Source organism: Juglans regia, chromosome 6 (genome assembly GCF_001411555.2).
Source record: "Juglans regia cultivar Chandler chromosome 6, Walnut 2.0, whole genome shotgun sequence".
Taxonomy (NCBI): domain Eukaryota; kingdom Viridiplantae; phylum Streptophyta; class Magnoliopsida; order Fagales; family Juglandaceae; genus Juglans; species Juglans regia.
In genome coordinates this window covers 9470978-9525211 of record NC_049906.1, presented here as the reverse complement: position 1 = coordinate 9525211, position 54234 = coordinate 9470978, and the positions used below count along the sequence as shown (strand labels likewise).

Genomic DNA, 54234 nt, shown 5'->3' with positions numbered 1-54234 from the left:
GGGGGCGGGCGGGCGCGGGTGGGTTGCTCCTATTAGGGCGAGTGTCTGAGGTTACCTATTCGAGGTGCGGGGGTCACACTTACCTTTCTCACATGACCCTTATCCGAATTCATGTCTATAATTTGTGCAAAGAGTTTTAATAGAGGATGTAATCTTTCTGAACAATTTATATATAATTATTGAATAATATTATTGACGTGTAAATTGGAATTAATTACTAGAAGTACTAACTTTGTGTAAATTATTGAAATATATTTTGGCAGATAATTTACAGGGAAAATATAACCGAAAGTTGGATTTAGAGATTTTGAGAGCATCATATTGTTACTTACATGGTGGTTCAGAAATTGGAGCTTTTGAGTAGGGAAAGACTGAATCGTATTCGTTTGTGTGGTGTGGGCTGAGCCAAGGCGAGGAGAAGATAACACTGACGGATTCTGAAATTTGGGTCCCAAAGGCATAATTGGATTCTAAAGTATGAAGCCTAGTGGCTCAATTTGGAGGCGCATATATATATATATATATATATATATATATATATATATATGTAGTGAGTTACGATAGTAGAATGAGTTTTGTGGGGCTCATTTAAGATAAATTTAGATGTGTTTAGCTATTAAGATGAATTTAAATATATTTATGGGAAGTTGAAAAATGTTGTGGGTCTCATGTGTAAATAGGTATTGATCTGAAAAAGATTGCGAGTCTCACGTGTAAAAAAGATTTTGAGTTGAGATGAGTTTAATGATTTGAGAGTTGAGTCTTTGGATGTTAGCCTCCTGTTGCTCCCTCTTAAGCTTAAAAAAATATCTTCTTACACGTTAGCTAGGAATATATATAGATTTATGTAAATATTCTATCTTTTCGCGGCAAAAAGCTTATAGAATATTGAACACCCCAAAAAAATTCAAAACTCAAGCTCCAAAATTAGGGTTGGAACTGTATATATACAAGTTCTTGCCCTGTACTTTCAATTGTGTCATTGTGCTAAAGAGCTTGAAAGCTTTTGTAGACAATTATCCCCTTCGAAAGCATGACTCTTAAGGTGTCCAAAGCTTTGCCTCACGAGGAGAAGCTAATGTCATATTTCAGAACGAAGGATGCCAACCATGATGGTTTTCTTAGCAAAGAAGAGCTGCAGGAAGGCTTCAAGGAACTCAGTTCAAGAATTCCCAAAAGGAGAGCTCATCATGCTCTCAACCAAGCTGATAGGAATGGAGATGGACTGATTAGCGTAGATCAGGAACTGTGGGGAGTTATTGAATATGCTGAGGGAAGAGGATTTTGAGGCATATATAGCTAGGGTTTCGTAAAATTAACCCATGATCAGAATAAGGTGCATACCTCAGTAATAAATCATTGTGATCTAATACTAGCCATTATTATCTCTCGTTCTCTTGTTAGTCTGATCTTTTCAATTATTGTTTTTTTTTTTGGCTTGTCATGGTGCAAGGAAATTAATGATAAGCCTTTGAATTCCAAAACATCTCAGGTGTTAATTATTGATGTTGTTTTCTTCAAAACAAACTGAGTGGGGTTATTTATTGATGAAGACATATATACGGGATAGGGCCTGGTTTGTTTTCGTAGATGAGTTGAGATTAGAGTTAAAAAGTTAAATAAAATATATTTTTTTTAATATTATTTTTATTTTGGGATTTGAAAAAGTTGAATTGTTTATTTTATTTTGTGTGAGAATTTGAAAAAGTTGTAATAATTAGATGAAATGAGATGAGATCATAAGATGAAAGGAGTTGTGAAAACAAACGAAGTAAGTACCTCTATTGTGGTACTGAAATATTAATTACCGGTAAACCGATCGAGGAAACTAGTGTAGAAGACCCTAGTCCTAATTAACCGCAAAATCTTTGTGAAATTTTATATACAACTTCTCTTAAGATTATCATGTCATTCATGAGTTTTGAAACATACAAATTAACGTGTAAACACAACATTTTATGTGGGTCCCATTACATGAGTTCTAAATATATCAACAAATTTTATGGTGGTTAGTGCGAAAAGTTTCCATGTAATTAGTATTGCGTTGAGTGTATCCATAAAAACACTTGCAAATAGATTTTTTTTTCCAACGATATGCATACAAGAACTTGTAATGAACAAGGAAAATAGTGAATTTTGAAAGGACGAACAACAGAGAGTTATTTTCCCTAGAACTCAGCAATCTAAGCTCTAGAAGACATCATATTATATGAGTTGAGACTTTGAATACCAATTAGCTTGGGACGCTTGTTTTAATTCATAAATGTTGAGTTGAAGATGATAACAAATTACGTGATGTGAAAATAGAGGATGGTGCATGTTCAGTCGAGAGGCTACTGTATCTATATATAGTATTTTGTCATCCAGCTTGTGTTTTGACTCAAATTCCCACTTGCATTTATATATATATATATATATATATATATATATATATATTTATATGGGAAATAGACTTAATTTCATTCAATGAAACCGAAGTTACAATTGTGACTGATTATAAATATAGGAAAAAATTCAGATTACAAGCCAAACTACTTATCGGTTTAGAGCTTTCTCACACACAAATTTTTTTGTGACGGATATTGTTTTAACTTCTATAAACTCTCTAATGACAAATCCTTATGAGATATGAGACTCTGTAAGCCAAATTCCCACTTGCATTCGACTATGTGCAAATGTAGAACAAATTAAGAAGATTTTGTGAAAATATTTTTTTCCTTAATAATCTTCAAGACGTTATGTCATCTATTACATATGTAGTTTTCGATCGAACCAATCTTCTTTACTTTTTTGCGCCACTTCAATCTTTATCTGAAGTGATTTTTATCATTTGTCAGCCATTTAAATAATATTCAAGTCTTATAACTATTTTATAATTGGTGATCGTTTTGTTTTTTTCTTTATTGAATAATTAGTCATTTTTTTAATTGGTACCAAAACAAAGACCGTTTGCTTTTCACTTCAATAATTAGTTACCACACAAACTCCCTATCTCTTGCTCTTCTTCTCTCTCTCATACGTCTCATTTTCTGAAGCCTACAAGATTGATGACTTTAGGTCTAATAACAATCGTCTCTTAACGCATGTAGATTCTAAAACCCCAAATATTATCAAATCGTTTCATAAAGTCTGCAAAAGTCTAAATCCTCACATCGAATTAACTCATATAAAAAATCTACAAAATCTACAACCTCGGATTTCAAATATCTTGTTTCATAAATTCTATAGAATCTCAAATCTTTGATCTCTTGCGCATTTAGAAGTTGTCGACTTCATCAATTCATGACTTCAGTCTTGTTCTGATGAGTTCATCTAGACCACGTTGTTTCCCCTTCAAGCTTGATAATTCAAATACAAGCCTAAATGCTAAAATTTCAAGCCTACTATACGAGGTTCATGCCTAACATACTAAAACTTCCAGCCAACTTTGCTAAGGAAAACAAGTCTAGCAACACAAAATTTTCAAGCCTATAGTACTAAAATTGAAGTCTAGAATTCTGGTACTGTACCTAAGTGACTAATGGATTTACCCAGAGCCGAACCACTCTAATACCACCTATGGTGCCCTTGACCCCCACGTGTGATTTGGCAGAAGTTGTGACACTGGAATGATGACGACACTAATCATACACCCCATCGCATTGTGCAAGTGTGTGCAAACATGCAAAATGTGTACATTTTAAAAAAAGTCACAGCGGAAAAATATAAGGCAGTCAAAAACTAAGTACCAGAAAGTTTAACACCAATATAACATGAAATAAAGTCCTCCAAGAGGCTAATACAGTCATCCGGATGAAATAAAGGAAAGGAAAATAAAGGCCCAACAACAAATAATGCGAAAAGTCTTGCCATCACTCCTTACGTCGAGCTGGTCCCTCTTGCTCACACCCCTCCTCTGCATCAAAGTCTACGATTCCATGGAATGGAACCTAAGGTTGGAATACTACAATGAGATTTCACATTCTTAGTAAATAAATGAACAGAATAACAACCAAGAGATTCAAGCATGAATTTATACAAGCAAACGTGTTCAACAATTATAAAAGCAACTACTCAAAATAGCCCTTTTTACCACTTTCCCAAAAATCATTTAATTACACCACTCACTCCAAAAATCTCATTTGTACCCAAACACAACCATTCATTATTGTGTACACCATGGTTTCTCCTCGGGACGACCCGCACACCTTGACTCCATTCGTCACACTACGGATAATGACTGTGCGTGTGAATTTGTCACGAGTGATGCCCTGCTCCGCCTAATGTGACTAGACATCCTCTAACCCTTGCCAGTAGAGGGGCTTTGGAGTTGTACCAAGAGTGTTACCGTCTTGGCCGAGCCTATTGTTGCCCGACGATAGCCCAGGGGACGCCACTCAGTATTATACTCTCCTGAGTTACTAGAGGAGCTCCACTGAGATAATACTCCATCTCGACTTGGGGTCGTGATACACACGCATCCACACAAAAGATATATTTACCAAAAACCTAATTTGCAGATTACGCAACATAACATAGTACATAGCATAATTGAATAAATCATGGCAGATTCCAATAACAGTAATATGCATATGCATGACAGACACTTAATTGGAGGGCATGTCGTAGCACCCAATAGTCACACACAACAACAAAGCAGTAAATAATCTACAGTTTCACAAACCCCAATTATAGGCATTTCCCATCCTCCATCCGGCCCTCTGCCCAAATTTTGACATTGACCATGTCAAATAATCCCAACACTTCCCTAGGCCCAAGGCCCTTCTCAAACAAAACCAGACTACAACAAAGTTAGCGATAATTTCACATTTGAAATTCAAGAGTTGTGCTGGAGAGTTACTTATAACATGAAAGGAAAATATTTTGGATGATTGCGCTTGATGGTTTATAGTGTCTTGCGATTGAACAATGCGTAGATCGCTACGCGGAAGGACAAAGACGATTGGGTTAAATCAGAACACAAACTACCTATTAAAAAAAATACCAAGGTGGCAGAGGGCTACCGGGGGGTTTCTCTCGAAGGGTTGGCAGATTCGACATAGACAAAGGGTTGGGGATGAGAAGCTCACGGTGGATGGTGGTGGTAGACTTAGGAAGGGTGAGATATGAATAGAGTGGGAGAGGAGGCCAACAGACGAGGAGCAGTGACGGCACAGTGGCGTGGACAAGGAGGACATTGTGCAACATCAAATCTGAGTGGCTTGATGTGGTGCTTCTTTGAGGCGATCGACGATAACTACAAGAATGGTAGCAACACACACGTGAAAAAAGTGTGAGAAAAGGAGAGAAAATGGAGGGAGGGAGAGCGAGATTGACAAATAAGGAGAGAGGGCTTACCGACGACTGGTGATGGCGAGATGCCGAGATGAGGCACGGTGGAGACAAGGTGTTGCAACAAGAGGCGGCGCAAGTGAGGCTAGCTTGGGTGGCTACGACGAGGATGGACAATAGAAACATGGAGTTTGGGCTAGCGGTCAAGACTTACAGTGGAAGAAAGAGGGAGAGGGGGTGGATGAGCTATCAGGGAGGAAGGACTATGGTGGTTGGAAGGTGGCAAAGGTGATGGAACGATGCTGACATGGGGAGTCGGCATGGTGGCGACCTCGGGTGGTGGCACAACCACTGCCTACTAGTGGGATGAGAAACATAAAAAGAGAAAAACATAGGGGTATGGAGAGAAGAGTTGGGTGGCGTTAGGGTTTTTCCCAAAATAGAGCCGTTTTGCAAGAGGGGAGGGGTTGGGTTCACAAACACACGAGTTGGGCTCGTCTCTCACATCCACACACCATAAAATCCAACCTAATGGGCTCCACATTGGTTGTGTTGGCTCACCACACACACTTGAGCAAGAACTTGGACTCTAGGCTGGGTTTCACATTTTCTGTGACGGTTGAATGAAACCGTCACTAAAGGTGGATTAGAAATAGTTATACGTTTGAACTATAATACTATTTTGTTCAAATGTAACATAGAAGATGTCATTTTCGTATAAGTACATGCGAACGTATAAATATTACGTTCGAACAGATCATGTATGTTTGAACATTAAACCCACTTACATACGAACGTGTAAGTTATTCGTTTGAACGTTAGAATGTGTAGACTATTTGTTTGAACGTTTTGCCTTACAGTTTGAATGGTTTAGTTTATGTTCGAAAGTGCAGCAAAACTTAGTATGAGTTGTTTACAAATGTATGAAATTCCTCAGTGAATGTGTTGACACTCTGTTGTACTGACATGATCTGTCGGTCGATGTATGCAGTAATATCTGAGACCATCACATCGAGCCAAGTAGGGCGTGCATCTCCTGCAGATGTACCCATCGGCTACTGACTAATACTCCTGCTATGGGGAGCAACATTGAGCCCAAGCTGGGTCGGTGGAACAAGATCTGGTGTAGGCCTAGGCTCATGCCTAGCACACCCATTTCCTTGTCCAATGCTCTGATAATGTGAGGTCATGTCTAGTGGGTTCATCTACTCAGTCAACCACTCCTCTACTTGGGGTGCCACTCTCGACTCCAATAATAGTCGAATAATGATCAACCTATATGATAGGTTGTCAGTGAAGATGATGCTCGCCTTGTAACAGATCTTCTCAAATACCCATAGTGGTAAGTCAATGGGCTTTCCACTTGCCACTCGTAAGAAGAACTATGCGCGAGTTTGACTAAAGATGGTCTTATGTGCCATAGAATCCACATTTGTTGTAACTATGAGATGCAACATGCAAAAAAATGGTAGTAGCAATGTCTGGGAGAACGTGCTCTTCTTATTGAACAGTGTGAGGTATCTCCTAGTGAGAATGAAGAAATCATTATCGCGGTCATCATCCTGAGGCTGATCACTCCCCTCACCCTCTGACCAGTCTACATCTTTGGCCATAGACTCGATTGGGCCAGTAGATGATGCAGATGTGCTTACATCCAGTACATCCTCAGGCTGATCATACACTGTAGTCGATGCCTTAGATAAGCGACGGATCCTGAGTAGGTCAGCGATCACATCCGCCAATACCTCGAACTGAACATCGCGTGCAGTTACGGTGTGAGTAGCTCCATCTCGAGGCATGTACGACATCTCCATGTAGAACTCACGGACCATGGAGGAGTATATCCTCCCTCTTAGTGCGCAGATGTTGGTCCAACCTCTGGAGATAAAGACGGACCTTAGAGTCTTGCCTCCCATGTGAGTTTATCGAACTCATTGATCAATACTTCGCGTTCGGCCATAACTGTTTGAATGCCTATCCGAGAGGTGTTCGGGGTTCCTTCCCTATCCCGTTTCCTAGTTTTCAAATGATGAGACATATCTTGTAGAAAGAAAAAACATAAGTAGTCATATATATAAAGGTAAACAAATCAAAACTATTCTGAAGTACGTTTGAACGTTAGGAATCAAACATCCCATAAAAAGTTACATTCGAACGTTTCATGTATATGCGTTCGAACGTGAAAGTACATTCGAATGTAAATTAACATACATTTGAAGTACAATTGATACTGTTGTTGATATGTGAAACAAAAATATATGTCTGCACGTCAATTTAACGTTCGAACATAAATCCATGATGTGCTCAAACGATTTTATAACGTTCGAACGAAATGTTGTATTTCGAACATTGTTCTTAAGCAAAACATTTGAACCCAGAAATGGCTGAGTCAACTCAATCATTTATGATTACCACAAATAGGACGTTACTCTTGCAATTACCACCGTAGAAATGAGGTATACACTAAGTGTTGACTATCTATGGTGGTCATTTGGCCAATGGTTACTCATGGTGGCCGAAAAATGAAGTCTAGCATCTAAAATCTACGAAAAATGGATTTTGGTTCATGTTGAAATCCACTAAAAAGGAGGGAAAAAACACAATAAGAGGGAAAGAGATGGACACTAACTTTTTTCATAATGGTTGTGGTGGCGATTGACAGCGACAATGGACCTTATCGACGGCTAAGTGGGACGATTCAAATTTTGGATGTGGATGGAATTGTCAATCGACGTTCGAATGGAAACTTTTTATATACACATAACGTTCGAACGTTATAATTAATACGTTCGAACGTTACGTTATTTTCCTTACTATTTGAACATTTGATTTAACCGTTCGAACATAATGTGAATGGACATTTTCTTATGAAATGTAATTATTATTTTTATGTTCCTATTTATGCATCAATTTATAATTGATCTTTAATTTATCGTATTCACTATTTTATGTTTTGTGGTAACGCATTTCATAAATTTATATTTAAGTTGAAAAATAAAAATATTGCCTATAAATTTGTAGTAGATAAGATAAGAGTACTATATATTATTAGTAGGTAATCTATAGTAGTAGTATATAGTATTACTATATATTACTTTATAGTAGATAATATATAGTACTATATATTATTAGTAGATATTATTTTATTTTATTTTTTTGAAATGAAAGAAATTTCATTAATCATGAAGAAGTAATACAAACTTTATCTCTCAAAATAACAGATAAAACCTCCCATGGACCATCCTCAAGCCACACAAATTCAGAAACTAGGCCTTTTGCTAACTGTCCAGCAACATGTGTTGCTTTATTCCCCTCTTTTTTAACAAACACTAATTTCCAATTTAGTTACCTTGATATAATGAACTAAATATCCTCAATCAAATGCCCAGTCCAAGTGCAATCTACAGTGTTGTCACTTATGCTATCAATTATCAATTTAGCATCACCTTCGAAAATAGCACGATGAATCCCCAACTCTTAACAAAACTACATAGCTCGTAACAAGGCATAACATTCTGCATGAAACACAGAAGGAACATGTGATCTAGGAGCAGCCAATATAGCCTTTGCATCCCCTCTATTATCTCTTAGGATTACACCAATTCCCATAGAACTGTTATCTGTAACATATGTAGTATCAAAGTTAACTTTGCAGAAGGGATCCAAAGCTAGTGCTTAGAGAACTCTGTCATCTGTTGGTGACTGATGTAATTGAATGCTACTGCCTCTTAGACTGAATTATCTCTTTGAACACATCAACATCAGCTATTGCAGACTTATAAAGAACAACTATACTTTGGAACTTTCGATCAAACACCCATTTGTTTCTTCAATTCCACAGTTTATGAAATAAAACAACAGTATGATCCACCTGCTGCCTTTCTAACTTCTTAAGCATATCCTTCCATGGAGCAGTGAAATCCTCATAATCTATATGCCACTTCTTGACAAGACTTGTTGTATCCTCCCATACATCTACTACCATAAGACATGTCCAAAGAACATGCAAAACTGTCTCCTCAGCTCTGGTGCAAACAGGACATAATCCATCTTCAACAATCTATTTCCTTAACAATATACTTTTTGTAGGTAATATATTATTAGTAGACACTATATATATATTATTATATAGTATTACTATATATTTGATAATATATAGTATTGTTATTAGTCTATAGTATATTATATAGTCCAGATTTAGATTAGTATATTATATAGTTATATACATACTGTCAATTACTATATATTTTTTAAATTAAAAGTAACTTATAGTATTATAAAATATATAAACCACGTTTGAACATTAAATAAACATTCGGATGTAATAGGAATTACATTCGAATGTTATAATGAACTTTTGAACGTTTGAAAAAAATATTGGCAGGAACTTTCCCTCGTTGATTGTAAGTCATATACATTCACTGTTAATAGTATTAAGTTTGAATGTGACACTATTATGTTCAAATGTACTGAAAAGAATTGGGAGGAACTTTCCAACATTGATTCTATGTCAAATACGAGAAATTTAATTTCATTTACATTCGCATGTCAACTATGTTACGTTCGAACATGGCAATTATATGTAGCATAGACTTGGCGGGACACTTACACGGGATTGGAAAATTTCCAATAACGTTTGAACGTTAGCCATTTTGTTGTGACAACTTCACATTTAAAGAGTTGCCGCAAAAAACACATTCTACTAAACATTTTGTTTAGTCTAACCTATTGCAGCGGCAACAGATAACAAATTTGAAAAAAAAGTTATAGTGCGGGTAAAAAATTTGAAAGAAAAATTATAACGCCCCAGCCGTTCAACATAGAAACGCAGCCTCACCAATGCCGAAGGACCTCTATTTTTTCTTCCCGAAATAGAGCAGTCTTGGCTTAACAAACCTTAAGCCACTGTCCACGCCGGTTGCCTTAGCCGCTAAGGACGACATTTCCATTGCTACTAGCCACTTTGTCGTTGGTTCGTCGTTGCCCACACAGTGAGTCCCTATCATAGTGCTTTCTTTTCTCTCAGAATCTCTATTCGTTCTCTCTTAGTGTGACGCTGTCGGGACAACCATCGTCCACCACACCCCTGCTCTGCCGCGACCTCCCTTCCCTCTCGGTAAGCTTCCGTCGTGAAATCCCTCTGCCATCTGTAACAGGTCTCTGCATGCTTTCAAAATAGGAAACTTTTTTCACACTATACGCCGTAAAGTTCCTTACGTAGAGATGTTAGGAAGTTTTGTTAAAATTACAATTTTACCCATGGATTTCTAAGCCAAAGCATATTTTTCATTTTTGGACGTGAACTGTACCATGGGCCACAATGGGTTTTCAGTAAAATAGTAATTATTTTCTTTTAAACTGGGCTTAGTTTCGCTTTATATTGGTACAAAAATGATATTTTTATAGAAATATTGCAGGATTAATGTATAAGTTGGAAGTGTTATTTGATATTGAGGTAATTTGGGAAGTGATTATATTTTAGGGTTATAAGAGTTGTAGATTGTTTTTTTTTTTTAGGAAAAATATTTTATGTAGTATTTTAAGTTTAAGCATTGATATACATGTTCGATTGAAAATTTATGGGAGTACGTGACTATTTTATAGGTGACGATTGATTTTTATTGCTGTGGAGAAATTCTGAAAGGTTAAGAAGTGTAGGTAAGTGGAGTTTTTATGCTAAACTTTACATAAAAATAAAATGGACTGAGATTAATTTTGAAAAATATGCATGTTTTGTTTTGAAAAGAAATTTGAAACAATCTCAGTTATTTGTTCTGCATTACTCATGAAATTCTGTATAAGAATAAAATACTTTTTGGCATGGATGGTGCAGACATGAGCTTATTTTCTGGTATTTTTTTTTCTGAACTATGCAAAAGAGAGCGAATATGAAATTGTGCATAAATTATATTTTTGTGATTTGATTCTGTTATGTTTTGAAGATGTTCTATACTCTGATATGTTGTGATTTCTAAAAACTTTTGGCATGACATTCTGAATCTGGATTTGGTTTGTGGAAGGCGATCTATTTGAGCTACCATGGGTGCTAATAGTGGCTTCTGTTTGGGTTGTACCAACTATTTTGTTTCTGCTGCACTCACTTTGGAAACAAAGTGATTTTTCTGGTGGTTTTTCTTGTGTGCATACTCGGGACTCCGAGAATAAATAAGGGAAAGATTCATATTCTATTTTTGCTCGGTTAGTTTCCGGGGTTTGCACAACCCTACAACGGGGGTTAAACATGGCCTCTGATGTTATATGATGTTTTGGTATGATGGTGGTCAGTTATGCTATGCCAAAAGACTTTGAATAATAATATTTTCTGAAACTTTTGCTCTGATATTTTGATAACATGTTCTGATTCTGCATTCTGAAAGAAAAAGTATTTTCTTCTGCATTATGAACTCTGTAAATGCTCATGTTTGCATACCAGTATATGTTCTTTACTTACTGAGTTGTTGATAACTCACTCCTTATCTCTAAATATTTTTCAGATGATTTTGATGGTTCAGTTGGAGAACAAGAGTATGATGTTTTAGCATGGTGTGATGATCGTAGTAGAATAAGTGTCTGAGGATACCAGTGCTTATTTAAAATATTCAAAATAAATTATCTTTAAAAAGTTATACAGTTATTCGTAAAATAAAGTAAAAAGTCGATTACATTGACAAAAGGGAAACAAATCCCATAATCCAAAAGCCACCACATGTCATTCCTTTCACGGAGCCGATCCCTCAGGCTCTTTGTCCTCATCTGCATCAAAATCTACGGTACCATAAAACGGTACCGCAAGTAAGTAATAATCCAAACAACCTACGAGATAAGAGTGCATTAATGCAACCAACATGCATGCATATGATGAAATATGCATCAGACCCAAAATATCATTTCCCCGAAAATGAATGTTTTCCAACACACGCCAAAATTCCATTTTGGCCCAAAAATAAAATCCGTCATTTTCCCAGAAAATGATTCACACAAAATCCAACCATTTATTAGACACTGTAGGCTGGAATCGTAGGCGGGACTATATCACCATCCCTGCTTACCACAATCTCTATCGCGTACACCATAGGCGAGAATCACAGGCGGGACTCTACCACCATCCCTGCTTACCACCATCTCTACTGCGTGCACTATTGGCGGGAATCACAGGTGGGACTCTACCACCATCCTTGCTTACCACCATCCCTATAGTTCATTTTCACACAATGAGTACCTTTCAAAGCACTATAGGCGGGAATCACATGCAGGACTATACCTCCATCCCTGCTTACTACCATCCCTACCGCATGCACCGTAGGTAGGAATCACAGGCGGGACTATACCACCATATATGCTTACCACCATTCCTACCGCATGCACCGTAGGCAGGAATCACAGGCGGGACTCTACTACCATCCTTGCTTACCACCATCCCTACAGTTTCTTTCCTTTCTCTCACATGAAAATTCAATTTTCAAATATACACATGAACATGAATGCAATTACACGAAAGCTTAGTTTTCATTTACAAAGATGAACATGCGTGCAAATGTATTGTATATGACATAACACGAATATTCAATAGCTAACAAAACCCAACATAATCCAATCACTCAACTCCATCCTTCAATCCAACCGACCCCTTACTCCTTGGACTCAGTCCGGCACAAGTAACCAAATCACAGCAAATATGTGTTAGAGAAAAAATACATTTAAATCTCAAAAGTTATTTGGAAAAATATTTACAGCGCTATAACATACTTTTTGAAGGATCACAGACGTGCAAGAGGTGGCGACACAACAACGGAACAATGCAAAATGCACTAGGTCGTGGGTCTCAGAAACTCACTTTTGAACAGGGACAAACTAAGACTCGAGATTACTACGGAAGGGTTTAGGGATGTCGGTGAAGCTAATGGTGGAGGTGGTTGGTCGTGGGTGGCGATGTGGGAGGTGTTTGGAGGCCAAAATTTTCAAATCGAAAACGTAGATGGCGGAGCTTCACCAGAGGCAGATTGGAGCTAGGGATGGGTGGTTTAGGTTGATGGAACGTAGCTGGTGTTGTGGTGAAACAATGGTGGCCGGTGGTGGTGCGATGGTTGTGCGGGAACACAAAGAAGGCCGCGGCTTGATAACATGCATAAAGGAGAATGGCGGCGCGCGAGGGGCTGGAAATGGAGGGGGTGGTCGCCGACTAGTGGGGAAGAGGTTGGGAGGGGCGGTGACGGCCATGACGACATAGAAAATTCACAACCCGAATGGGTTCCACACGGCGAGCGGAGAGAGAGAGAGAGAGAGAGAGAGAGAGAGAGAGAGAGAGAGAGAGGGAGAGAGAGAGAGCGCTTGGGGAAAGGAAGTTGGGGTGGGGGAGGTCACCGGAGAGTGGTGGAGCTGGTGGCCTGAGCGGTGACGTCAGACGGTGGCACACGCCAGTGGGTTGGGGGTAGAGACGCATGGAGAGAAAATAGAGGGTGGGGGGGTTGCACGGGCTGGGAGGCAGGGGAGAGAAATGAAGAAAAAGAAAGAAGAAAAGAGAAAGGGGAAAAAGAAAAGAGGAAAAAGAAAAATGAAGGGAAAGAAATGAGATCCAGTCTTTCAACTCGGGATCTCGAAACTAATCCATCGAAAATGATTTCAAAATAACAATTTAAATAAACTAATTTAAACATAGTAACTAAATAAAAGTAAAATAATTAAATCCAACAATTAACTAATTTAAAATAAGGAGCAATTTAAATAATGAACAACAATTAATAACAATAAAACAAATTGAATTAACAATTAAAAATCTTAAAATAATATCGTGTAAATCATCTAAAATTTGAAACAAGAAAGCCCATAATCTTAGTAAATGTAATAATATTTAGTCAAAATACATGTAAATACGGGATATCACACATCGTCCACAGCACCCCAGCTCCATTGTGACCTCCCTTCCCTTTCGATAAGCTTCCATCGTGAAATCGCTCTACCGTCCATAACAGGTCTCTGCATGCTTTCAAAATAGGAAAGTTGTTTCACACTAAATGTCGTAAAGTTCCTTATGTAGAGATGGTAGGAATTTTTGTTGAAATTACAATTTTACCCTTGAATTTTTAAGCCAAAGCATATTTTTCATTTTTGGAAGTGAACTGTACCGTGGGCCTCAACGGGTTTTTAGAAAATTGTAATTATCTTCTTTTAAACTGGGCTTAGTTTCGCTTTATATTGGTACAAAAATTATATTTTTATAGAAATATTGCAGGATTAATGTATAAGTTGGAAGTGTTATTTGATATTGAGGTAATTTGGGAAGTGATTATATTTTAGGGTTATAAGAGTTGTAGATTGTTTTTTTTAGGAAAAATAGGTTATGTAGTATTTTAGGTTTAAGCATTGATATACGTATTCGATTGAAAATTTATGAGAGTACGTGATTATTTTATAGGTGACGATTGATTTTTGTTCAATATTGCTGTGGAGAAATTCCAAAGGGTTAAGAGGTCCAGGTAAGCGGGGTTCCAATGCTAGACTTTGCATAAAAATAAAATTGACTGAGGTTAATTTTAAAAAATATGCATGTTTTGTTTTGAAAAGAAATTTGAAACAATCTCATTTATTTGTTATGCATTACTCATGAAATTATGTATAAGAATAAAGTATTTTATGGCATGACTGGTGCAGACATGAGCTTATTTTCTGGTATTTTGTTTATGAACTATGCAAAAGAGAGTGAATATGAAATTTTGTGCATAAGTTATATTTTTGTGATCTGATTCTATTCTGTTCTGAAGATGTTTTATAATCTTATATGATGTGATTTCTGAAAAATTTTGGCATGACATTCTGAATCTAGATTTGGTTTGTGGATGGTGATTTGTTTGACCTACCACAGCTGCTAATAGTGGCTTCTGTTTCGGTTGATACTAACTGTTCTGTTTCTGGTGCACTCACTTTGGAAACAAAGTGGTTTTTCTGGTAGTTTTTCCTGTGTGCACACTTGGGGCTCCGAGAATAAATAGGGGGAAGATTCACATTCTGTTTCTGCTCAGTTAGCTACTAGTGTTTGTACAACCCTACCACGAGGGTTAAACATGGCCTCTAATGTGATATGATGTTCTGGTATGATGGTGGTCAGTTATGCTATGCCAAAAGACTTTGAATAAGAATATTTTCTGAAACTTTCGCTCTAATATTTTGATAACATGTTCTGATTCTACATTCTGAAAGTAAAAGTATTTTCTTCTGCATTATGAACTCTGTAAATGCTCATTTTTGCACACTAGTATATGTTCTTTGCTTATTGAGTTGTTGATAACTCACTCCTAATCTCCAAATATTTTTCAGATAATTTTGATGGTTCAGCTGGAGAACAAGAGTATGAAGTTTTAGCATGGTGTGATGATCGTAGTGGAATAAGTGGCTGAGGGTACAAGTACTTATTTGAGAGTCGTAGTTAGTAAATTGATTTATTTTCGGTTATTTTGATTTGGTGAGTTAAGGATATTCTAGAGTTTTTGAAGAGTTTTTAATTTATGTTATTGAGAATTTCTTTATTGTCCCTATGAATGAACATAGATATTTGGGTTGAGTAAATGAATTAATATTTTATGGAGTTTTCTGGATTTTATAGTTGTGCTATTGAAGTTGATATTAAGTATTAAGAGCTAACTCTCCGATCCTCAGGGATCGGGGCGTTATAGAACGTATTTACAAACCATTCAAACCTTTTATCTTTGACGTTCATACAATTGTCCATTAACGTGCAAATGCAAAATTCAAACATCATATCACAAATGTCTGAATGTGTGTAGTTCAAACGTTATTATTGACGTTCGAATGTACTTTCTGTGACAGAATTCAACTATCACAAAATCTCTTCATGTTTGAATGTTGCAACTTGCGACAAACTTCCAACCGTCACAAAAATGTTTTTGACTGTTTTGTGCCGGTTTCATCTCTCACAATAAATGAAAGAATAAATATAGATAGAAGCCACTATTGAGAGCATCCATTTTACATACATGATGTGGGATCATCTAGACCACACATCTCCCCAAGTGAGTGTTGGAAACAATCAACTAGAAGCAGCCACGCAGTGAGTGCAAAGTGTGCACTGCTATAGTGGCTTTTCTCTAAAATTACTCTGAAAAATCTGTTTTAGTAGGAGACCATGGTATAGACATTAATAAATTGGATTTCTTTTTTTGTTTTAAAATAAAAAGGGATTTTGGATATGTTTCAACTTGCGTGGAAACTGTCTTGAGAGTCGAGTTTTTTTACATGGTAAACTTCAGGATGAAGTTGACCGGTTCTCGTCGGTTTTATATGTCTAATTTGCTTAAATGTATAATGTCAATTATAATTTTTCCCTGCATCAATTGCTCGCATATGAAACGTCGACGCAACATATAGGTACATTAACATATTGATATATCAGCCTTAGATGCCCTAAAACCAAGTTGTAAAATACATATCAGTGGAGGTGGTCGATCGGGAACTATAGAATCCTTTAACTGGAAATGCTGCATCAGCATGGTCCATATCTAAAGGTCGCGGGTTAAAGGGAATAAAAAATGTTTGGACCACGTACATTGCATGCAGATGCTCCAATTTTCTTTTGGACAATAAAATGCATTTTGCACTTTGAATGTGGTTTTTTTATTTTGCATTCGCATTCAGCAAATATATTTGGGTCCCCCAATATATGTTGGATCTGTACGTATATATATAAATATATATATATATATAATGAGCCAAGACACGATAAAAAGATAACACTTCCTCATGCATGTTTGGGTCCAAGTAATATTTGGATTCTAAAGTATGAATAAGACATCAAGCTAGTGGGTCAGTTGATACTGACAATATCACATTAATTTACACGCAGCATTTATAAACGCCATTACAGGTGCGCATTGATTCCTTCGACTGTTTACGTACTTTATTGTCGAATAAGGAGGTTAGAATTGGATCCCAACCATAAAAAGAAAAGAAAAGAAAAGAAAACGATAATGATCATGATGCTTTAAAGTTTCAAAAGCTATAATATCCAAGCATGCTGCAGGTACAAGCATTCCCATTCCAAAAGAATATATATCTCATGATCATATGCTCTTGAGCATCACATACAGTGCTTTTCTTTGAATGATTCTAGCTTAGTTTCCTCTTTATGTTTCAGTCCCCACTTATGATCTTTAGAGGAATACAACCAGCTTTCCTTTTAGAAAATAGATTCATCCTAATCTTTTGGTGTGGATGACAATGCATGCTTACGTACACCTTATGATGGGGAAAACCGGCATGCAGATTATAAATTACTCTAAAAAAACACGATCATGTTCTGTCTCAAATAATTTATTACTCTCACCATCTTTCATGCTTTACATATTGTTGGCCGTTTTATAGGCTTGAATTTTATGATCAAAGAGATGAGGAAAAGCTGGCTGCGGAGAGTGGGCAGAGGAAGAGATCAAAGGGTAAGGATTTAAAATCTATAATGCTAGTTATAGTGTTACGGGGATTTTGAGCTTCCCCTTAACAAAGGAGAGCGTTGTTGCATGGACATAGCTAGCATTTACAGAAGAGAGTTTCACATCATATATCCTTCAACAAAATCAAGAAGTACCATATGTGTGAATTATTGAAAGATTTTGATGGAATCTTTGTTAGGTACAGGGTGGTCCAGAAATTGGAGCTTTTGAGTAGAGAATAAACTGAATCGTATTCAATTGTGTACAAGTGTGGACTGAGCCAAGGCGAGGAGTAGTACTAGATAACACTACCGATGGATAATCCTGAAGTTTGGGGCAAGGAATAATTGGTTTCTAAAGTATGAAGCCTAGTGGCTCAATTTGGGGGCATATATATATATATATATATATATATATATATATATATATATATAATGCCCCGTCCTTGAGGGTCGGGAGAGTTAACTCATGTTACCTGATAATCAACTCCAACACTGATAATATACTTTCAAAAGCTCTAAATCAAACGTAAACACCTCAAATTTAATTAACTACACAAACTCATATATCAAATCCTCAATACAGTAACCTAAAAAATATCAACTTCTCTACATGTCACTTAAACTCATATTTCAACAATATAATTAACAAAAATCACCAATATTCATTGAAAACTTTTTATTCTTAATCCACTATTCTTAAGTCATCTCACTCAATGCTTCATAGTCTTGATCCTCAGCTGAAAAATACAAAATTATCTGAAAATATTGTGAAGATAAAGGGGGTGAGTATCAACAACTCAGTAAGCAGAGAACATATACTAGTATGCAAACATGAGCATTTACAGAGTTCAGAATGCAGAACAAAACACTTTATTTTCATAATGCAGAGTCAGAACATGTTATCAAAAATATCAGAGCGAAAGTTTAAAAATATTATTATTCAAAATTCCATTGGCACAACATAACTGAAATATCATATCAGAACAGAATTCCATGTTTAACCCCCGTGGTAGGGTTGTGCAAACCCCAGCTGCCAACCGAGCAGAAACAAAATGTGAATCTTCCCCTTATCATTCTCGGAGCCCACGTAGAAAACCACTTTGTTTCCAAAGTGAGTGCACCAGAAACAGAAAAGTTGGTACCAACCCGCAAACAAAGGCCACAGTTTTACACTCGTGGTAAGGTCAGAATAAAATAGAAATAGAATGTCATGGCAGAGGTTTCAGAAATCACATCATATCACATCAGACTACAAAATATTTTCAGAATAGAACAAAATCAGATCACAAAAATATAATTTATGCACAATTTTTCATATTCGCTCTCTTTTGCATATTTTAGAAACAAAATGCCAAAACTTTGCTCATGTCTACACCAGCCATGACAGAAAGTTATACTTTATTCTTATACAAAATTTTATGAGTCATGCAGAACAAATAACTAAGGTCGTTTCAAATTTATTTTCATAACAAAATATGCATATTTTTCCAAAAAAATAACCTCAGCTCCTTTTATTAATTTTTATGCAAAGTTTAGCATAGGAACCCTGCTTTCCTGGACTTCTTAGCTTTTCATAATTTCGTCAACAATGCCGAACAAATATTAATTATTACCTATAAGAATAATCACATAGTTTCTGTAAATTTTCAATCAATCACGTATTTCGATATTTAAGCCTAAACTTTTAAAATAATCTATTTTAATTCCACAAAACCTAAAACTTTCATAATCTCAAAATATATCATCACTTTCTAAAATCATCAATATCCACTATAATCAACGTCAAACTCAAAACACTCATATTTAAACTCGAAACAGCCAATAAATCTTACAGCATAAACCAATCACACAAACAACTTCATCATCCAATCCAACCGACCCCCTTACTCCTCGAACTCAATCTGGCACAACCAACCAGTTCACAATAAATATGAGTTAGTTCAAAAATACATTTAAATCTCAAACGTTCTTTGGGAAAATACTTTCAATGCTTAGTATAATTTTTGAAGGATCATGAAGGTGTTAGAAGAGGTGGCACAACAACGTAACAGTGCAAAATGCACTATGGCCGTGGGTCTCAAAATGCTATATTTTGAACGGAGACAAACGAAGACATGAGATTACTAGGGAAAAACTTAGGGATGCTGGTGAAGCTAATGGTGGTGGTGGTTGGCCATGGGTGGTGGCGTGGGAGGTGTTTGGAGGTAAAAATGCTCAAATCAGAAAAGTAGATGGTGGAGCTTCACCAGTGACGGATCGGAGCTTAGGATGAGTGGTTTAGGTTGCTGGGAGGTCAAGGATGACAAGGTGACGAGATGGTGGCCGGAGGTGGCGCGACAGTGGTGCAAGGAATGCTGCGGCTTGAAGCCGTCCGTGGGAGCTCACGGCTGCACGAGAGGGGCTAGAAATTGGAGGGTATGGTCACCGGCCGGAGGGGAAGAAAATGGGAGGGGAGGTGATGACAATGGGTGGCGCACGGCGGCGCTGTGGTGGACGGCGTGCGGACAGGGAAGAGAGGGAGAAGTCACGTGTGGGAGAGGAAAGAAGCAGAGGAGAAAATGAGGAGAAAAAGAAAGAGAAGAAGGAAAAGAAAAAGAGGGAAAAAGAAAAGGTGAGGAAAAGAAATGAGATTTAATCCTCACAATTTGGGTCACAAAAATTATCCAACGAAAATAATTTCAAAATAGTAAGTTGAATAAAAATAATTTAAATGCAGTGACTAGTTAAAATAAAATAATAATAAAGATTTAGCAATACAATAATTTTAAAGTCCAATATTAAACTAATTTAAAGTAAAAAGTAATTTAAATGTAAAAACAATAATTAATACCGAGAAAGCACATCAAAGTAAATTTCACAACTTAAAAAAAATTATAAAATAAATCTAACGAGAAATCTGATAAATTTAAAACAAGAGAATCAATCTTTAAACTAAATAAATAAAACTAATAATCCTTCAATTAAAATAAAATACATTATAATATAGGATATCACAATATATATATTTATATAGTACTACAAAAAAATTGCTCAGTTGTGGCCATTTATTATATATGAAAATAATTATTTTATGTCAAAATATATTTGTTTTGGTTGTAAATAGTCATTCTCATCGCATATAATTCATCATAAATGATCATTTTTCTTGTAGTATCGGAAGTAGTGTAACTCCAATAAAATTACATGGATAGAAAGGGGTTTTATGATTTTCTAAATATACTCGTTTACGTCGAATTATTTTTAAGATATATGTAAAATAATAATAAAAACAAATCAGAACCGACCAAAGCATGATCCAACTGGGTAGGTGGTGGTGATCACATTCAATACGCGGAGTGGCAGGTGACCACCTTCAACTAGCACCGAAGTAGCAGCAAAATGAGGTTGCTAGCTAGCTAGTCGCCACTACGGTAGTGGGCCGGGTGGCCAGCGATGCACTATGCATGTTCTTCAATTTAATCCATTATGGGTGTGTTCGTATTACCGTTAGTGGGGTGGCCCTCCTACGTACCCTTCTTACTAAGCTTAAAAAAAAATATCATCTTACAAGCACGTTAGCTAGGAATATAATTAGAGTTATGAAAATATTCTTTCCACCCATAAAAGCGTATAGAATAAAGAACGTACACTCAAAGAAAAACAAAAACACGAGCTCCAAAATTAGGGTTGGAACGGTATATATAAAAGTCCTTGCTCTGTACTTTCAATTGTATCATTGTGCCAAATTAGAGCCTAAAAGCTTTTGTAGCCAAGCCCTTTCGAAAACATGACTCTTCAAGTGCCCAAAGCATTGCCTCACGAGGAAGATTTGCCTCATGACGAGAAGCGCTTAATGTCATATTTCAGAAATAAAGATGCCAACAAAGATCGTTTCCTGAGTAAGGAAGAGCTGCAGGCAGGCTTCAAGGAACTCGGTTCAATAATTCCCACAAAAAGAGCTAAACATGCTCTCAACCATGCTGATAGGAATGGAGATAGACTCATTAGCGTAGATGATCATGATCAGGAACTGCGTGGAGTTGTTGAATATGCTTTGGGAAGAGGATTTTGAGGCATATATAGCTAGGGTTTCTCAAAATTAACCCATCATGAGAATAAGGCGCATATATACACTACGATCATGAGTAGTGTGTGATCATGTGTGTACATGATGTTTGCATGGTCTTTCAATTCTCAGCTCCTGTTTGTGTGGTTATGTGTGTACATGATGTTTGGGTCATTCAATTTTCAGCTCCTGTTTGTCATGTGGTTATAAACTTGTACGTACGTACCTCAATATAATAATCCTTGACTAATACTAGTCATTATCTCTCATTCTCTTGTTAGTCTCTTCGCAACTTATATTGGTGTTTTTTTTTTTTTTTTTTTTTTTTAAGGCTTGTCATGGTTATGTACGTAGGGGAAGTGATGGGCTTATTAGCTCCAAACATGTTGACTTGCAAAGACTTGCAATTAATAGATTTTTTCCAGCAATATGCAGTATATAAGAATGATTAAGGAAAATACTGAATTCTAAAAGGATAAACAGAGAGTTATTTGCCCTAGAAGTCAAGCAATATAAGTTCTAGCTAGAAGACATGATGAGTTGAGACTTTGAAAACCAAGCTTGTGGCGATTGTTTTAATTCATAAATGGCACGACGTTGAAGACGATCACAAACGTGATGTGAAAAAACACATTGCATTGCCACCATTCACACCTTTGGGCACTCCATAGTCACTACGTACAACAAATAAGGTCATCCACCTTGTGTTATGACTCAAATTCCCACTTGCATTTGACAATGTGCAAATGTAGATCAAATTAAGAAGATTTTGTGAAAATACTCTCCTTAATTAATAATCTTCTAGATGTCATCTATTACATATATAGTTTTCGAAGCAATCCTTTTTACTTTTGTTGCGCCACTTCAATCGTTATCTGAGTTGAATTTATTATTGGTCATTTTGTTTTCGCTTGATTGAAAATAGTTTTCTTCTTCTATATCATATATAATTTTTGAATTATCACTTTTTCTCCTATATATATATTGCTCCACGCTATCCCCTTTTATATTAAATGATCACGAGTTTTGTTATTTAAGTTAAAATAATTTGAATGGTCATGACATATATATGTAAGTAAATACTCAATAAATTGGAATTTTAAAAGTTCAGAACATTTCACATTCTTTCCTATATAACTCTTTATCTTTCTAATTTTTCTATATTACATGATTTATTACAATTAATAAACAAGTATTTAATTTCCCGTGTATATGGAGGAGGGTGTGAATATTCTACAGCTTGGTTAAAACGAGGCTGAGGCCGGCCTCTTGCACGCGCGCGTGCGCGCACACACACATATATATTGTAACACTCTGTACCCAAATGGGTCGGAGAATTACTGCTTGTAACCTATAATCATGTCTCTCAATACAAATATAATTTTCCAAAAGCTCCAAAACAAAACATAAATTCATCTATTTCAACTTAATGCATACATTTCCTCCACAAGGTCATCAATGTGATAAACCCAATAACATAAATCCGCATTTCCACAATCTGTCAATAACCTCAACATAATAAACTGATAATTACTTAAGTCTCAATAAGCCAAATAACATAATGGAAACTAGACTGAAATCCTCTAATAGCAATGGTACCCTTAGGTACTCAACTTCCTATCCTCTGTTAATCTTGCTCACGTTTCCTATTCCTGATCCCCAATTGAACTATTAATATCATCTAAGGTGCGAGTTATCAATAACTCAGTAAACAGATAATATATACTAGTATGTAAATATGAGTCTTTTCACATAGTTCACAATGCAGAACAAAACATTTTCAGTTTCAGAATGTAGATTTCAAAATCGTGTTATCAGAATATCAGAGCGACAATTCAAAATGTTCATATTCAAAACCACTTTGGCATAGCATAATTGAACATTATCATTATCTTATCATATCATAACATATTAGAGCATCATATCAGAAATAGAGATTATGTTTAACTCTCATGCTAGGGTTATGCTATTCCTGGTGACCAAACCAGGCAGTATCAGAATGTGAATTCTCTCCTTATTCATTCTCGGAGCCCCGAGTGTGCACAGAGGAAAGACTACATAGAAGAACTATTTTGCTTCCAAAGTGGGTGCACTCAGAAATATAAATGTTGGTACCGACCATATAATAGAATTAGAATTATCAGATCAAAACCATAAAATAATAAAAAAATAGAATTATAATATCATGCCAACGGCTTTTCATATGCCACATTATACCAAAACAGAGTACGGAACAAATTCGTACTATTTTCACATGATCAAAGTAGATTCAGAGCATCTTCACATAATCAAAATGGATTCAGAGCATTTTCATATAACATGCATAATTTTTTAGATTTCATATTTGCTCTTTTTGTACAGTTAAAATGTCAAAATATTGCTCATATCTACGTCAGTCATGACAGAAAATACTTTCTCTATACAGATTTCATGAGTAATGTAGAAAACATAACTGAGGTTGTTTTAACATTTCATATTCTTTCCTATATAACTCTTTTGTCTTTCTTTTTCTATATCACATGATTTATTCCAATTAATAATCAAGTATTTTCCCGTTTATATGGAGGAGGGTGTGAGTATTCTACAACTTGGTTAAAACGTGGCCGAAGCGGCCGACAGAAGTAGCTTAAATAACTAAGAAGTAACCAAGATATCCAATATCTTTTACAGCTTGGTTCTAGAGAATCGTTTAACATGATATATATGCACGCATGCGCGCGTGCGAGCGCATATATATATATATATATAGATAGATAGATATAGATCAATAAGTAGAAAAGTATAAACAAAAGGAGGATTCGTATTCAGTCTTCAACCTTTTGCTAGGTAGCTCCTATCATCCATGTCTAGAGTCGGTTAAAGTTGAAATAAAAAAGTTTGGACCACATTTCAGATATTGCTCCAATAATTTTATTCTGGCGAATAAAATGCTATTCTAATTTAGAGTTTGGCTTATCCGGTCGTTTTTCACTTTAGATGTGGATTCGTATTTTCCTGTCGCATACAGCAAATATATAGTTAAGTATCCCAGAAATAATATATATATCTTGTATTGGTGTGTGTATATATATATATATATATATATATATATATATATATATATTTATCACATGATTTACATGCAGCATGTATAAACACCATTAAAGGTGGGCATTAATTCCTTGATCGACTTTTTACGGACTTTGTGTTGATCAATAAGGAAGTTATAAGAATTGGATCCGAAACATAAAAAAAGAAAAGAAAAAGATAATGGTCATAAAAAAGAATTCCCAGAATCCAAAATTTAGAATCCTCAGTCAAAAGCTAATAGAAAATTAGTAATATTGCTCGGTAGCAGCTTCATGGAATCTGATCAAGATAATGACGGGACTAGATCATGATGATCATCATGCACGTGCTGATCACTAGCTTATAAAATGCAAGGATCGAGGGTCCATTTTCTTTCAAGATTCGAAAGCATTCTCCATTATTCCAAAAAGAATATATTTCTCATGATCATGCACGTACGGGATAACCACATGCAGTTTAGCTTTCTTTGAACGATTCCAGCTTAATAAATTCCTCTTTTTGTTTCAGTCCCACTTATCTCTATAGGAATACAACTTTTCGGTTTAGAAAATAGAATCATCCTCTTTAGGTGTGGATAGCATGCATCATTAATGCATGCTTACGAACCCCTTATGATGGAAAATTAGAGGACCTGCAGATTTTAAATTACTGGAAAAAAAAAAAAAAGATGCTCTGCCTCAGATAATATATTACTCTCACCATCTTTCGTGCTTTACATGTTGGGAGTTTTATATGTTTGAATTTTATCAAAGGGATCATGAGGAAAAGGCTGAAGAGAGTGTGCAGAGGAAGAGATCAAAGGGTACTGGCCGTGAAGGCACCAAAATCAGAGGAGATGGAAATGCATTTGAGATGATGAAGAACATTAATTAATTATTAATATTGTAATTTCATTAATTACGAATAATTCTATTTAAAGGTCTTACTGAGAAAAAATAGAATAGAATAGAAGAATGGGAGAAGAAGCTGTGAAGAAAACTTCTCTATTGAAAAAGTAAGAAGGCAATACAAATTACAGTGTCTTAGAAAGGTGCCTGTCATGACCACTATATACACGAGGCCTCTGCTCTATACTGACAGTGAGGCAAAAGGACAAAAAGAATCCTAACAAACTTTAACAAACTTACTGACGTGTTTAAGACAAAAAATATACATAAATGAAAATAAACAATATACAGAATAACTTTTAACACTCCCCCTCAAGATGGACTATGTATATTCAATAGTCTCATCTTGGAAATTAAGGCCTTGAATTGTTGCTGTCCCAGAGCCTTGGTAAAGACATCTGCCAGTTGCATATTGCTTTTAACATGCAATGTCTTGATCAAACCAGCTTGAAGCTTCTCCCTTACTATATGGTAGTCTATATCAATGTGCTTTGTCCTCTCATCGAAGACGGGGTTAGCCACTATATGCAATGCTGCTTGGTTGTCACAAAATAGCAAGGCTGGATGTGAGTGAGGGACATGTAAGTCTTTGAGTAACTGGAACAGCCATATTAATTCACAAACTGTTGATGCCATAGATCTATATTCTACCTCTGCAGAACTTCTAGAGACAGTTGATTGCTTCTTGGATTTCCAAGAGATCAGTGAGTCCCCAAGAAAAATACAAAAACCGGTGACACTTCTCCTAGTGTCTACACAGCCTGCCCAGTCTGCATCTGCAAAGGCCTTTAAGTGTAACTTTGATTTTGAGGACAGAAAGAGGCCTTGTCTAGGAGTACCTTTGATGTATTGAAGTACTCTATTTGCTGCTGCAAGATGTGTATGACTGGGTTTGTCCATGAATTGAGAAAGAACTTGCACTAAATATGAAATATCGGGCCTTGTAATGGTTAAATATATTAATCGACCAATTAGCCTCCTGTATGTTGTTGGATCATCAAGCAAATTTCCCTCTAACTTGCTGAGTTTCAAATTCTGCTCTATTGGAAAATTCTGCACTTTACTTCCCAGCATTCCACTGTCTTCAAGAATCTCTAGTGCATATTTTCTTTGGCTGAGTATGATTCCACTAGCTGACCTAGCTATCTCAATACCCAGAAAATATTTTAAAGGTCCTAAGTCCTTTAATTTGAATTTGCTGTTTAGAAAAAGAGTGAGTTCTTGAAAAGCATTCATGTCATTGGAAGCTATCAAAATATCATCTACATAAACAAGTAGAGCTATAAAGGATGAACCCGTGACCTTTGTGAAAAGTGAATGATCTGCAGCTGATTGTATGAACCCATGTGTGATCAAAGTTCCTGAAAATTTGCTAAACCATTGTCTCGAGGCTTGTTTCAAGCCATAAAGAGACTTAAGAAGCTTACATACTTTTTGATTCTCCCCCTGTTTAGCAAATCCTGGAGGTAAGTTCATATAAACTTCTTCATAAAGTTCACCATGCAAGAATGCATTGTTGACATCTAATTGAGTTAAATGCCAATTAAAAATGGAAGAAAGGGCCAAAACTGTCTTAACAGTTACCATTTTAGCTACTGGAGAAAATGTTTCATAATAATCAAAACCTTCTAATTGTGTGTAACCCTTGGCCACTAATCTGGCCTTGTATCTCTCAATTGACCCATCTGACTTGAGTTTAACTTTGTAAACCCATCGACATCCAATGGCAGATTTACCAGCAGGTAAAGTAGTTAATTCCCACGTATTATTTGCTTCTAGTGCAGCTATTTCAGTTTCCATGGCTTGTCTCCAGTGAGGATAACAAACAGCCTCATTAAAGGATTTTGGTTCAGAAATAGTAGATAAGTTGAGGGTGAAAGCTTTATGAGATGGTGAAAGTTGATGATAAGAAAGTGTAGACGCTAGTGAATGCGGAGTACCTGCTTGCAGAGGACCATCAGAAGAGGAAGACTGAAGTGGAATCTGAGAGGGAAGAAGCCTGTGATGAAAATCAGACAAGTAGCCAGGAACTCTTCTAATTCTAGTAGAAGCACGAGTAGGTAAAATGGGAGGATTAAGAGGTGAAAAAGGAGGCTCTATATTTTTAGGTGAATGAGAGTAATTTGAGTCTGGAGAAGGTGTAGTGAAAACAGAATCAAGAGGTGAATGAAAGGAGAAATCATGGGAAGAATCAGGTGATGATAATGGTAGTACAAGAGGAGAGAGATCATTGGAAGGTGGAGGTGGCAAAACAGAAGTAATAAAGGGAAAAATTGTTTCATGGAATACTACATCCCTTGATATAAAAACTGTTTTAGAGACAAGATCAAAGAGCTTGTAACCCTTTGAAGCATATGGATAACCAATAAAAACACACTGTCTAGCACGAGGTGAAAACTTGTGTCTATGACTAAAGGGTGTTGTAGCATAGCATAGACACCCAAAAACTCTTAGATGATCAAGGGATGGATTGATTTTATAAAGAGCAGCATAGGGTGAAATGTTACCTATAACTGAAGAGGGAATCCTATTTATGAGGTAAGTAGTTGTCATTATGCAATCACCCCAAAAAGAGAAGGGAACACCTGATTGGAATCTGAGGGATCTTGCAATGTTTAACAATGTTTGATGTTTTCTTTCAACTCTAGCATTTTGTTGTGGTGTTTCAATGCAAGATCTTTGATGTATGCAACCTTTAGAATTATAAAAATCTGTCATAAGGAATTCTAGGCCATTATCAGTTCGAATACTTTTAATGCCATAGTGAAACTGAGTGCAAACAAGCTCAAAGAAAGACTTGAGAATGGACCTAGTATCAGATTTATGTTTCATCAAGTAGGTCCAAGTACATCTAGTGCAATCATCCACAATAGTGAGAAAATATTTGAAACCAGAATAAGTGGGCACAGAAAATGGCCCCCAAATATCACAGTGAATGAGATCAAAAGGATGAGAAGCAATAGAATCATTGATATTAAAAGGTAAACGTTTCTGTTTTGCTAGAGGACAAGTATTACAATGAAAGGAGTTTGAGTAAGTAATATTGGAGTCTAATTTTTGTAACAAACTGATTTTAGAAGCAGAAATGTGCCCAAGTCTGAAATGCCATAAATAAAAAAGACATGGTTAAACTGTAATACTAGAAATAGAGTTATTCATGGCTGCTTGTTTGTAGAAATATAGGCCATCTCGCTCTTCACCCACTCCAATTATTCTCTTGCTGGTAAGGTCCTGAATCAAGCAAGAAGTAGGCATGAAAAGAAGAGAACAGTTAGAATCAACACTGAGTTTACTAGCTGAAATCAAGTTAAAATGGAAAGCAGGAACACAAAGGACATTAAACAAGATCAAGTCAGGGGAAAGCTGAACTGTTCCTATGTGAGAAACAGATTTGGATGTGTTATTTGGGAGTTTGACAAGTGAAGAATAAGGTATAGAAGAAGTAAAAAGGCAAGGATCATTTATCATATGATCTAAGGCACCTGTGTCAATGATCCAGGTTGTAGAAGAACAAGATAAGGGATGAGAGGAAGAGAAACATGCTATACCTGAGATATTGTGAGAAAATGCCAGATTGGCAGACTGAGTAGTAGAACCTGTGGGCTGCACAGAGTTTGAATTCAGCAGAGAAATCAACTGTTGGTACTGCTCAGTTGTGAAGGACATAGTGGATGCTGCCATAGGGGAAGAAACATTAGATTGAAACAAAGAATCATAAGAAGCATGAGTTGAATCTGAGGCAGTAGTGACAGTTGCTGCAGAAGGTTTATTTTTGAATTTAAAACCAGGTGGGAAACCATGTATTTTGTAGCAACGATCAACAAAGTGACGTAAAATACCACAATGGCTACATAGAGGTCTTTCTTTGGCACGAGAGAAAGGCTGTCTATTAGCTTTGATATAGTCTTGTCGAGATAAAAGAGCTATAGGTTCCACAGGAGGGGTGGGAAGAATCTCACGTTGTCTTTCCTCTTGATGAACTAGAGAAAAAACTTGATTAATGGGTGGGAGGGGTACCATAAGGAGGATTTGAGCTCTCACAGCTGAAAAAGATTCATTAAGACCAACTAGAAATTGAATGACATATTCAGAGTGTTGAACAGCAACAACTTCTTTGAGGGCACCACATGAACATACATGGAGTGGTTTATAGTTGCTGAGTTCATCCCACAACCCTTTCAGAATAGTGAAATAGGCAGAAACAGAAAGAGCCCCTTGAGAGAGACCAGAAATTTGACTTTGAAGTTGAAATATTCGTGGGCCATTAGCTTGAGAGAAACGATCTCTTAAGTCATCCCAAACTTCTTTGGCATTGGCAATATATAAAACACTGGCAATTTCTTTGCAAACAACATTTAAAAGCTAAGAGAAAATCATCTTGTTGCAACGGCACCAAGCTCCAAAAAGAGGGTTATTCTGATTAGGACAAGCAAGAGTTCCATCAAGAAAAACATGCTTGTTTTTGGCTTCCAAAGCAATGAGCATGGATTGACGCCAATAATGGTAATTTTCCCCTAAAACAGAGAGGGGTTGGGAAACAAGCATTGTGCTTGGGCTCTCCGAATAATGGAGGTAATAAGGGTTTGAAGGATGATCTGGGTTCGCGGTAGGTGGGTTCCCAGGGGGTGGGTTTCTAGTAGGTGGAGGTTGAGCCATGAGAATTTTGTTAAAGCAGGACCACAAAAAAATAAAAAAACTCTTCTCTCAAGAGTTCTCTGATACCATGGGAAAAAATAGAATAGAATAGAAGAATGAGAGAAGAAGCTGTGAAGAAAACTTCTCTATTGAAAAAGTAAGAAGGCAATACAAATTACAGTGTCTTAGAAAGGTGCCTGTCATGACCACTATATACACGAGGCCTCTGCTCTATACTGACAGTGAGGCAAAAGGACAAAAAGAATCCTAACAAACTTTAACAAACTTACTGACGTGTTTAAGACAAAAAATATACATAAATGAAAATAAACAATATACAGAATAACTTTTAACACATACACCACACATCATTTAGATGGTATAATTTGATTTAGAATATAAATTTTAAACTTTGAATCTTACAAATTAAATTATGTCACATGGATGGTACGTGTCACGGTGTGTGGTGTAAATGTTTCACTATTATAATTGACTATATGATCATAAACATTAATAATTCTGTACTTATATTCAATAGAAAACTTCAGTACATAGCAAGCTGAGGGTTTCATTTTTCTCTTTAATTAATTAATATTATTTATGAGTGTAAATTATTCAAATTAAGTACATAAGCCAAATATTTAACACCCACGTAAAACTTCAATGGCCATAACTTTTACTATATATTTCTCTTACTTTTGTGCTTTTTATAATTAATGATCATTTGTATATATAAAGTTGTCGATCGAGAACTAATTAATAGTAGTAGTACTGCTAATTAATGATCATTTGTATAAACGTACGTACATACGTTTCATCTCAATATATATGCAGTATCTACAAAATAGCATTTAATGCTATTAATACATCTATTTCGGTTAAAATATTTATTATTTTTGACGAAATATTTCGCCGCAAATAAGGTCTTATTTGCGTCAAGTTTCTCATTTCGCTAAAAAAATAATATTTAAGACATTTGCGACCACTATGTGGTTATATTTAAATATCACCGAAAAACTTATTTCCGATAGCTTTGTGATTTTTTCCGGTGACGGAAAAAGCCAGCTTAATGTTGTTCATGTGAGAAATGTAAATAGCAATGTATATATATATATATATATATATATATATATATATATATATATATAATGCTTATAAAACATTGAAGTCAAGTGGCTAATATTGGATTCATGAGTTATTCAATTATTACATGGACATCATGATCAAGTCTGATTAATTGTACAATCTCTGTATATATATCATGGTAGGACCTGGAACATAATTTTAAAGCGTTCTCTTTCCAAAGCAAAGATCTCATCAATTGTGCATGCAGTAAGAAATATATATATATATATATATAGAGAGAGAGAGAGAGAGAGAGAGAGAGAGAGAGAGAGATTTACACTAACATTCTATCTTTCCCCCAAATGACACTTGTACAATAAAGAAATATCCAAAACACGAGCTCCAAAACTAGAGCTAGAATTGTATAAATACAAGTCCTTGCTCTGGTACTTCACTTGTATCATTGCATGCACCAGAGTCTTCTACAAGTTTTTGTAGACACACCCCTTAAACAAAAATGCCTCTTCAGGTGCCCAAAGCTGCGCGTCTGAGCCTAAACGAAGAGCAGCTAAAGCTGATTTTCAAGCAAAAAGATGTCAACGGTGATGGTGTCCTGGACAAGGAAGAATTGAAGAAAGCCTTCCAGCAACTCGGTGCAGTTATTCCTGTTTGGAGAGTTCAACCGTGCTCTCTACCACGCTGATGAGAATGGAGATGGACTCATCAGCGCAGAGGAGCTGGAAGAAGTCGTGAAATATGCTCATAAAGTTGGATATAGCGTATAGGTTTCTTAAATCAAGACTCAGAATAAGGTTCCAATACCATAAGTATGTGTGTGTAGTCTTCTGATTCACAGCTTAATTCCTTTTCTAGCTGAGTAACATGATCACCGACGTGCAAGACCTATTTTCTGTTTACCAAGACATGATTATTGAGTCCCTGTTTGTGTAGACGTACCTCAATATATATAGGAGTTCTGCTACTTATAAGTCCGTTAATAAACATGAGTACATCACTTACTAAGTTGAAGTGATAGGTTTTTACATTAGTCGTGTGCTTGGTGTGTCAATAAACAGGCTTGAAAAATAAAATTTTTCCTAACAATTGTGGCTAATACTGGTCATTATATTCTCTCGTTCACTTGTTAGTCTCCAAGAAATTAATGGTTTCTTTTACGACTGTACTCATGTTGCGAAGGAAATTAATAAGCATCCAAAATTATTCCGAATTTCTCTGGTGTAGTTCATGAAACCAACCTGCGCGCGTGTACTGCTAGCAATTATTAGATGAAGAAATAGTGGAAGTCATGGGCTTAATTAGCTGATCTCAACATGTAATTGACTCGTTTCAAAATATCGAGAATTTACCAGCTTTGTTGTGATGAAACAAATACCAATAAATACTGAAATGCTTGTACACCAATTAAGAACTAGAGGAGCAGATCATCAGTACCCAAGTGATCGGCCTTAAAGATAGAATTGAGAATATAATTGAAGTTGAAGTGGAAAAGAGATGGAGAATGAGAGAGAGAGAGAGAGCTTTGTTGATACTTTTGTATTATTATCAGTGGCTTGAATACAAAACATAAGTCCCAATTTATAGGGAATTATGCGGAGTTAAAACAAGGACGTAACTCTCTTGATCGTTTTAAAAACCAAATATCCTGATAAGATAAATTTGTTCATATTACAAAAACCAAATCTCTTGATTACATCATAATAACTGGATTAAATTATTCATTTGATGTTATCTTTACCATCCCCACAAACTCAAGTTGGAAAGTATTAAAATCTAGAGTTTGAAATAATTGGTCATGTATGAACTTGAGCTCATGTGAGGTCCATCTCCTAGTTCTCTGTGCCCCCCTCCCTTAATTAGTTTCTCTCCCCGTCTCTCCCTGACATGTCTTGGCCACCACTACATGCCAAGTCGCCGCATGTCAATACTGTCGTCTCTCCCTCATTGTTTTGTTACTCTCTCTCTCTCGTTCTCCTGCACCCAAACGCCCTCTATTTTTGTCTCTCTGCCACTCTCTTGTTGCTCCATCCCTTGACTCCATCCACTAGGCCAACCATTGTGCTCAGTGGAAACCTCTACACCATGTCCAACCATGGTAAGCATTTTTTTATCTCTATTTGTCATACCCCATATGGTGTGTAAGGGTAGATAGTGAATGAGATCACACATTGTTTGAAAATGAGAAGTTCTTGCTCTTTATAAGGTTCTAATTAGACTCCAATTATATCATTGACTAATCCTTTTAGAGTATAGGTCTCGTGATTTGGGCCTTCCATTAAGGCATTACAAATGGTATCAGAGCCTATCCTAACCAGAAATGTTGGACTTGAGTCATGCCCACCTACGATGGAATAGCCCAACGAGAATGTTGGAAATTTAAGGAGGGGAGATTGTGATACCTCATATGATATGTAAAGGTAGGTGGTGTATGAGATCTTATATTGTTTGGGAAGGAAAAGTTCTTACTCTTTATAAGATTCCAATAGGTCTTCAATTGTATCGTTGACTAGTCCTTTTAGTGTATAGGCCATGTGGTTTGGACTTTCCATTGGGGCGTTACACTATCTCTCTCTATCTTGCATGCTCTCTTTGACCCATCGACCTCTCCCTTCCATAGATGCTCTCTTTCTCTCTCTTGGTTTTAGGCCGCAGCCAATAGAAGCCATCGGTGATAATGTGCACCTCTTGCCGCCAAGGTATACGTTGGTCTCTTTCTATCACTTTGTCTAATTTAAGTTTCTTCTGCCATGTGTTACCTCACTATTTTGAAACTTGATTTTTAACGTTGTTTCTCTGTCATCTAAGTCACTCCTAGGCAGCACCACCTCACTCTTGAATCTTATGGATGACTGTAACGAGAAATGGGTAAGGTACCCTTGAACGTTAGTCTCATTATCGCATTGCTATTTTCCTGACTTGTACATTTGGTGCCTACTGGGAGTTGGTTTTGTCTCTATTTGCATGTTAGAACATGTAGGTTATGTGATTTCATGGTCGGTTGATATTTGGAGGGTCTCATTTTTTGTAATGTCGTGGACAAAGGAAGGGACAAACTTGAAAATGTGGGCTACCAGAGTGAGCTCCTGAGACATTGATGACCATCCATAAATTCTCCCCTATGCACAGTGGTAAGTGATGCTCGATACTTAATTACCTCTGAAATGCCATTGTTCGAATTGATAATTGTGTGTTGATTGAATTCCATTTTCACTTGCTTCTGAGTTGTGAAATTGTTGTTGTGTTGGGTTTCTGATTTGGTCCATGTGCCCCTGTGGTGAAGTTGTGGATTGTTGTGTCAGGTTTCTGATTTAGGACGTGTGTCCCTGTGGTCTAGTTGTGTACTATTGTGTTGGGTTTCTGATTTGGGCCTTGTGCCCGTGGGATGAAGTTGTGGACGGTTGTCATTGATTCCTGATGTGTGGTCGTGTGCCTCTGTGGGAGCTATGAATTGATGTGTTGGTTTTCTATTTTGGTTTATGTCTTTGTGGTGGGGTTGCCGTGATTGGTTTCTAGATGGTTCTTGGGTGCTTTGTGGAACCTTTACTTGCTATCCATTTGTTTCTTTTGTTGTGTAAGTATTGTTGTGCTTTCTTATTTTAAATGTGATTGTTGTCGAGTCATATTGAGGGGGAGTTTTTCCTTATTCACACTATCATTCAGTCGTAAAGGGGTGTCAAAATTTGTGTGCATTGGTTTTGTGAAGTCATATTGTTGGAACTTTTGCACTGGTTTACAGCTTGTGAATATGTGCTTGAAATTCCAACCCTTACCCTGAATTACAACTTGTGAATGCTTGCTGGAAATTTCCCCATGTGCATTATTTTTCATTATGTAACTGTTGCTGAAATTTTCTTATCGTTGGGTTGTTTATGATATGTAAATCATTTGCTGAATTCTTTGCCTTCAAAATGTGATTTATACATGTAATTGAGTTATGTAATATTGTTGGATTTTGAGTTGAATGATCTTATGTGGGCATGTGTGTATCATGACCCCAAGCTGAGACTCTCGGTGGAACTGCTTGGGACACTCGGGAGCACATAATACTGAGTGACATTCTTTTGATTATCGATAGATGACAATGGGTTCAAGCGAGACGGTAATACTCTTGGGCCAAAGTCATGGCCTCTCTAATAGAGGAGGCCAGAGGACACCATGGTCAAGAAAGAAATGCGAAGCTAAGCATCGATTGTAGCAAAGTCATATGCAGGGTCATTGCATGTGGTGTGGTGAAGGGAGTCAGGGTATGTGGATGGTCCATTTAGGGGAGACCATATTTCAAACATTAATAAAATGGATATTTTGAAAAAAAAAAAAAAGAAAAAGATTTTTGGGTGTGTATCAACTTGCGTGGAAATCTTTATTGAATACTTCTATTTTGTTACGCGGCGACTTAATTGGTGATGTTCATAGCTTTGAGGTTACGAGTGAAGCTCAGCCCACCATAAAAATGATGCCCTTTTGACCCACTCAAGCAAAACCGTAAATCCTTTCTTCTTCTCTTCTGCTTCTCTCTCTCTCTCTCTTCCTCCCTGCTGTTCCCTTCCACTCCATTGAGTCCTATACTCTCATGACCCCTCTTCATGCCAATCACACACACACACACACACACACCACCATTGACCGCACCGTCTTTGATTGCCTCCTACCTTGTCCAATCTGAACCAACCATTGTGCTCCCTTGAAGGGGCTTCCAGACCTATAAATAGGTCAAGACCCCTCCCCCTTCAACTTATTAAATTGCTAAGTTTGTTAATTTTTAATTTGAGGGACGATTGTAATATTCTTTTTCTTAAAGGCTGAGACATGTAGCTTATGGATAATATGGTGATATAATTTAAATATTTTTTGGTATTGTTAATTAGATTTTATGACTACATTTTTCTCATTTTTCATTGCGAATTGATTGTACACTTGTTTCTCAGCATGTGAACACACACACACACACACACACACACACACACACACTTGTTATCACATTGTGTGAGGGCTGTTTGACCTGATTAGCCAACATCCTGACGTCAAGAATTTTGCCAAATCACAAGTGGGATCGAGGGTATCACATATTCGGTGGTTTCAAAGTTTTTACAGCTCTTGGTAAATCAAAAAGTCAAGTAGGGACCGTACCAAAGCCTTAGGCTTTAATCTTGGTGTGATAAGCTTGTGTTATGGAAGTTAGGGAAATGTTTGGAAGTAATGAGGTTGGACCTTTGGCAGGTAAGACATAATGATGTGACTAAGATTACCTTGGGAAGAACTTTATGACCAAGTTTTCGAAGATGTCCTACCGCATGGCGTTGGGAATTATCCCATGGCGTAAGCCCTAAACACATGATCGAGATGTTGGGATGTCAACAAGAGTTCTTATAGTAGCACTACTTCCAGCTACAACTGTGGGCCGACAAAGAGGTTGCTTGTACAAGTGGTTATTGGCATACAGAACCCTCAAATTGTCTGGAAGTGAAGGCCTATTAGAGAAAGTAAATGGATCATGGATTTCGAAAGGAAATTTGAGATACGAGATTGTATGGAGGACCCAAATGTTTTATATGCAAGCTATCTATTTCAAGACAAAGTAGCAATATAGTGACAGAAGAAGGGATAACTTCTGTCATAGAACTAGGGTCAATAAACCTAACGACGGTTTAAGCAAGAGTTTGATGACTACTTTTTTCCCAACATCATATGATGACAAAAGGCAAGGGAGTTTGCCAGTCTAATCTAAGGCGATATGACGGTGGAGCAGTACATTGCAAAGTTTATGGAGTCGGGGAGATTTACCAATCATCTTATATCCACTAAAGAGATTCGAGTGCAATGCTTCTAGGAAGGGTTGCAACCCTAGATTCATGCTCAACTTGCTTGTCATCAGATTAAGAATTTACAAAGGCTAGTGGAAATAGCTTCTATAGCTGAACGTTAGTATTGCGCTTGGGTAGTATTGTGCCTGGGGTCCATGGCAATGAGTTAAAACAGGAGGACTTATATTGGGGAAGCAGCTATGTCACCCCAAAAATTCATGTCTAGATTTGGGGCACAACCACAAGCAATAACAAGAGTTCGCATGGGGGTAGAGAACCTGTTTATAGCGCAATAGGTCTCATGAAGAAGATTGTCATCAAGGTTGCAACATTTGTTACAAATGTGGTCAGATAAGGCATTTCGCTAGGGAATGCCACAATGTGGCACAAGAAGGTTGACCCAGCCCGCATGGAGGAAGATGGGCCAAAGAATTCTGTGCTAATGCGAGTTTATGCTTTGACGTGTGGAGAAGTGAATGAGAAGGCCAGAGAGACCTAGGAAGTGGGAGTCATCATAGGTACGAACATGCTTTAATTTTTGGTAAATTATTGCATTTTATTGAGTATGTTATTAGGATTGAAGGCGTTTGACTTTATTAAGAAGAGCCAACTTTTATGAGTTTTATGCTTACCTTATTTGACTCAAGTGCATCCTAGTCATTCATATCTTCTACATTCACCCGAATGTGTAATTTATGAACAAAGTCCCTACAACAATTTGTGGCAGTGTCTCTACCGAATGGAGAAGTTATAGTATGTTTGATGGTTGCCTTGGTTTGCCCTTTGAACTTTGGAGGAAGATGTTAGAAGCGAATTCTGATAGTGTTCAACTTTCTTAGGTTTGACATTATCTTGGGAATGAATTGATTGTTCTAACACTACGCGAGTATCAACTGTCGAAGTTGGGTAGTCAGTTTCCAACTACCCCAAGGAAAATGTATGGAGTTTTTAGGCAGTAGACTTAAGACGATGCTCACAATAATATCGAAGATTCAAACTAAGAGATAGACTTGGTTAGTAGAGCGGAAACATATCTGGTTCAGGTGGTGTCAAGCTAACGGAGTCGAGGTTGGTAACAGGGATTCCTTTCGTTGAGGAGATTCAAGAAGGTTTTGCTGACGATCTCCCAGGGCTACCTCTTGTTCGGGAAATTGATTTTGCAATTGAATTGGAATGAGGAGTAACTCCTATATACAAGGCTCCCTATTGGATGGTGCGATTAGAACCAAAGGAGTTTAAGGAACAACTGCAAGTGCTTATGGACAAGGGTTTATCAAGCCAAGTTTTTCACTATGTAGATCACTGATATTATTTATTAAGAAGGAAAAGACTCTTAGGATGTGCATAGATTATCTGGAGCTTAATAATGTGACAATAAAGAATAAGTACTCTTTTACTAGTATTGATATGTTTAATCAACTTAAGGAGCATCAGTATTTTCCAAGATCGACCAAAGGTCGAAGGTATTACCAATTGAGAATCAGGGAGAGGGATGTGCCCAAAAATGCATTTAGAATGAGATTTGGGCATTATGAGTTTAGGGTAATGCCAATAAGATTGGTCAATGCACCTGCGATATTCATGGATATGCTTGGATTCATTTGCAGTGATTTTCATCAATGACATTGTGGTCTACTTGCAAGATCCAGAGGAGTACTTGAACCACCTACGACTGGTACGGAGGAAATTGTAGGAACATCAATTGTATGCAAGTATGAGTTTTGGTTGAGTGAGAATTTTTCCAACAGATTGTGATCTATGCATGTAAATTGGATTTTGAGATATTGTTGTGTTTTGGCATCAAATGGTTTGATGTGGGTGTGAGTATGAAGACCCCAAGGGCATTATCTTGGTGGAGATCCTATAGTCACTTGGGAGCACATAATATTATGTGACATCTGTGACATCCCCAGGTACGTCAATGGGCCATGATGGGCTCGAGCGAGATGGTAATGTTCTTGAGTCGAAGTCTTAGCCTCTCTAATGGTAAAGGCTAAGATGACGTCGTGGTTAAGGATGAGATGTGAAGCGAGGCGTTACTTGGAACAAAGTCACATGCATGGCTATTAGCTATGGTGTGGCAAAAGGAGCTAGGATGTATGGGTGATCCATTTAGAGGAGACCGTGTTACACATTAATAAACTGGATGTTTTAAAAAATGGGATTTGGGTATGTTTCAACTTGTGTGAAAACTATGTTGTGAGTTGAGTTTTGTTACGTGGTAAACTTCTATATGAAGTTGACTGTTGCTCGGTTATTTCTAATTTGGTTAAATGTGTAATGTCAATTATAATCTTTCCCTGCATCAATTGTTCATGTAATTTCATTTCCACTAACATGGAATTTTGAATGTTGGCCGGTATGTGATAGTGGATGAGGAACCCATAAGATCGAATGGTATCCCCAACATAAAGGCACAATTGATATATCAGCCTTAGATGCTCTAAAACCAAGTTGTGGAATAGATATCAATGGAGGTCGTCTTGGGAACTAGAGAATCCTTTTAGATAGAATAAGTAGAAAAGTACTAACAAAAAGGCGGGGATTCGTATTCAGTCTTCAAAGATTTTGCTCCTGATCCATATGTAAAGTCAGTTAAAGCAAAATAAAAAATGTTTGGACCACGTACATTGCATGCAGATGCTCCAATTTTATTTTGGACAATAAAATGCATTTTAGAGTTAGGTTTTATCCGGTCGTTTTGCACTTTGAATGTGGATTTTTATCTGCGATTCGCATTCTGCAATTGGACCCAAATATATGTTGGATCGACTGTATACATGAGCCAAGAAAGGAGAAAAGGATAAAAATTCCTCTTGCATGTTTGGGTCCAAGTAATAGTTGGATTCTAAAGTATGAATAAGACATGATCAAGCTAGTGGGTGGTCAGTTGATACTAACAATACCACATTTACACGCAGCATTTATAAACGCTATTACAGGTGCGCATTGATTCTTTCGACTGTTTACGTACTTTATTGTTGCATAAGGAAGTTAGAATTGGATCCCAACCATAAAAAGAAAAGAAAAGAAAGCGATAATGATCATGATGCTTTAAAGTTTCAAAAACTATAATATCTAAGCTGCATGCCGGTGGGACATGGAACAAGCTGCATTCACATTTCAAAAGAATATATATCTCATGATCATGCTCGCGAGCATCACGTACAGTTTAGTTTTCTTTGAAGCTTAGTTTCCACTTTTTGTTTCAGTCCCACTTATCTTTATAGGATTACATTAACGTCCTTTCGTTTCAGAAGATTCAGCCTGATCTTTCGTGTGGATGACAATGCATGCACTACAACACAATTGCTTTTTAGTGACGGTTGGGAAATTGTGACAGTCCCTAGACCGTCACTAAAAGGCATTTTCTGTGACAGTTTTTGGAAACCGTCACTAAAGATAGAATGAGATTTTTTTACATTCGAATGTATGAGAAATATGCGTTCGAACGTCACATATACGTTCGAACGTTATGTCTGTTTACGTTGGAACGTAAAATGTTTTGGCGCAACCGTTCGAATGTTATTAATTTTACGTTCGAACGTAAAATGTTTGCGCCAATGTTCGAACGTTAAGTAATAACATTCGAACGTTCATTGTAAATTTAAATTAAATGACTTTAATTTAAAAATTATGTGATTTTTATTGTGCATAATTTGTGAACAAGTCTAAAAAATTGAATTGTATATATTTATATATACACACTTTGTAATATATAAATATATATTATTGATTTATATATATTTGAAATGCAGTGATTTAGTATTAAAGTTGGAAATTATAACATCAAAGAAGATTAAAAATTGAAATTAAAAAACGATAAAAATATTCAATAATATTTTTCGTTACAAATATTAAAAATAAAGTACAAAATTTGATAGAATGTAGTAAACAACAGTCAGATGATAACGTTATCCGCAAAAGTCAAACTCCGTACTTCCTCAGTCAAGGTATCAACCTTGTCGTTGAGGATAGTTACACGATGGGTGAGTTTGGCAACAGACGCCGATATAGCCTCGAGCGATCGATCGATCTTATGATCAATATGCGCAGTCAGCTGTGAGATGACCGCATCAACCCAAGCAGGCCGCACATCTCCTGCAGATGTACTCGGCGTATGCTGACTACTACTCCCGACATGACCTGGCTCAGGCTGCGTCGGAGGAACTAGATCCTCTACAGGGGGTGGCTGACGTCCCCTCGCCTGTCCAATGCTACGCCGATGCGTGGTCATGTCGAGGGGGCTCATCTGATCTTTGACCCGCTCCTCTGGCTGGGTCGGCACTCCCCGTGCAAGTAATAGTCGGCTGATGAGGACACCATATGGGAGATTATCCGTGGAGACGATGCTCGCCTCGTAACGGATCCTCTCAAAAATGTGCAGTGGCAAATCTATAGGATCTCCACGTGCCACTCGTATCAAAAATTGTGCCCGAAGCCGACTAAATGTGGTTTTATGAGCCACATGATCGACATTTGTTGCAACAATAAGGTGCAACATGCGGAAGAAATGCAGCAGATGGTTCTGGTTGAAGGCGTTCTTCCGCTCGATCTGCATGCGATCCCTCCCGGTGAGGATGTAGAAATCCTCGTCTCGGTCATCATCCCGAGCGTCGACGCCAGTATCCTCAGCCTCTGACTGGCCTGCATCTCTGGCTGATGCTGGCTCACATCCCCGGCCAGTAGATGATGTAGAAGTGCCTACATCCTCACGGGGTGTTGAGTGTGTAAATGTCTCAACTCCTCGATGAATCCCGAGGTGCTCGCCGATGACATCTGCCGATACCTCAATGGAAACACCGCGTACAGTCACGGTGTGAGAGGATGCATCCGGAGGCATGTCACACATCCCCATATAGAATTCTTGAACCATTGAGGGGTATACCTTCCCCCTCAATGTGCAGATATTTCCCCAGCCTCTACTGAGGAAAACATCTCTTAGGTTCGTCTGCTGCCAACAGAGTTCGTCGAACTCATTAATTAAGACCTCTCTCTCTACCATAACAGTACGAGCTCCGATACGGGCAGTGTCCGACGTGGCTCCTTCCCTCCCTCGTTTTCGTGTATGCAGTGGAAGAGCCATATCTTGAAAATAGAAAAGGAAAAAAAAATTATTTACAATAATGCATTTTTTTGTATTAATTTTAAGATGCTCTGCATTAACGTTCGAACGTTAAAGATAAAAACGTTCGGACGTTAATTTATACGTTCGCATTTAAAATAATGTAAATAAATTTACGTTCAAACGTAAAACAAATACGTTCGAATGTACAGATGTACGTTCGAACATAAGCAGTAAACAAATACGTTCGAATGTACGTTCGAACGTATTTGTTTTACGTGTGAACGTAAATATGAACGTCCGAACGTCGAAGCATGAATAATGTAGAAAATCACTACGTTCGGATGTTATAATTAAACGTCCGACCGTATGTGATTTACGTGCGAAAGTAAATATTCACGTTCGAACGTATGTCGTTTAATAATATTCACGTCCGAATGTAAGACGATTAACGTTCGAACGTGGAAGCCGTAACGGCTCTGTAATTTAAACGTCGTACGTTCGAATGTCTTGGTGAAACGTTCGAACGTTTCGACGCAGAATGGCTGAGTCGACTCAGCCATTATTGAAATCTCGAAAATTTCTCTACAAGGTTCTAAATGCCGAAATGTCACCATGTAAATGAAGTATACACTTCAAGAAACATTTCTACGGTGACTATTCGGCCAATGACTGGCCGTGGTGGCCGGAAAATGAAGTTGAAAAATCCGGTAATACTTATCCGGTTTTAAACAAAACTCAATCCAAATCTCAATCTAAATCTCAATAAAATACATGTTATTTGCATAAAAGATGAATGCCTACCTTTTAGTGACGGTTGTGGCGGAGTTGACGGCGGCGGTGACGGAGGCGTGGCGGCAAAGAACGGAGAAGACGATGGATACGTTTTGGAAATGTCGTTTCGACGTTCGGTTTTGGCCTTATATACACAGAACGTTCGAACGTACTTATTATTAAGTTCGAACGTTTGTCAATTTAATTTCCAAAATTTTATCTATAATATATTATATTATAAATGTTTAAGTTATATATTAGGATGTTATATAATATTATTGACAATTAGATTATTGGTTTTTTTGTGAGTGCTTGTTATATTTATAAAGTTTAGCAATATGTTTATACATGTTGTTGTGATTTTATGCTTACTCTTGAAATAATTGTGATTATTGTTTGTGAATTTTGTGAATAGTTTATGAGTTTATGGTGTTTATTGATGAATTAATAAGTAACAATTTAATATATATTATTGATTTATATATATGGTATAGTTTATATATTATATACGTTGATGTTCTCATTTAAAGTATATTATGCTATCATACTATACAATGTAGTATATAGTTATAGATATATAAAATGTAGTATATATATTATACTATAAGTTAGTATATAATAAAGAATTTAATAAGTAACAATTTAATATAAATTATTGATTTATATATATGGTATAGTTTATATATTATATACGTTGATGTTCTCATTTAAAGTATATTATGCTATCATACTATACAATGTAGTATATAGTTATAGATATATAAAATGTAGTATATATATTATACTATAAGTTAGTATAGTAGGAATCGTACGTTCGAACGTTTCAAGTTAACGTTCGAACGTTAAACTAAGAGGCGGGAATTTTCCCGCTCGATTAAGGTATCTGTGTGATTATTCAGACGTTCGGACGTTTATACTATACGTTCGAACACCAAATCTGTTAACGTTCGAACGTTAGTTAAATTAGTGCGGGAGATTTCCCGCTCAAATATGGTAACACTTTCATGAAATGTACGTTCGGACGTTTAAGTTAAATGTTCGAACGTTTATCTATAAATCTACGAACGTTCGAACGAAAAATTGTGATACATTCGAACATAAAATGAGGAAAGTGCGGGAACTTTCCCGCTAGATTTTATGTTATATCATAAGAAGGGTACGTTCGAACGTGTATTGTAAACGTCCGAACGTTCTGGGCGGGAATAATTTTAGAATATAACGTTCGGACGTAAAACTTAAACGTTCGAACGTTTAAACTAATAATTTTAGAACTTAATCAGTACGCGCACGGGAGGAAGCGCATCATTTCTTCTTCTCCCGTGCGCGCAACAGAAAGAGAGGAGAGAGAGAGAGAGAGAGAGAGAGAGAGAGAGAGAGAGAGAGAGAGAGAGAGAGAGAGAGAGAGAGAGAGAGAGAGAGAGAGAGAGAGTGAGTGAGTGAGTGAGTGAGTGAGTGAGAGAGAGAGAGAGAGTTAGAGTTAGAGAGAGTTGAGTTAGAGAGTGAGAGAGAGTTGAGTTTTGGTAAGAAAATATTTTTATTTCTTGTCTTTATTTAAATTTTATGATATTTATAGAATGTGTTTTTGTTATAGAATATTTCTAATAAGTTAGTGTTGTATTTTTTTGAAGGATTGCTTGTTTTGGGAAGTTTGAAGATTTTGATTTGTAAGAGGATATTGTGAGTGCTAGGTATATTTCTAAACTTTATCAATATGTTGTTGTGATTTGATGCTTACTCTTTATCATATTGTGATTATTGTTTGTATAGTTTGTAAATGGTTTGTGAGTTATTTTAAATATGTTGTGATATAAATTTGAAATATTGTGTTTATTATTAGAAATATATTGTCATTAGGCTTTGTTAATACATGTTTATTGCTTACTCAAGTTTAGAAATATGTTAATACATGTGGCATGTTATTTTGTGAATATATTGAGAGTTATTGTGAATATGTTGTGATATGGATTTGAAAAATTGTGATAATAATATTTGAAATTAAGTAATAACAAATAAAAGTAACTCTTTAAGAATTATAATAATTAAAATTATTATATAACCATTGAAATTTAAGTATGATAATTAAATATTTATAATAATATTTGAAATTAAGTAATAACAAGCATAAAAGTAACTTTTTAAGAATTATAATAATTAAAATTATAGTATAACCTTTGAAATTTAAGTATGATAATTAAATATTTATAATAATATTTGAAATTAAGTAATAATAAGCATAAAAGTAACTCTTTAAGAATTATAATAATTAAAATTATAGTATAACCTTTGAAATTAAGTATGATAATTAAAATTATACTTTAAGAATAATGATCTTGTACACAACGAGGGAATATGATCTTGAAGAAATGTTGGAATTTCAATTTAATTGCTTGACTGTCGTAGTCTCTTCGGCCTTGAGAGTTGTCAAGGTTGGACAGTTTGTGACGGTTAAGTAATTAGACTAAAATTTAAACATTTCTTCAAGATCATTCTCCCTCGTTGTGTACAAGACACGAAACGTAGGGTCACATAATCTTCCATCCCTCTTTAGTTTAATAATATAACACTACTTGAAGGTGACATTGTTAATTTAAACAACATGGAGATATTGTTGTATGATTTTTTGCTAGATGCTTGTGACATTGCATAAATACCCTTAGACCCGTTTGGGAATCAGTGTACATTTATGTGTCCACTGATTCCTGAATTGTCCAGTGTGGACAGTTTGAGATTATATTATCTGTATTATACATTTTTGTTACTCGCTACTTTCCACGTTTAATATGAAGTTTCGGTATCTTCTTCTACTGTTCTTCGGGTATACTGTTCGTAGGGTCACACTCCCGATATTTGAACATGTATACTTGGACAATTATGGGGAGGTGCTGCCGGAATTTCTACTAACGTGGAAATTTGACTAGATTTGTGTGATATGGAGAATATAATCTCGAATGGGATAAGACCAACTACCTTATCAAAAAAGTAATGAGAATTGGAGCATGACATGCATGTGAATTTTCAATGTAAGTGTTATTAATATATAGATGTTTTTAGAAATGGACAAAAATTGGATGCGTCTGGACGATAGACTTGGAAAGGATTATGTACCCTATGCATGTGGAGTAAGAACTTTCATTGATTTTGCACGGGCCTCTGCTGATAGTCGTGGTTACATTAAGTGTCCATGTCGAGGGTGTAAAAATTTGTGTGCGATAGGATTGGATGAAGTAGAGCGTCATATATTTGTGAACGGTATGGATCTGGGGTATACGCGATGGGTACTGCATAGTGAGCCGTATAAAGGGTCAGCAGATGTATTGGTCGATCATCACAATTATTTACGGCACATGGATGATGATTATGAGCATGATGAGATGGAGGAGATGTTGGGTGACATTGGAGCTGGGATGTTTACGGATGAGGTTAACGACAATGCCTCAAGTGGTGGATCAGGGACTGATTGTCAAAATTTTCCTTCACTGTGGGAAGATGCAAAGCGCGAGCTTTACCCAGGTTGTACAAAACATTCTAAAATGTCGTTTATTGTGCGGTTGCTTCACATAAAATCATTGTGTGGGATCTCGACGAAAGCAATAAACACGGTATTGGACTTATTTAACGAGGTGCTTCCCGAAGGGTCTGCATTGCCTAAGAACTTTTATGAAGCGAAACAATTGAGAAAGAGATTACGATTTGAGTACAAGTCCATACATGCATGCAAGAATGATTGTGTATTGTTTTGGAAGGAGAACGAGGAGAAACAAGCATGTCCTGTATGTGGAGAGTCGAGGTGGAAAGGTAAGAAAAACGTGCCGGTTAAGGTGTTGCGGTATTTTCCCTTGAAACCTAGGTTGCAAAGACTATATATGTGTAAGAAAACAGCTCATGATATGAGGTGGCACGAGGAGAAAAGAGTTAAGAATGACTGGTATATGAGGCATCCAGCTGATTCACTTGCGTGGCAGTCTTTCGATAATCAGTATCCAGAGTTCGGGTTAGAAGCTCGGAACGTGCGCCTGGGATTCACAACCGATGGATTCAACCCTTTTGGGAATATGAGTACAAGTTATAGCACTTGGCCCGTGGTATTGATTCCTTACAATCTTCCACCATGGAGGTGCATGAAGGCGCCAAACTTTTTGTTAACTTTACTCATCCCTGGCCCTAGATCACCTGGGAATGATATTGACGTATTCATGCAGCCGTTGATTGAAGAGCTGAAAGAGTTATGGGAAACAGGGGTTAGAACTTATGATTATTACGGTTACTCATCAAGCTCAAGAACCAGATCAAGTTCAAGAACAAGAACAAGATCCTTTATGAACCAGATCCTTTTGTATTACCAATATATTTGTTAACTTAAACTCACGTGTAATATGTAAATACTCTGCTATAAATAAATGTAGTGATCCACCTGAAATTTACGGTGGTTTTTGAACAAACCTTCACATGGTATCACAGAGCCCTTTCTCGGATTAACATCCAAACCGATCCCATGGCCTCTGTCAACCCCTCTCTGCCCTTCACCACCATGGTTCATCTCCTCACCATCAAATTATCTTCCTCAAATTATCTCCTCTGGCGCAGTCAAGTATTACCGTTGCTGCAAAGTCAGAATCTTCTTGGATATCTTGATGGTTCCTGCGCCGAGCCCGCTGCTACCATTGTTTTCGGCGACTCTGTTTCTGCAAACCCGAAGTTGACTGAATGGAAACAGATTGATCAACTTGTTCTCAGTCTGTTACTTTCCACCTTAACAGAAGAAGCCATGTCTGCTGTCGTTGGTTTATCCACATCTCGGGCTGTCTGGTCTTGCCTGGAAAACACGTTCAGCCATAGATCAAAGTCCCGTGAGCTTCGACTGAAGGATGACCTTCAGACTATGAAAAAGAATGACAAAACCGTACCTGAGTTCTCCCGTGATTTCAAAGCCGTTTGTGATCAACTTGCTGCAATGGGACGTCCAGTTGATGATCTTGATAAACTTCACTGGTATATACGTGGTCTTGGATCACCTTTTTCAATTTTTTCCACCACTCAATTATCTCTGTCTCCTCTTCCTATATTTGATGATGTTGTACCCAAAGCCGAAAGCTATGAGATCTTTGTTCGATCTTTGGACTCCACTTCTCCTCTGGGCTCCACTGCCGCTGCTTTTACTACTTCTCGAATTTCCAAACCCGCATCACATGCGGGTGGTCGTGGAGAAGGCCGTTCCTCTCGTGGAGGACGTGCGCGTGGTGGACGAAACACTCAAAGAACTCGTCCCATTCGCTGTCAAATATGCCTTCGTGAAGGCCATTATGCCTCTGTTTGCCGTGATCGTTACACTCGGCCTCCTAGTGCAAATTTAGTTGAAGCTTTCACCTCTTGCTCTCTTAATGATGGTCAAGACTCCATCCAAGATTCCGATTGGTACATGGACACTGGGGCCACTGCTCATATGACCCATGATGCCGCTCAATTAGACACGGCAAACACTTATCTTGGTAAGGATTGTGTTGTATTTGGTAATGGTGCATCTCTTCCCATTTCTCACACCGGTACTTTCTCTCCAACTCCTTCTCTTCTTTTAAAAGATGTCTTAGTTGTGCCAGGTCTCACTAAAAATCTTATCTCTATTAGTAAACTAACCTCTGATTTTCCATTCTCTATTACTTTTACTAATGATCGATTCACTGTGCAGACTCGCGACACAAAAAGAGTGGTAGCGATCGGTCGACGTGAAAATGGACTTTATGTTCTTGAACGTGGTCATAAATCTTTCATTTCCGTTCTTCCTAATAATTGTCCGCGCGCATCCTTTGATGATTGGCATGCTCGTTTGGGCCATGTTTCTTATAGCATTATTTCTCTTTTGAATAAAAGTCATCATCTATGTGTTACTTCTTTACTTCCAAATCCTAATGTGTGCTCTAGTTGTCAAGTTGCTAATAGTAAAAGACTTCCTTTTTCTCTGAATAAAAACCGTTCTTGTCATGTTTTGGATCTTATTCATTGCGATTTGTGAGGACCGTCACCTGTTCTTTCAAATCTTGGATTTCAATATTATGTTATCTTTATTGACGATTACTCCCGGTTTACTTGGTTCTATCCTCTAAAACATAAATCTGATTTTTTCCGTATTTTTCTTCAATTTCACACATTTGTTGAAAATCAATTTTCTACCAAAATAAAAATTTTTCAAAGTGATGGGGGAACTGAATTCACTAATCATCAATTTCAAGGTCACTTAATTTCCTCGGGTATTCGTCATCAAATGTCTTGTCCTTACACTCCATCTCAAAATGGTCGCGCTGAGCGCAAACACAGACATATAACTGAAACAGGTCTTGCTATGCTTTTCCACTCTCATGTCCCTCTTAAATTTTGGGTTGACGCATTTAGCACAACAACTTTCATTATTAACCGCTTGCCTACACCTCTACTTGATAATCGCTCTCCCTTTGAGGTTCTTTTTGGTAGACCCCCTTCTTACTCTAATTTTCATCCTTTTGGTTGTCTTGTTTACCCCTACTTACGTGATTATGCTCCACATAAATTAGCCCCCCGTAGTCGTCCTTGTGTTTTTCTTGGCTATAGCATGTCCCATCATGGCTTTCGCTGTCTTGATCGTCTCACTAATCAAGTTTTTATTTCTCGACACGCTATTTTTGACAACCATGGCTACCCTTATAAAAATAACACTCAATCTGGGCCTTTAAATACTACCTCCATTTCTACCTTTCTAGAGCCCACCGCAACCCACTCCCCAAAAATAATTACCTCTTCTCCCTCACAGCCCATTACTATTCCGGATTTGTGTAGCTCTTGTTTAACTGATTCCCCTTATAGTTCTGTTCCAACTTCAGTTTTGCATGTACCTGCTATGGATGGGCCGGAATCTCCATTGGCTTCCTCCTTGCCTACTCCAGCTTTAGCTTCTGCTCCAAGCCCAGCTATTAATCCCGGACCAGCACAAATCCTTGGCACCCACCCGATGCAAACACGAGCAAAATCTGGGATTTTCAAACCTTCTACTCGGGCCTTTCATACATGCCTGGCTCCAAATTCAAATCTCATCAAATCCTTACTCACCATGCGTGAGCCCAAAGGCTTCAAGACTGCTGCCAAGCACCCTGGATGGATTGCTGCAATGGATGAGGAGCTTCAAGCTTTGCATCACAATCACACTTGGGACTTAGTGCCTCGACCGCCACGTACAAATATCGTAGGCTCCAAATGGGTCTTTCGCACCAAGTACCTTGCAAATGGCTCCGTTGATCGTCTCAAAGCCCGTCTTGTTGCTAAAGGCTACACCCAGCAACCAGGACTTGATTTCAATGACACTTTCAGTCCAGTTGTCAAAGCCTCCACTGTTTGTGTTGTTCTTTCCTTGGCAGTGTCTAAACACTGGCCACTTCGCCAACTTGATGTGAAAAACGCTTTTCTAAATGGCATTCTTCAGGAAGAAGTTTATATGGAGCAACCTCCCGGATACATTGATCCAAAATATCCCTCTCATGTCTGCAGGTTGCGTCGAGCTTTATATGGGCTCAAACAAGCTCCCCGAGCATGGTTTCATCGGTTTAATGCTTTTCTTCTTGCTATTGGTTTTACTTGCAGTAGGGCTGACTCTTCTCTGTTTGTTCTTTCCAAGGGTGCTGATTTAATCTATCTTTTATTATATGTTGATGATATTGTCGTGACCAGTAACAATTCACTTCTTCTTAATACTTTTATTAGCAAACTCTCCAAGGAATTTGCCACCAAGGACATGGGCTCATTAAATTATTTTCTGGGTCTCGAAGCATATCGGTCTTCCTCTGGTCTCTTTCTCAGTCAGGCCAAATATGCCCATGAAATATTGCAACGTGCCAAACTTGTTGATAGTAAGCCCGTCAGCACTCCCATGGTAGTTGCACATCACCTATCCATTGATGGTCCTGATTTTGATGATCCTTCACTCTACCGGTCACTTGTTGGTGCTCTTCAATATCTCACTATCACTCGGCCTGATCTTACTCATGCTGTCTCTGCCGTAAGTCAATACATGCACAAGCCTTCCCTTTGCCACTTTCAGGCTATTAAAAGGATATTACGCTACATTAAAGGTACCCTGCAGTATGGTCTTTCATTCACCCCCTCTTCTTCTCGTGATATCCGCGCTTACTCGGATGCTGACTGGGCCGGTTGTCCCGACACACGACGATCTATCTCTGGCTATGCCATTTACCTTGGTGATAACCTTGTCTCTTGGCGTTCCAAGAAACAACCTACAGTGTCTCGTTCAAGTTGCGAATCAGAATATCGAGCACTCGCCAGCACAGCTGCTGAACTCAAGTGGCTTGGCCATCTTCTTCGTGATCTCAAGGTGATATCTTCCTCTTCTCCACTTATATTTTGTGATAATCAAAGCTCCATCTTTCTTGCAGCAAATCCAGTCTCTCACAGTCGCTCGAAACATATTGAGCTCGATTATCATTTTGTGCGCGAATTGGTGGCCTCCGGACAACTTCAACTCCAATATGTACCTACCAATCTCCAGCTTGCTGACATTTTTACCAAAAGCCTTAGTCGTTCTGCATTTACATTCTTTCGTTCCAAGCTTCGCATCCGAGACTCTCAAACGCTAGGCTTGCGGGGGGGTATTACGGTTACTCATCAAGCTCAAGAACCAGATCAAGTTCAAGAACAAGAACAAGATCCTTTATGAACCGGATCCTTTTGTATTACCAATATATTTGTTAACTTAAACTCACGTGTAATATGTAAATACTCTGCTATAAATAAATGTAGTGATCCACCTGAAATTTACGGTGGTTTTTGAACAAACCTTCACAATGATGCATCTAAGTCAACATCTTTTCAGATGCATGCTGCGGTAATGTGGACCATAAATGATTTTCCGGCGTATGGGAATCTTTCCGGCTGGAGTACGAAAGGGAAGTTAGCGTGTCCGACGTGTAATAAAGAAACTGCTAGTGAGTGGCTAAAATTTTCTCAGAAGTTATGTTCCATGGGTCATCGACGTTATTTACCAGCAAATCATGCATGGAGAAGAGAATGTGCCAAGTTTGATGGGAGAGTAGAGGATAGGATTGCACCAAAAGAGTTTTCTGGAGAAGAGATAGTGGAACAACTGCAACATGTTAGAGCGAACAATTTTGGCAAAGGTCGGGGAAAGAACAAGAGAAAACGAGCCGTATCAGAATTGAATTGGACAAAACGTAGTATTTTTTTTGATTTGCCGTATTGGTCGTCATGCAAGTTGCGACATAGTTTGGATGTAATGCACATAGAGAAGAATATTTGTGATAATATACTGGGTACATTGATGAGTATTAACAAAAAGACGAAATACACGATCAAGACGAGGAAAGATCTTGAGAGAATGAGAATTAAACATAATCTGCATTTGCGGGTGGAAGGCAACAGGGTGGTCATGCCGCATGCATGTTTTACGATGACGAGGGAGGAGAGGATTGATTTTTGTAAATGGTTGCAAGGTGTGAAGTTGCCAGATGGTTATGCTTCAAATATTGGTAGATGCGTGAGTCCTGATGATTGGAAAATCAATGGATTGAAAAGTCATGATTGTCACGTATTTTTGCAGAAGTTATTACCTGTGGGAATTCGGGTTTCGATACATAGGGATAATCACTTTACGAGTGTCAATACTGCATCTAAATGGTACGAAGATGATCCATTCGTATTGGCTTGTCAAGCTACCCAAGTCTATTACTTGATTGATCCAATGAAAAGTGCTGATGAAGATAGTGGGGAGATAACTTGGCGAGTCGTACAAAAATTTGTTCCTCGAAATATACATGAAGCAGGAACGAGTGCAGATTACGAGAATAGTGGAGATGAAGATGACAATCCGATTGTTGAGGCATACTAGGAAGATGGAGAGGGTATTAACTTGTTTGTTGACCTCGGTGCACTCGAGTTGCTCCCCTTGTGTAGAGATGATGTCCCACCCGTACATCTCGACCCGTCTGTATTAAATGATCATTCAATTCAAGTCAGTTTGGAGGAAGATGAAGAAGACGAGTCAGAAGATGAATACGAATCAGAATCCGGGCAGGAGGTGGATAAAGATGATGAAGAAGAGGTGCATGATGATGATGAAGATGTTATTGATGGAGATTCTGAAACAAGCATGGAAAATTCATCTGAAGAATAAAAGTACTAAATATTTTATTTATATAGGTGACTATAAAATATCTTAAATTTTCATAATTTCTTCTAATTAATTTTCTTTGATATAATTAATTATTTTAAAGAATGCCGCCAAAACGACAACGAAGAAATGTGCCTCCGCCAAGTCCAAGTCCTGAATCCATTGAGGACTCCCCACTCGAGGAATCCGTTCCTGAAGATCAAGCTAACACAGAAGAGAACAACAGCCAGTCGACACCTACCAGTAAGGAAATATTGTCGTTGATAATTATATATATAGTTAATACTTTTTTCTCAATAACTATATAATTATAATTATAGTATATCTATTATTATCATGTAGTTGATGCATCTGCACGTCGCGGTCGTGGCTATACACGTGGAATCTCTCTTGAAAAAAATAGAAGGCACGGTAAACTGAAGGTCACAATTCCTGATAATTCCACTGGAGGAGTGGATGATAGTGCAGCAGCGCTTTCCTCCTATATTGGCACAGTAGTTCGAGCTTATGCTCCATTTTATGTGCGCTCATGGCGAGATGTTCCGAATGAGATTAAGGAGCACATTCGAAGTCGTGTGCTGGTGAGTTTACTTTTCAGTACATTTTTTTCACTTAGATTAATATATTATATTTTTTACCTGATTCCCTTGTTAGGATGAATTCGACCTCGACTTTGGCCGTAGCGAGGATTTGAGAACCGTGAATGAGTTGATGGCTACACTATTCCGACGTCACAAAGGACGATGTCATGACCACTTCAAGAAGTTTGAGACGTTGGAAGAGGCTGCGCAGTCTCCTTTTCAGCAGATGAAGTTAGATGATTGAGAAAGTGTTGTGATCTTTTCGCATCTCCAGATTATCAGGTATTTTACATTTATATCTTTTAATTATTTACATTCATATTCGTTTTATACATTATATGTATACATATTACAATTAACATTTTTAATATATTTTGTAGCACTTGAGTTCTACAAATGCACAGAATAGATCCGTTCTGACT

General features: G+C 37.3%; 1 protein-coding gene across 1 annotated transcript; it reads right to left on the bottom strand.

Moving 5' to 3' along the window:
• Nucleotides 1–28724: 28724 nt before the first annotated feature.
• On the bottom strand, nt 28725–30367 carry LOC109019705. Its single transcript, XM_019002055.1, has 4 exons — nt 30105–30367; nt 29551–30041; nt 29260–29385; nt 28725–28942 (listed from the first exon to the last, which is right to left on the bottom strand). Exons 1-4 carry the CDS (start codon nt 30365–30367, stop codon nt 28908–28910), a joined length of 915 nt encoding a protein of 304 aa, XP_018857600.1. The 3' UTR covers nt 28725–28907.
• Nucleotides 30368–54234: the final 23867 nt, after the last annotated feature.

Coding starts and splice junctions, on each gene's coding strand:
- LOC109019705 (XM_019002055.1), bottom strand. CDS start 30,367: ATGGCTCAACCTCCACCTACTAGAAACCCACCCCCTGGGAACCCACCT. Junction 30,042..30,104: donor AACCCTCTTTTTGGAGCTTG/GTGCCGTTGCAA, acceptor AGAAATTGCCAG/TGTTTTATATATTGCCAATG. Junction 28,943..29,259: donor ATTTTCTCACAATATCTCAG/GTATAGCATGTT, acceptor TGCTTGATTCAG/GACCTTACCAGCAAGAGAAT.